Source organism: Lolium perenne, chromosome 2, assembly GCF_019359855.2.
Source record: "Lolium perenne isolate Kyuss_39 chromosome 2, Kyuss_2.0, whole genome shotgun sequence".
NCBI classification, from domain to species: Eukaryota; Viridiplantae; Streptophyta; class Magnoliopsida; order Poales; family Poaceae; genus Lolium; species Lolium perenne.
The window spans coordinates 20689974-20762062 of record NC_067245.2 but is presented as its reverse complement, the minus strand read 5'-3'; the positions used below and the strand labels follow the sequence as shown (position 1 = coordinate 20762062).

The 72089-nt window shown below is 44.6% G+C and overlaps 3 protein-coding genes across 3 annotated transcripts; 2 read left to right on the top strand and 1 right to left on the bottom strand.

The window, feature by feature from the left end:
* The first annotated feature begins 32401 nt into the window (after positions 1-32401).
* Positions 32402-43063, top strand: LOC127331422 (uncharacterized). The gene is made up of 2 exons (XM_051357593.1): positions 32402-32894; positions 42121-43063. Exons 1-2 carry the CDS (start codon positions 32487-32489, stop codon positions 42688-42690), a joined length of 978 nt encoding a protein of 325 aa, XP_051213553.1. The 5' UTR covers positions 32402-32486; the 3' UTR covers positions 42691-43063.
* Positions 43064-44986: 1923 nt separating this feature from the next.
* LOC127331421 (nuclear poly(A) polymerase 3) lies at positions 44987-50513 on the top strand. The gene is made up of 10 exons (XM_051357592.2): positions 44987-45390; positions 45480-45557; positions 45652-45750; positions 46125-46187; positions 46265-46426; positions 47795-47908; positions 48167-48229; positions 48316-48612; positions 49309-49473; positions 49571-50513. The coding sequence occupies exons 1-10, from the start codon at positions 45145-45147 to the stop codon at positions 49898-49900; spliced, it is 1617 nt and encodes a 538-aa protein (XP_051213552.1). The 5' UTR covers positions 44987-45144; the 3' UTR covers positions 49901-50513.
* Positions 50514-60022: 9509 nt separating this feature from the next.
* Positions 60023-61183, bottom strand: LOC127331420 (transcription factor bHLH149). Its single transcript, XM_051357590.2, has one exon. The coding sequence runs from the start codon at positions 60994-60996 to the stop codon at positions 60376-60378; it is 621 nt and encodes a 206-aa protein (XP_051213550.1). The 5' UTR covers positions 60997-61183; the 3' UTR covers positions 60023-60375.
* Between the last annotated feature and the right edge of the window lie 10906 nt (positions 61184-72089).

Sequence of the window (72089 nt, the reverse complement as noted above, 5' to 3'; positions counted from 1 at the left end):
GATTGAGGACAACGCTGAAGGATGGGAGAACGACAAAGGTAAAGAGTCAGGTATAAATTATGATTATGAATGCATTGAAGCTTTTATGGATACCGATAAATTTCGAAATATGAGTGCTATTTATGGTCTTGACTCTCAAGTTGTTGCAAATCTTTATAAATCCTTTGCTTCTCATTTTGAACTGCCTAAGAAGAATTTTGATAAGTATCATGAACCTTTTAAAGAGGCTTGCATGAAGAATGAAATTGTTGTTAATTATTGCCATAAGCATGCTCAAACTCCTAAGAGTGCTATTTCCTATAAGCATGTTAATTTTTGTGGAATACATAGACCATGTGGAATTAATCAAATCAAAGATGAATATTGTATCCATCATGCTAATGAAAAAACTAGAAAGTGGTTTAGGGCTCTAGATGATCTTGGTAAAAAAGTTTGTGCCCTCTATCCTTTTATTTGTGAAGTTTGCCATGAAGTGGGTCATTTTAATTTTCAATGCTCCTCCAATGATAATTTGAACCCAATGAGTGCTGCAAATTTGTATTGTGATGATGAAATTTCTCCTAATCAGCATGATGAACTTACTTTATTTTTGGGGTGTGAAGAACTATCGAGAAAAATCTCTTTGTTACATATGAGTGATCTTGATATTGATGATGTCCTGCATGGGTGTTTTTCTTATTGCATTGATAATAGCCATACAAATACTTACATACAAAATATTTTAGAAGATGACACCTTGCCAAAATATGATAGGACCGCTGTGTGTTTTCAACTAATTAATCAAAAGGAGGGATCCTCCCAAGTTTCTTCTATTGTTTCTGAAAGTAAATCAGGTTATGCGGACAAGCCACCCTTCAAGCCTCTTCCTCCTGAAGAAGGGAACGAGGAGAAGGAAGAGAAGAAGAAGAAGAAGGGAAAGAAGAAGAAGAAGAAGAAGGAGAATAAAAAGAAAGAGGTAACGGCGTATCCCCGCGTGAATGAGATAACGCTAGGTAACCGTAAGTATGTTGCTCCTAATGATTATTGTGATAATGAATCTGAATATGATGATCTTCCTATGCCCTTTACATACATTAGCAATCATGATTTGAATGAGCACACTACTTTTGATATTGCAAATCTCTGGGAAATTAATTCTGAAAATGATGACAATGTGCCTCCGATCTTTGATGATTATTATAAAGAATGCTATGATATAGGTTCTAACTATCCTTATGAAACTTGTCATAGTCATGATTGGGTTACCAAAAACAATTCTCTTAATATGCAACTTGTTTACCATGTTCAAATTCTTGATAATAATCCTGCTCCAATTACTATTAATGAGAATAACTCTTATTATGCCAAATTTAATGATACTTCTATGCATATGAACCATGATAAGAATGTTTTAAGTGATGGGTATATTGTGGATTTCATCAATGATGCTACTGAAAGTTATTATGAGAGAGGGAAATATGGTTGTATGCATCTTAATAATATTAAGTTTCCCCTCTTCATGTCGAGAATCTTGAAGTTACTCGTGTTTTATCCTCTTATGCTTGTCACTTTGTTCTTCATGAATTCATTTGTGTACAAGATTCCTCTTCATAGGAAGCATGTTAGACTTAAATTTGTTTTGAACTTGCCTCTTGAAGCTCTCTTTTGCTTCAAATACTATTTCCCGCGAATGGATTATTAAAACTGCTGAGCCCATCTTAATGGCTATAAAGAAAGAACTTCTTGGGAGATAACCCATGTGTTATTTTGCTACAGTACTTTGTTTTATATTTGTGTCTTGGAAGTTGTTTACTACTGTAGCAACCTCTCCTTATCTTAGTTTTGTGTTTTGTTGTGCCAAGTAAAGTCTTTGATAGTAAAGTCAATACTAGATTTGGATTACTGCGCAGAAACTGTTTTCTTGCTGTCACGAATCTGGGCCTAATTCTCTGTAGGTAACTCAGAAAATTATGCCAATTTACGTGAGTGATCCTCAGATATGTACGCAACTTTCATTCAATTTGAGAATTTTCATCTGAGCAAGTCTGGTGCCCTTTTAAAATTCGTCAATACGAACTGTTCTGTTTTGACAGATTCTGCCTTTTATTTCGCATTGCCTCTTTCGCTATGTTGGATGAATTTCTTTGATCCACTAATGTCCAGTAGCATTATGCAATGTCCATAAGTGTTAAGAATGATTGTGTCACCTCTGAATATGTCAATTTATATTGTGCACTAACCCTCTAATGAGTTTGTTTCGAGTTTGGTGTGAAGGAAGTTTTCAAGGGTCAAGAGAGGAGGATGATATACTATGATCAAGAAGAGTGAAAAGTCTAAGCTTGGGGATGCCCCAGTGGTTCACCCCTGCATATATTAAGAAGACTCAAGCGTCTAAGCTTGGGGATGCCCAAGGCATCCCCTTCTTCATCGACAACATTATCAGGTTCCTCCCCTGAAACTATATTTTTATTCCATCACATCTTATGTGCTTTGCTTGGAGCATCGGTTTGTTTTTGTTTTTGTTTTTGTTTGAATAAAATGGATCCTAGCATTCATTGTATGGGAGAGAGACACGCTCCGCTGTTGCATATGGACAAGTATGTCCTTAGTTTCTACTCATAGTATTCATGGCGAAGTTTCTTCTTCGTTAAATTGTTATATGGTTGGAATTGGAAAATGATACATGTAGTAATTGCTATTAATGTCTTGGGTAATGTGATACTTGGCAATTGTTGTGCTCATGTTTAAGCTCTTGCATCATATGCTTTGCACCCATTAATGAAGAAATACATAGAGCATGTTAAAATTTGGTTTGCATATTTGGTCTCTCTAAGGTCTAGATAATTTCTAGTATTGAGTTTGAACAACAAGGAAGACGGTGTAGAGTATTATAATGTTTTCAATATGTCTTTTATGTGAGTTTTGCTGCACCGGTTCATCCTTGTGTTTGTTTCAAATAACTTTGCTAGCCTAAACCTTGTATCGAGAGGGAATACTTCTCATGCATCCAAAATACTTGAGCCAACCACTATGCCATTTGTGTCCACCATACCTACCTACTACATGGTATTTCTCCACCATTCCAAAGTAAATTGCTTGAGTGCTACCTTTAAATTTCCATTCTTCACCTTTGCAATATATAGCTCATGGGACAAATAGCTTAAAAACTATTGTGGTATTGAATATGTAATTATGCACTTTATCTCTTATTAAGTTGCTTGTTGTGCGATAACCATGTTTACTGGGGACGCCATCAACTATTCATTGTTGAATATCATGTGAGTTGCTATGCATGTCCGTCTTGTTTGAAGTAAGAGCGATCTACCACCTTATGGTTGGAGCATGCATATGTTAGAGAAGAACATTGGGCCGCTAACTAAAGCCATGATCCATGGTGGAAGTTTCAGTTTTGGACAACAATCCTCAAATGTCAAATGAGAAAATTATTAATTGTTGTTACATGCTTATGCATAAAAGAGGAGTCCATTATCTGTTGTCTATGTTGTCCCGGTATGGATGTCTAAGTTGAAGAATAATCAATAGCGAGAAATCCAATGCGAGCTTTCTCCTTAGACCTTTGTACAGGCAGCATAGAGGTACCCCTTTGTGACACTTGGTAAAAACAATGCATTGTGATGATCCGGTAGTCCAAGCTAATTAGGACAAGGTGCGGACACTATTAGTATACTATGCATGAGACTTGCAACTTATAAGATATAATTTACATGATGCATATGCTTTATTACTACCGTTGACAAAATTGTTTCATGTTTTCAAAATCAAAGCTCTAGCACAAATATAGCAATCGATGCTTTTCCTCTATGGAGGACCATTCTTTTACTTCTAATGTTGAGTCAGTTCACCTATTTCTCTCCACCTCAAGAAGCAAACACTTGTGTGAACTGTGCATTGATTCCTACATACTTGCTTATTGCACTTATTATATTACTCTATGTTGACAATATCCATGAGATATACATGTTACAAGTTGAAAGCAACCGCTGAAACTTAATCTTCTTTTATGTTGCTTCAATGCTTTTACTATGAATTATTGCTTTTATGAGTTAACTCTTATGCAAGACTTATTGATGCTTGTCTTGAAGTGCTATTCATGAAAAGTCTTTGCTATATGATTCACCTGTTTACTCATGTCATATACATTGTTTTGATCGCTGCATTCACTACATATGCTTTACAAATAGTATGATCAAGATTATGATGGCATGTCACTCCAGAAATTATCTTTGTTATCGTTTTACCTGCTCGGGACGAGCAGAACTAAGCTTGGGGATGCTGATACGTCTCCGACGTATCGATAATTTCTTATGTTCCATGCCACATTATTGATGTTATCTACATGTTTTATGCACACTTTATGTCATATTCGTGCATTTTCTGGAACTAACCTATTAACAAGATGCCGAAGTGCCAGTTCCTGTTTTCTGCTGTTTTTGGTTTCAGAAATCCTAGTAACGAAATATTCTCGGAATCGGACGAAATCAAGACCCAGGTTCCTATTTTCACCGGAAGCATCCAGAACACCCGAGAGCCGCTGGAGGGGCCCCTGTGGGCCCCAGATGATAGGGTGGCGCGGCCTGGGCCCTGGCCACGCCAGCCTATGGTGCCACCGCCTCTTCGACCCTCCTGCGCCGCCTCTTCGCCTATATAAAGCCCCTGGATCGAAAACCCTGATGCGAAGAACCACGATACGGAAAACCTTCCAGAGCCGCCGCCATCGCGAAGCCAAGATCTGGGGGACAGGAGTCTCTGTTCCGGCACCCTGCCGGAGCGGGGAAGTGCCCCCGGAAGGCTTCTCCATCGACACCGCTGCCATCTCCACCGCCATCTTCATCACCGCTGCTACTCCCATGAGGAGGGAGTAGTTCTCCATCGAGGCTCGGGGCTGTACCGGTAGCTATGTGGTTAATCTCTCTCCATGTACTTCAATACAATGATCTCATGAGCTGCTTTACATGATTGAGATTCATATGAGTTTTGTATCACAATTCATCTATGTGCTACTCTAGTGATGTTATTAAAGTAGTTCTATTCCTCCTGCACGTGTGTAAAGGTGACTAGTGTGTGCACCGTGTGGTTCTTGTCGTAGGCTATGATCATGATCTCTTGTAGATTGTGGAGTTAATTATCATTATGATGGTATTGATGTGATCTATCTGGTTATGTTGATCTATCTTACACTATAAGGTTACTTAAATATGAACAAATTGTGGAGCTTGTTAACTCCGGCATTGAGGGTTCGTGTAATCCTACGCAATGCGTTCATCATCCAACAAGAGTGTAGAGTATGCATTTATCTATTCTGTTATGTGATCAATGTTGAGAGTGTCCACTAGTGAAAGTATAATCCCTAGGCCTTGTTCCTAAATACTGCTGAGTTACTACCTTTGCTTGTTTCTTTGTTTTCTTTGCGTTACTACTGCTGCAATACTACCACCATCAACTACACGCCAGCAAGCTATTTTCTGGCACCGTTGCTACTGCTCATACTTATTCATACCACCTGTATTTCACTATCTCTTCGCCGAACTAGTGCACCTATTTGGTGTGTTGGGGACACAAGAGACTTCTTGCTTTGTGGTTGCAGGGTTGCACGAGAGGGATATCTTTGACCTCTTCCTCCCTGAGTTCGATAAACCTTGGGTGATCCACTTAAGGGAAAACTTGCTGCTGTTCTACAAACCTCTGCTCTTGGAGGCCCAACACTGTCTACAGGAAAGGAGGGGGAAAGTAGACATCAAGCACTTTTCTGGCGCCGTTGCCGGGGACCAGAAAGCTACACAACGGGATTTCCTCCCTCGTCAACCACGCGCCAGTCCTGGACAGCATCAATAGCAACCAATCTTTAGCTCTTCCTCTTAATGAGAAAGGGAACAATTTTAGTTTAATAATATCACCATCTACATCTTTATATTTTTGCATTTCACATAGTTCAACAAAATTATTAAGATGGGCAGCAGCATCATCAGAACTAACACCAGAAAATTGCTCTCGCATAACAAGATTTAGTAAAGCAGGTTTAATTTCAAAGAATTCTGCTGTAGTAGCAGGTGGAGCAATAGGTGTGTATAAGAAATCATTATTATTTGTGGTTGTGAAGTCACACAACTTAGTGTTTTCAGCGTTGGCCATTTTAGCAACAGTAAATAAAGCAAACTAGATAAAGTAATGCAAGTAAACTAATTTTTTTGTGTTTTTGATATAGCAAACAGGATAGCAAATAAAGTAAAACTAGCAACTAATTTTTTTGTATTTTGATTTAGTGCAGCAAACAAAGTAGTAAATAAAACTAAGCAAGACAAAAACAAAGTAAAGAGATTGAGAAGTGGAGACTCCCCTTGCAGCGTGTCTTGATCTCCCCGGCAACGGCGCCAGAAAATATGCTTGATGGCGTGTATTTCACACGTTCGTTGGGCAACCCCAAGAGGAAGGTATGATGCGCACAGCAGCAAGTTTTTCCTCAGAAAGAAACCAAGGTTTATCGAACCAGGAGGAGCCAAGAAGCACGTTGAAGGTTGATGGCGGCGGGATGTAGTGCGGCGCAACACCAGAGATTCCGGCGCCAACGTGGAACCTGCACAACACAACCAAAGTACTTTGCCCCAACGAAACAGTGAGGTTGTCAATCTCACCGGCTTGCTGTAACAAAGGATTAACCGTATTGTGTGGAAGATGATTGTTTGCGTAAAACGATGAGAACAAGTATTGCAAGATGATTGTATTTCAGTAAAGAGAATTGGACCGGGGTCCACAGTTCACTAGAGGTGTCTCTCCCATAAGACAAACAGCATGTTGGGTGAACAAATTACAGTTGGGCAATTGACAAATAAAGAGAGCATGACCATGCACATACATATCATGATGAGTATAGTGAGATTTAATTGGGCATTACGACAAAGTACATAGACCGTCATCCAACTGCATCTATGCCTAAAAAGTCCACCTTCAGGTTATCATCCGAACCCCCTCCAGTATTAAGTTGCTAACAACAGACAATTGCATTAAGTATGGCGCGTAATGTAACTAGTGACTACATCCTTGAACATAGCACTAATGTTTTATCCCTAGTGGCAACAGCACAACACAACCTTAGAACTTTCTGTCACTGTCCCAGGTGTCAATGCAGGCATGAACCCACTATCGAGCATAAGTACTCCCTCTTGGAGTTACAAGCATCTACTTGGCCAGAGCATCTACTAGTAACGGAAAGCATGCAAGATCATAAACAACACGTAGATATAACTTTGATAATCAACATAACAAGTATTCTCTATTCATCGGATCCCAACAAACGCAACATATAGAATTACAGATAGATGATCTTGATCATGTTAGGCAGCTCACAAGATCCGACAATGATAGCACAATGGGGAGAAGACAACCATCTAGCTACTGCTATGGACCCATAGTCCAGGGGTAGACTACTCACACATCACTCCGGAGGCGACCATGGCGGTGTAGAGTCCTCCGGGAGATGAATCCCCTCTCCGGCAGGGTGCCGGAGGCGATCTCCTGGATCCCCCGAGATGGGATCGGCGGCGGCGGCGTCTCAGTAAGGTTTTCCGTATCGTGGTTCTCGGTACTGGGGGTTTCGTCACGGAGGCTATTTGTAGGCGGAAGGGTAGGTCAAGAGGCGGCACGGGGGCCCCACACCACAGGGGCGCGCGGCCAAGGGGGGGGGCGCGCCGCCCTATGGTGTGGCCCCTCCGTGGCCCCTCTTCGTCTCTCCTTCGGACTTCTGGAAGCTTCGTGAGAAAATAGGCCCCTGGGCTTTGATTTCGTCCAATTCCGAGAATATTTCGTTACTAGGATTTCTGAAACCAAAAACAGCAGAAAACAAAGAATCGGCACTTCGGCATCTTGTTAATAGGTTAGTTCCAGAAAATGCACGAATATGACATAAAGTGTGCATAAAACATGTAGATAACATCAATAATGTGGCATGGAACATAAGAAATTATCGATACGTCAGAGACGTATCAGACACTCTCAACATTGATCACATAACAGAATAAATAGATAGATGCTAGACTCTACACCCTCTTGTTGGATGATGAACACCACTAACTATGTAGGATTACACGAACCCTCAATGCCGGAGTTAACAAGCTCCACAATATTCAATGTTCATATTTAAATAACCTTAGAGTGCATGACAGATCAACATAACCAAACCAAGTACTAACATAGCATGCACACTGTCACCTTCACACTACGAAAGGAGGAATAGATCACATCAATACTATCATAGCAATAGTTAACTTCATAATCTACAAGAGATCACAATCATAGCCTACGCCAAGTACTACACGATGCACACACTGTCACCATTACACCGTGCAGGAGGAATAAACTACTTTAATAACATCACTAGAGTAGCACACAGATAAATTGTGATACAAAACACATTGCAATCATAAAGAGATATAAATAAGCACTTCACTATGCCATTCATAACAGCGAATAAGTATTCTGTGAAATATAGCCTAAGAGACCCACACGGTGCACACACTGTCACCTTTACACACGTGGGACAAGGAGTCTCCGGAGATCACATAAGTAAAACCCACTTGACTAGCATAATGACATCTAGATTACAAGCATCATCATATGAATCTCAATCATGTAAGGCAGCTCATGAGATTATTGTATTGAAGTACATAGGAGAGAGATGAACCACATAGCTACCGGTACAGCCCCGAGCCTCGATGGAGAACTACTCCCTCCCTCATGGGAGACAGCAGCGTTGATGAAGATGGCTGTGGTGTTGATGGAGAAGCCTTCCGGGGGCACTTCCCCATCCCGGCGGCGTGCCGGAACAGAGACTCCTGTCCCCCAGATCTTGGCTTCGCGATGGCAGCGGCTCTGGAAGGTTTTCTCTGGTTTCGTCGAACGTGTCAGGGTTTTCGCAACGGAGGCTTTAAATAGGCGGAAGGGCAAGGTCAGAGGGGGTCTGGGGCCACCAGACAATAGGGCGGCGCGCCCCCCCTCCTGGGCCGCGCCGCCACCATGTGTGGGCCCCCTGTGGCCCCTCTCTGGCGGTTCTCGGGTGTTCTGGAAGCTTCGTGGAAAAATAGGATGATGGGCGTTGATTTCGTCCGATTCCGAGAATATTTCCTTACTAGGATTTCTGGAACCAAAAACAGCAGAAAACAGCAACTGGCCCTTCGGCATCTCGTCAATAGGTTAGTTCCGGAAAACGCATAATAATGACATAAAGTATGCATAAAACATGTAGATATCATCAATAATGTGGCATGGAACATAAGAAATTATCGATACGTTGGAGACGTATCACCACCTTGAAGTCTACCTCTTAGTGGAGCGTGAGTTAACCTTCGTGGTTTGCTCACCGGAGAATAGGGTGAGGCCTTTGTGGCATTGGTTGGAATTCGTGGCACCACCTCCAACGTAGATGTACTTCCCCTAAAAAAGGAAGGAACTACGAGAATCATACCCTTGTGTCTCCGCGTGCTTCACCTCGGTTACTTCTACCCTTTACCACACTTTACTACTTGTATCTTGTTCCTTGTTTAGTTTTGCTTGCATCTTATCATATAGGTAAATTAACATAGTTGCATGTCTAGAGAATTTACCTTTGTGTTAAGGCTAAATCGAAAAAGAATATTAAAATTGACTAGAACCTATTCACCCCTCTAGGTGCCCACATGATCCTTTCTCATGTGACGATGCTGCCAGCCGGAGTTAAAATGCTGCTCATGGTGCTGCTAGCCAGATGTGGAATGTTGCCGACGGAGCGCCGACAAGGAGTAGTACATGATGCTGCAATAATATAAATATTTTGCTACAAATGTTCTGTGGGTCTGCTACTTTAGTATATTTTTTGCCGCAAGATATCCGCTGATGTCTCCGGCGAGGTCGGTTTAGATCCAATAGCATAACTGTTTTTGCTACGAGGTCTTGAGCGTGTCTTCGGGTAGTCTCCGAGGAGGTCTCCCTCCAATGAGTGTTTGCTTTCTTATTTCTTGGTGAACCTTTTTTGATTCAATGAAGCAAAAGCGAGGCTTTTTTTTGGTGCGGTGAAGCAAGACTAGAATTTTGGCAGAAATTAAACACATGCACCTGGAAAGTCGGAGGATGTGAGAAAATTAACCTCTAGAGAACCTATGGTTGGGTGGTTAGGAAAGCAGTGACACCCCAGCCCACCAGAGTTCAAACCACATGTTTGATGCTTTGATGTCTCATAAGAGCATCTCTAGCAGAGCCCGTAAACACGCGAACTGAAAACACGGAGTTTAGTTCACCGAACTCGTGTTTACGAGTCGGAAACCCGGAGTTCAGTTCACCGCTGGCTCTGTTCTGCGCCAACGGCTTCCGAACCCGTAAAGGCAGGGTTTTTCATAGAATTCATATGCGACAAGTACAACAATCGATCATAATTAATCAAATAGTCATCCAAATTATTACAATATATAAACAAATGTATGAACCAAATTATTACATCAGTTTTGGGAAAATTGAACAAATGAAAAATTTCTCAACCAAATTACAACAATTATGGGAAAATTGAACAAATGAACAAATGTATCAACAATGATACATCTCATACATAAATGAATGGAATGGTAGGATCAAAGGCGACGGTCATGTTGCTGCTAGTGGTGCATTTTCAGATCATAAACAAGCTGGGCATGGGTACTGGCATTCTCAACCTGCCGATGCATTTCAAGGAAAGCTTCAATGTGATCCAAATTGCGTTGGGGGTTCCACTCGGGTGCCAACGTTGTCATAGAAGCAGGGCAAGCTTAACTCTCTTTCATCCTCGATGATCATATTGTGAAGAACATGTCATGATGTTCACAAGAGTTTTTTTGTCCCAAAACCGGGCTGGGCCACGAAAAATGGCAAACCTTGCTTGCAAAACACCGAAAGCTCTCTCAATGTCCTTGTGAGCTGCTTCTTGAGCTTAGGCAAATTTAGCTTGTATTCTGTCTTGGGATCCTTCACAGACTTAACAAAAGTTGCCCAATCCGGATAGATGCCAATGGCTAGGTAATATCCCATTGTATATTCATTGTTCATGACCTTGTAGTTGCAAGTGGGTACTTCCCCATTTGCGAATTTCTCAAATAAAGGAGATCTTTGCAGCACGTTGATGGCATTGAGTATTCCTTGCAAACCAAAAAAACAACGCCAAATCCACCAATTTTGTGATGCGACGGCCTCAAGAACAATGGTAGCATCTTTGCTTTTGCCACAGTACTATCCGTGCCATGCATTGGGACAATTCTTCCATGTCCAATGCATACAATCAAGACTACCAAGCCTGCGAGGCCAACCTCTTTTCTCATTTATCTCCATCAATCTTTTTGTGTCATCCTCATTGGGAGCTCGGAGATAGATTGGCCCAAACAACTTGATAATCATGCGAGCAAACCTACGCACGGACTACGTGGTAGTAGCTTCGCCAATTCGAAGATACTCATCGGTGTAATCCGCAGGGATGCCATACGCAATCACCCTCATGGCAGCCGAGATTTTTTGAAACGGGCTGAAACCCATCACGTCGACAACATTTCTACGTTCCTTGAAGTAATTCTAATTGGCTTCGTAGGCCTTGACGATTTTAAAGAACAAACTACAGCGCATGCGATACCTCCTATGGAATAGATGCGGCGGGTGCTTGTGACGGTAAAGCACACGTCCGTTGGGAACCCCAAGAGGAAGGTATGATGAGTACAACAGCGAGTTTTCCCTCAGTAAGAAACCAAGGTTATCGAACCAGTAGGAGATGAAGATCACGTGAAGGTTGTTGGTGAAGAAGTGTAGTGCGGCGCAACACCAGGGATTCCGGTGCCAACGTGGAACCTGCACAACACAATCAAACTACTTTGCCCCAACTTAACAGTGAGGTTGTCAATCTCACCGGCTTGCTGAAAACAAGGGATTAAACGTATGTTGTGGAAAATGATGTTTGCTTGCAGAAAACAAAAGAGAACAATGATTGTAAAAGAATGGACCGGGGTCCACAGTTCACTAGTGGTGTCTCTCCAATAAGATAAATAACATGTTGGGTAAACAAACTACAGTTGGGCAATTGACAAATAGAGAGGGCATAACAATGCACATACATATCATGATGACTACTATGAGATTTACTTAGGGCAATACGACAAAGAACATAGACCGCCATCCAGCATGCATCTATGCCTAAAAAGTCCACCTTAGGGTTAGCATCCGCACCCCTTCCAGTATTAAGTTGCAAGCAACAGACAATTGCATCAAGTACTGTGCGTAATGTAAACAATACAAATATCCTTAGACAAAACATTGATGTTTTATCCCTAGTGGCAACAGCACATCCACAACCTTAGGGGTTGCTGTCACTCCCCCAGATTCAATGGAGACATGAACCCACTATCTAGCATAAATACTCCCTCTTGGAGTCACAAGTATCAACTTGGCCAGAGCCTCTACTAGCAACGGAGAGCATACAAGATCATAAACAACACATATATGATAGATCAATAATCAACTTGACATAGTATTACATATTCATCGGATCCCAACAAACACAACTTGTAGCATTACGAATAGATGATCTTGATCATGATAGGCAGCTCACAAGATCTAAACATGATGGCACAGTAGGAGAAGACAACCATCTAGCTACTGCTATGGACCCGTAGTCCAAGGATGAACTACTCACGCATCAGTCCGGAGGCGGGCATGGTGATGTAGAGCCCTCCGGTGATGATTCCCCTCTCCGGTAGGGTGCCGGAGGAGATCTTCTGAACCCCCGAGTTAGGGTTGACGACCGCGGCGTCTCTGGAACTGTTCTGGTATTTTGGTTCTCGGTACTAGGGTTTTCGGGGATGAAGGAATAAATAGGCGAAGGGGCAGCGTCGGGGGAGCCAGGGGGCTCCCTCCCCACGTCACGGCGCGGATGTGGCCCCCCCGCGCCGCCATATGGGGAGGCCCCCCTGCTGGCCTTCCTCGACTCCTCTTCGGTCTTCTGGAACACTCCGTGGAAAATAGGGCCGTGGGCTTTTGTTTCGTCCAATTCCGAGAATATTTGTAAAACAACTTTTCTGAAATCAAAAAAGCAGAAAACAGGAACTGGCACTGTGGCATCTTGTTAATAGGTTAGTCCCAGAAAATGCATAAAAACATTATAAAATGTGAATAAAACATGTAGGTATTGTCATAAAACTAGCATGGAACATAAGAAATTATAGATACGTTGGAGACGTATCAAGCATCCCCAAGCTTAGTTCCTACTCGCCCTCGAGTAGGTAAACGATAAAAAGAATAATTTCTGAAGTGACATGCTACCAACATAATCTTGATCAATACTATTGTAAAGCATATGAGATGAATGAAGTGACTCAAAGCAATGGTCTATAGTTTGCTAACAAAAAGATAATGACTAAACAACTAAATCATATAGCAAAAACTTTTCATAAATAGTACTTTCAAGACAAGCATCAAAAAGTCTTGCATAAGAGTTAACTCATAAAGCAATAGATTCTTAATACAAGGTTTTGAAGCAACACAAAGGAAGATTTAAGTTTCAGCAATTGCTTTCAACTTCAACATGCATATCTCATGGATAATTGTCAACACAAAGTAATATAATAAGTGCAATAAGTAAGCATGTAAGAATCAATGCACACAGTTGACACAAGTGTTTGCTTCTAAGATAGAAAGAAGTAGATAAACTGACTCAACATAAAAGAAAAGAAAGGCCCTTCGTAGAGGGAAGCAGGGATTAAATCATGTGCTAGAGCTTTTCAAGTTTTGAAATCATATAGAGAGCATAAAAATAAAGTTTTGAGAGGTGTTTGTTGTTGTCAACGAATGGTAGTGGGCACTCTAACCCCCTGGTCAAACAGACTTTCAAAGAGCGGCTCCCATGAAGGACGTTATCTCTACCAGCAAGGTAGATCATCACTCTTCTCTTTTGTTTACACATGTATTTTAGTTTTATTTATAGATGACACTCCTCCCAACCTTTTGCTTTCACAAGCCATGGCTAACCGAATCCTTGGGTGCCTTCCAACATTTCACATACCATGGAGGAGTGTCTATTGCAAAATTAAGTTGCTTACTGATAAATCAGGGCAAAACATGTGAAGAGAATTATTAATGAAAGTTAATTAATTGGGGTTGGGCACCCCGTTGCCAGCTTTTTTTGCAAAATTATTGGATAAGCGGATGTATATGCCACTAGTCCATTGGTGAAAGTCTGCCCAACAAGATTGAAAGATAAAACACCACATACTTCCTCATGAGCTATAAAACATTGACACAAATAAGGAGTAATAAAGTTTTGAATTGTTTAAAGGTAGCACATGAAGTATTTCCTTGGAATGGCAGAAAAATACCACATAGTAGGTAGTTATGGTGGACACAAATGTCATAGGTTTTGGCTCAAGGTTTTGGATGCACGAGAAGCATTCCCTCTCAGTACAAGGCTTTGGCTAGCAAGGTTGTTTGAAGCAAACACAAGTATAAACCGGTACAGCAAAACTTACATAAGAACATATTGAAAGCATTATAAGACTCTACACTGTCTTCCTTGTTTCTCAAACACTTTTACCAGAAAATATCTAGACCTTAGAGAGACCAATCATGCAAACCAAATTTCAACAAGCTCTACGGTAGTTCTCCACTAATAGGTTTAAACTACATGATGCAAGAGCTTAAACATGATCTACTTGAGAGCTCAAAACAATTACCAAGTATCAAATTATTCAAGACAATATACCAATTACCACATGAAGCATTTTCTGTTTCCAACCAAATAACAATAAGTGCTGTGGCTTTCAGCTTTCGCCATAAACATGAAAAATAAAAAGAAAAACACAAGTGTTCAAATGAAAAAGCGGAGCGTGTCTCTCTCCCACACAAGCATGTTAGGATCCGATTTATTAAGAAAACTTAAAATAACAAACGAGAATAAAAGCACATGAACGCTCCAAGTAAAGCACATAAGATGTGACGGAATTAAAATATAATTTCACTAGAGGTGACCTGATAAGTTTGATGAAGAAGGGGATGCCTTGGGCATCCCCAATCTTAGACTCTTGAGTCTTCTTGAAATATGCAGGGATGAACCACGGGGGCATCCCCAAGCTTAGACTTTTCACTCTTCTTGATCATATTATATCATCCTCCTCTCTTGATCCTTGGAAACTTCCTTCACACCAAACTCAAAAGCAATCTCATTAGAGGGTTAGTGCATAATCAAAAATTCACATGTTCAGCAAGGACACAATCATTCCCAACACTTTTGGACATTACCCAAGGCTACTGAAATTTAATGGAGCAAAGAAATCCACTCAAACACAGTAAAAGAGACAATGCGAAATAAAAGGCAGAATCTGTCAAAAACAGAACAGTCCGTAAAGACGAATTTTTTCGAGGCACTTAACATGCTCAGATGGAAAAGCTCCAGTTGAACGAAAGTTGCGTACATATCTGAGGATTACTCATGAATGTTTTCAGAATTTTTAGATTTTTATACAAATAGAAAAGCTGAAATTCGTGACAGCTAAAAGTCTGTTTCTGCGCAGAAATCCAAATCTAGTATCAACTTTCTATCAAAGACTTTACTTGGCACAACAATGCAAGAAAATAAAGATACGAAGGTATTGCTACAGTAGTAACAAGCACATTGACTCAAATATAAAACAAAAATTGCAGAAATAAAATAATGGATTGTCTCCCATAAGCGCTTTTCTTTAACGCCTTTCAGCTAGGCACAGAAAGTGTAAATCAAGTAACATCAAGAGAAAAAGCATCAACATCATAATTTTTTCTAATAATAGAATCAAAAGGCATCTTCTTTCTCTTTCTAGGGAAGTGTTCCATACCTTTCTTAAGAGGGAATTGATATTTAATATTTCCTTCTTTCATATCAATAATCTCATCAACGGTTCGAAGAAAGGGTCTTCCCAAAACAATAGGACAAGATGCATTGCATTCAATATCCAAAACAACAAAATCAACGGGGACAAGGTTATTGTTAACCGTAATATGAACATTATCAATTCTCCCCAAAGGTTTCTTTATAGAATTATCAGCAAGATTAACATCCAAATAACAACATTCCAAAGGTGGCAAGTCAAGCATATCATAAAGTTTCTTAGGCATAACAGAAATACTTGCACCAAGATCACATAAAGCATTACAATCAAAATCATTGACCTTCATCTTAATGATGGGCTCCCAACCATCTTCCAACTTCCTAGGGATAGAAGTGATACGTCTCCGACGTATCGATAATTTCTTATGTTCCATGCCACATTATTGATGTTATCTACATGTTTTATGCACACTTTATGTCATATTCGTGCATTTTCTGGAACTAACCTATTAACAAGATGCCGAAGTGCCGATTCTTTTTCTGCTGTTTTTGGTTTCAGAAATCCTAGTAACGAAATATTCTCGGAATTGGACGAAATCAACGCCCAGGGGCCTATTTTTCCACGAAGCTTCCAGAAGTCCGAAGACGAAACGAAGTGGGCCACAGGGTGCCCAAACCCTAGGGCGGCGCGGCCCCCCTGGCCGCGCCGGCCTATGGTGTGGGGCCCCTGTGCCCCCTCCTGACTTGCCCTTCCGCCTACTTAAAGCCTCCGTGACGAAACCCCTAGTACCGAGAGCCACGATACGGAAAACCTTACTGAGACGCCGCCACCGCCGATCCCATCTCGGGGGATCCAGGAGATCGCCTCCGGCACCCTGCCGGAGAGGGGATTCATCTCCCGGAGGACTCTACGCCGCCATGGTCGCCTCCGGAGTGATGTGTGAGTAGTCTACCCCTGGACTATGGGTCCATAGCAGTAGCTAGATGGTTGTCTTCTCCCCATTGTGCTATCATTGTCGGATCTTGTGAGCTGCCTAACATGATCAAGATCATCTATCTGTAATTCTATATGTTGTGTTTGTTGGGATCCGATGAATAGAGAATACTTGTTATGTTGATTATCAAAGTTATATCTATGTGTTGTTTATGATCTTGCATGCTCTCCGTTACTAGTAGATGCTCTGGCCAAGTAGATGCTTGTAACTCCAAGAGGGAGTATTTATGCTCGATAGTGGGTTCATGCTGCATTGACACAGGACGATGTGAGAAAGTTCTAAGGTTGTGTTGTGCTGTTGCCACTAGGGATAAAACATTGATGCTATGTCTAAGGATGTAGTTGTTGATTACATTACGCACCATACTTAATGCAATTGTCTGTTGCTTTGCAACTTAATACTGGAAGGGGTTCGGATGATAACCCGAAGGTGGACTTTTAGGCATAGATGCGCTTGGATGGCGGTCTATGTACTTTGTCGTAATGCCCAATTAAATCTCACTATACTCATCATGATATGTATGTGCATGGTCATGCTCTCTTTATTTGTCAATTGCCCAACTGTAATTTGTTCACCCAACATGCTGTTTGTCTTATGGGAGAGACACCTCTAGTGAACTGTGGACCCCGGTCCAATTCTCTTTACTGAAATACAATCTACTTTGCAATCTTGTTTCTTGTTTTTCGCAAACAATCATCTTCCACACAATACGGTTAATCCTTTGTTACAGCAAGCCGGTGAGATTGACAACCTCACTGTTTCGTTGGGGCAAAGTACTTTGGTTGTGTTGTGCAGGTTCCACGTTGGCGCCGGAATCTCTGGTGTTGCGCCGCACTACATCCCGCCGCCATCAACCTTCAACGTGCTTCTTGGCTCCTCCTGGTTCGATAAACCTTGGTTTCTTTCTGAGGGAAAACTTGCTGCTGTGCGCATCATACCTTCCTCTTGGGGTTCCCAACGAACGTGTGAGTTACACGCCATCAAGAAGCTTCAAGTTTTAATTCCTCTTCCCTAGCTTTAATGAGAGCATTTGTAATATGTTTTGTAAAGGCCAAGTTTATAGCACTAGCATTAAGACTTCTAGCAAGTTTTTGCAAGAACTTAATAACTTCAGAAATATGACAATTATCAAAATCAAAACCATTATGATCTAGAGCAATGGGACCGCGGGCGAGACGCGGGGTGACCTACGCTAGCTCTTGGATGCCGGGCTCGGGCGAATTGGGCGGTGCAGTGGCAGCGAATTGTGGTGGCGGCGCGGGGAGGGAGAGAGCGAGCAGTTGCCTGCGGTGAAATTTCAGCGCGTCCTAGATATGGATCTATCATTCGGTTCGCTCGAGCGGCCCCTATAAATACATGCAGATTTGGATTTTCGGTGGAGAAAAAAAATCGGTTTTGCCTTGTTTACGGTAACTGATTGGCGCCCTTTTTCGGCCCCAACTTGTAAACTGGCGGTTAATTTTCGGTTTCGATCATTTTACGGGTTATGCTAGAGATGCTTTTATAATTGGTGTTCCTCAAAGAAAGTACTACGACTGTAGATCTGAGGGAGCAGAAGATCTACCTCGAGCGCAACACATGGCGACCGAGATCGTCGCCATGATCCTCGGCCAGTATGGTGGCCCATCCTCAACCTCCAGATCGGAGGCCCTCCGATTCATCTGCTGGAGCTCGACGCTTCCAGAGGACCAAGTGGTGCGTCCCCGGTCTTTTGGTGGTTGCCAGCGGCGGAATCCTCACGTCGGCGTGGAGTATTCGAGCATGCAACTCCTCGAGCTCGGCGGAGACGCCTTGAGCTCGCCGGCGACTGGTGGCAGAGGCACTGTACTTGATTGCTTTCTCTCTTGTATTTTCAGGGTGCTTTCTATAAAGTGCAAGGTCCTTATTTCAAATAGTAGGTTTGTTAGGGCAAGGGATGACAAAGGACTTTGCTGCAAAATGTACCTGCCACATGTGCATCAATGAAATGCTCCTCTGGGGTCGCTGACCCCACCTTGTGTTCAAAAAAAAAACGACTGTAGATCTGAGGGAGTACTTCAAGTTTACACATAAAGCAAATGCTTGATGAATAAACGGGCCTTTTTCTTCTTCTTTCGGACCTGGAGGAAAATGCTTTGTCAAAGACGCAAAACGCGTACATCATGTATGGACGCATCTGCAGCAAGTGACCGCGATTGTGGTCTCCGTTTCCTGCATTGACAATGATAAGAGTAAATCGCATGGGCGGTCTCAATTTTTTTCCGGTACCTTCACTTTAGTCCCGATTCTTTAAAATTGCACATCTAAGTCCTATATCTTTTGTAAGTGCTTCACACGAGGTCCTAAATCGGTTTGACCCGTGTTGACCAGTGCCACATCGACAGTAGGGCCTGACCAAACATGTATATTTGTGAAAAGGCCCTCTAATTTACATTCCTTCCAAACCACAATCCTTTTTTGGGAGCAAGGCACCAGCCCTGCCCACTGGTCTGGCTCTGCCCCGAGTGAGTCCCGCGCGCCCACCTCCCTTCTACGAGCCGACCGCATCTCGTCGCTGCACACGCCCCCGGCCGACTCCGACGCACACACACGCGCTCGGCCGCATCCGCGCCGGTCGGTTCCGACTCCGCCCACTGCCATATGCACCCCCGCGCCCGCCTCGGCCAGCTCCGGCGCCTGGCAAGGCCCCGCCTCCCGCGCCCGCCCAGGCCGTCTCGAGCTCCGCCTCACGTGCCACCCGGCTCCGCCCCGACTCCTCCGCTGCTCCGGCCGAGCGCAAAAACACACGGCTGGCTGATACCCTTCCTGGACCCTACTGTCGATGTGGCACCTGTCAACACGTGTCAGACCGATTTAGAATCTCGCGTGAAGCACTTATAATTTTTTTTGGATTTAGATGTGCAATTTTAAAGAATCGGGACCAAAGTGAAGGCACCGAAAAAGAATTAGGACCGCTCATGCGATTTACTCCAATGACAAAGTGACATTGCATTTTGGCTATCGACGGAAAACAACCAACTATAGTTGCTCGCCTGTGCTCCATGGGAACCAGGACAGGAGACGGTTCGGTGGGGTTTAGGAATTCACTGAGCACACGAAATGACGTTACTGTTAGATGTATATATCTATATATTGTAGTTTCCCCATATGTTAGGGGGCTTTCTGCATATGTGCACCTGTACATGTACTATATATTGTGGCCTTTAGCCCCCTGGTAATACAACAAGCATATTGCCCTAACATGGTATCAGAGCAAATATTGATCCTCTAGTCTCCCCCGGCCGACGTTGCTTGTTCTTCCGTCCGTCGCCCGATTCCTTTGTCTTCCGCCCGGCCTCGCCGCCCGAACAAATCCTCCCCCGTGTGTGGCGCCCGATTTCTCTCTCCTGCGCGTGGCGCTCGATTCCGCCCGGCCGATTCTGCCGCCCGGCCGATTCCGTCCGGCCAATCCCCTGGTCGATCGTGCTGATCGATCTCCCCTGCTCTTCGTCAAATTGGAGTTTCGATCTCCCGATTCCCCGCCCCCGCCCCCGCCTCCTGCCAGGAGATCGATCGCCCCGTCTCCCACGCCTCGATCGAGCCCGCCTCCCGCCAGGAGATCGAGTCCACTCTCCGCGTGCCCTGTTCGCCCGCCAGGCCGTCGTCCGCCAGGTGGTCGCCCGCCTCCTGCCAGGCCGTCGCCCGCCAGGCCGCGGTCGTTCCCTGCTGGCCCGTGCTGCCAGTCTGCCGATCTTCCTAGTCCGTTGATTTCCGTCTAAAAAAAAGCAAAAAAAAACTATGTCTTCCTCGGGCTATGTTGCGATTCCTCGCTGCCCGGTGATCTTTGATGGCGCGAATTATCCTGATTTCGCTGCCTTCATGCGCGTCCACATGCGCGGTCTTCGTCTTTGGGGTGTGCTCTCTGGCGAGGTCTCCTGTCCGCCGCGCCCCGTTGCTCCTACGGTGCCTGTTGCACCGCCACCTGTTGCCCTTGCCCCTGATGCTACTCAGGCGGATAAGGATGCAGCCAAGAGTGCTGATGACACTGCTCTGGCTGATTATGACCGGAAGGTCCAGGACCACTCTACTGCTGATGGCGTGTATTTCACACGTTCGTTGGGCAACCCCAAGAGGAAGGTATGATGCGCACAGCAGCAAGTTTTCCCTCAGAAAGAAACCAAGGTTTATCGAACCAGGAGGAGCCAAGAAGCACGTTGAAGGTTGATGGCGGCGAGATGTAGTGCGGCGCAACACCAGGGATTCCGGCGCCAACGTGGAACCTGCACAACACAACCAAAGTACTTTGCCCCAACGAAACAGTGAGGTTGTCAATCTCACCGGCTTGCTGTAACAAAGAGTTAACCGTATTGTGTGGAAGATGATTGTTTGCAGAAAACAGTAGAACAAGTATTGCAGTAGATTGTATTTCAGTAAAGAGAACTGGACCTGGGTCCACAGTTCACTAGAGGTGTCTCTCCCATAAGACGAACAGCATGTTGGGTGAACAAATTACAGTTGGGCAATTGACAAATAAAGAGAGCATGACAATGCACATACATATCATGATGAGTATAGTGAGATTTAATTGGGCATTACGACAAAGTACATAGACCGCCATCCAACTGCATCTATGCCTAAAAAGTCCACCTTCAGGTTATCATCCGAACCCCCTCCAGTATTAAGTTGCAAGCAACAGACAATTGCATTAAGTATGGTGCGTAATGTAATCAACAACTACATCCTTAGACATAGCATCAATGTTTTATCCCTAGTGGCAACAGCACAACACAACCTTAGAACTTTCATCCACTGTCCCGGTGTCAATGCGAGCATGAACCCACTATCGAGCATAAGTACTCCCTCTTGGAGTTACAAGCATCTACTTGGCCAGAGCATCTACTAGTAACGGAGAGCATGCAAGATCATAAACAACACATAAGCATAACTTTGATAATCAACATAACAAGTATTCTCTATTCATCGGATCCCAACAAACGCAACATATAGAATTACAGATAGATGATCTTGATCATGTTAGGCAGCTCACAAGATCCGACAATGATAGCACAATGGGGAGAAAACAACCATCTAGCTACTGCTATGGACCCATAGTCCAGGGGTAGACTACTCACACATCACACCGGAGGCGACCATGGCGGCGTAGAGTCCTCCCGAGATGATTCCCCTCTCCGGCAGGTGCCGGAGGCGATCTCCTGGATCCCCCGAGATGGGATCGGCGGCGGCGGCGTCTCTTGAAGGTTTTCCGTATCGTGGTTCTCGGTTCTGGGGTTTTCGTCACGGAGGCTATTTGTAGGCGGAAGGGCAGAGTCGGGGGCCAGACGAGGGGGCCACACCATAGGGCGGCGCGGGCCCCCCCTGGGCCGCGCCGCCACGTGGTGTCGCCACCTCGTGGCCCCACTTCGTGTGTTCTTCGGTCTTCTGGAAGCTCCGTGGAAAAATAGGCCCCTGGGCTTTGATTTCGTCCAATTCCGAGAATATTTCCTTACTAGGATTTCTGAAACCAAAAACAGCAGAAACAAGACAACGGCACTTCGGCATCTTGTTAATAGGTTAGTTCCAGAAAATGCACGAATATGACATAAAGTGTGCATAAAACATGTAGATAACATCAATAATGTGGCATGGAACATAAGAAATTATCGATACGTCGGAGACGTATCAGCATCCCCAAGCTTAGTTCTCGCTCGTCCCGAGCAGTAAAACGATAACACGATAATCTGCGGAGTGACATGCCATCATAATCTTGATCATACTATTTGTAAAGCATATGTAGTGAATGCAGCGATCAAAACAATGTGTATGACATGAGTAAACAAGTGAATCATATAGCAAAGACTTTTCATGAATAGCACTTCAAGACAAGCATCAATAAGTCTTGCATAAGAGTTAACTCATAAAGCAATAATTCAAAGTAAAGGTATTGAAGCAACACAAACGAAGATTAAGTTTCAGCGGTTGCTTTCAACTTGTAACATGTATATCTCATGGATATTGTCAACATAGAGTAATATAATAAGTGCAATAAGCAAGTATGTAGGAATCAATGCATAGTTCACACAAGTGTTTGCTTCTTGAGGTGGAGAGAAATAGGTGAACTGACTCAACATTGAAAGTAAAAGAATGGTCCTCATAGAGGAAAAGCATCGATTGCTATATTTGTGCTAGAGCTTTGATTTTGAAAACATGAAACAATTTTGTCAACGGTAGTAATAAAGCATATGCATCATGTAAATTATATCTTATAAGTTGCAAGCCTCATGCATAGTGTACTAATAGTGCCCGCACCTTGTCCTAATTAGCTTGGACTACCTGGATTATCACCGCAATACATATGCTTTAACCAAGTATCACAAAGGGGTACCTCTATGCCGCCTGTACAAAGGTCTAAGGAGAAAGCTCGCATTTGGATTTCTCGCTTTTGATTATTCTCAACTTAGACATCCATACCGGGACAACATAGACAACAGATAATGGACTCCTCTTTTAATGCTTAAAGCATTCAACAACAATTAATTCTTTTCTCATTAGAGATTTGAGGATGTTTGTCCAAAACTGAAACTTTCACCATGGAACATGGCTTCGGTTAGCGGCCCAATGTTCTTCTCTCACAATATGCATGCTCAAACCATTCAACTCAGAGTAGATCGCCCTTACTTCAGACAAGACGAACATGCATAGCAACTCACATGAAATTCAACAATGAGTTGATGGCGTTCCCCAGTAAACATGGTTATCGCACAACAAGCAACTTAATAAGAGATAAAGTGCATAATTACATATTCAATACCACAATAGTTTTTAAGCTATTTGTCCCATGAGCTATATATTGCATAGGTGAATGATGAAATTTTAAAGGTAGCACTCAAGCAATTTACTTTGGAATGGCTGGAAAATACCATGTAGTAGGTAGGTATGGTGGACACAAATGGCATAGTGGTTGGCTCAAGTATTTTGGATGCATGAGAAGTATTCCCTCTCGATACAAGGTTTAGGCTAGCAAGGCTTATTTGAAACAAACACAAGGATGAACCGGTGCAGCAAAACTCACATAAAAGACATATTGAAAACATTGTAAGACTCTACACCGTCTTCCTTGTTGTTCAAACTCAATACTAGAAATTATCTAGACCTTAGAGAAACCAAATATGCAAACCAAATTTTAGCATGCTCTATGTATTTCTTCATTAATGGGTGCAAAGTATATGATGCAAGAGCTTAAACATGAGCACAACAATTGCCAAGTATCACATTACCCAAGATATTTATAGCAATTACTACATGTATCATTTTCTAATTCCAACCATATAACAATTTAACGAAGGAGAAACTTCGCCATGAATACTATGAGTAGAAACCAAGGACATACTTGTCCATATGCTACAGCGGAGCGTGTCTCTCTCCCATAAAGTGAATGCTAGGATCCATTTTATTCAAACAAAACAAAAACAAAAACAAACCGACGCTCCAAGAAAAAGCACATAAGATGTGATGGAATAAAAATATAGTTTCGTGGGAGGAACCTGATAATGTTGTCGATGAAGAAGGGGATGCCTTGGGCATCCCCAAGCTTAGACGCTTGAGTCTTCTTGATATATGCAGGGGTGAACCACCGGGTGCATCCCCAAGCTTAGAGCTTTCACTCTCCTTGATCATGTTGCATCATACTCCTCTCTTGATCCTTGAAAACTTCCTCCACACCAAACTCGAAACAACTCATTAGAGGGTTAGTGCACATTATAAATTGACATATTCAGAGGTGACACAATCATTCTTAACACTTCTGGACATTGCATAATGCTACTGGACATTAGTGGATCAAAGAAATTCATCCAACATAGCGAAAGAGGCAATGCGAAATAAAAGGCAGAATCTGTCAAAACAGAACAGTTCGTATTGACGAATTTTAAAATGGCACCAGACTTGCTCAAATGAAAATGCTCAAATTGAATGAAAGTTGCATACATATCTGAGGATCATGTACGTAAATTGGCTTAATTTTCTGAGTTACCTACAGGGAGGTGGACCCAGATTCGTGACAGCAAAGAAATCTGGAACTGTGCAGTAATCCAAATCTAGTACTTACTTTTCTATCAACGGCTTAACTTGGCACAACAAAACACAAAACTAAGATAAGGAGAGGTTGCTACAGTAGTAAACAACTTCCAAGACACAAAATAAAAACAAAGTACTGTAGGTAAAAACATGGGTTGTCTCCCATAAGCGCTTTTCTTTAACGCCTTTCAGCTAGGCGCAGAAAGTGTGCATCAAGTATTATCAAGAGATGGTGCATCAACCTTACCTTGGGCTTTACCCTTACCTTTCTTGTTGTTTTTCTTTCCCTTTGGTTTAGGAAATATATGAGTTTCTCCCGGTATAGAGGTGAATTTCAGAGTGCCTTCTCCGACATCAATGACTGCTCCCAATAGTTTCAGCAGGGATCTTCCGAGTGTGAGTTTTCCTGTTTCAACAACAAGATAATCAATGGATATTGTTCTTCCACGAATAGTTGTATGCACACCTGCAGCTATTCCTTTAGGAGTTATGGTAGAGTTATCAATGAGAGTTATTTCTTCTCCTCCTTCCTCAACTCCCCAAAGTTTCAAAGATTTATAAATACTTTCAGGCATAAGGCAAAATTCATACATAATATCACAGTAGGCATGGAGGGTTCGATCACCGATAACAATTTTAACAGCAGGATCCCACAATGAGAGTTTAGAGTTCACTAAAACTTGTTCAAGACGATTACGAACGTGGCAATAGTTATCATTCAAGCGAGATGTACTTATCTCTAGATTATTTAATCTACTATATATGCTAGTGAGGACTGAATCAAAGTTATTAGCTGAATCATGTGATGCAACCAACTTCTTTATGGCATTAAAAGCTTGATCCCCATTGCAATGAAGGAAATCTCCTCCCACCAAAGTATCCAAAGCATATCTATAGCGAACCATAAGACCAAAATAAAAATTACTAAGGAGCAAACTTAGAGTCATTTGAGGTTCAGTTTTACGATAAGAAGAAAAAATTCTAGACCAAGCATCCTTAAAACTCTCCTCATCCCCTTGTTTAAAAGTGAAGACTAATTCTTCAGGTGAAGAAGTAACAGGTTCAGAGCTAGACATGGTAACAAAAGTAACTAATTTTTTTTGTATTTTTAATATAGAGTGCAAGACAATAAAGCAAACTAGATAATTAAATGCAAGTAAACTAATTTTTTTGTGTTTTTGATATAGCGAACAAGATAGCAAATAAAGTAAAACTAGCAACTAATTTTTTTGTATTTTGATTTAGTGCAGCAAACAAAGTAGTAAATAAAACTAAGCAAGACAAAAACAAAGTAAAGAGATTGAGAAGTGGAGACTCCCTTGCGAGCGTGTCTTGATCTCCCGGCAACGGCGCCGAAAAAGAGCTTGATGGCGTGTATTTCACACGTTCGTTGGGCAACCCCAAGAGGAAGGTATGATGCGCACAGCAGCAAGTTTTCCCTCAGAAAGAAACCAAGGTTTATCGAACCAGGAGGAGCCAAGAAGCACGTTGAAGGTTGATGGCGGCGAGATGTAGTGCGGCGCAACACCAGGGATTCCGGCGCCAACGTGGAACCTGCACAACACAACCAAAGTACTTTGCCCCAACGAAACAGTGAGGTTGTCAATCTCACCGGCTTGCTGTAACAAAGAGTTAACCGTATTGTGTGGAAGATGATTGTTTGCAGAAAACAGTAGAACAAGTATTGCAGTAGATTGTATTTCAGTAAAGAGAACTGGACCGGGGTCCACAGTTCACTAGAGGTGTCTCTCCCATAAGACGAACAGCATGTTGGGTGAACAAATTACAGTTGGGCAATTGACAAATAAAGAGAGCATGACAATGCACATACATATCATGATGAGTATAGTGAGATTTAATTGGGCATTACGACAAAGTACATAGACCGCCATCCAACTGCATCTATGCCTAAAAAGTCCACCTTCAGGTTATCATCCGAACCCCCTCCAGTATTAAGTTGCAAGCAACAGACAATTGCATTAAGTATGGTGCGTAATGTAATCAACAACTACATCCTTAGACATAGCATCAATGTTTTATCCCTAGTGGCAACAGCACAACACAACCTTAGAACTTTCTCACATCGTCCCAGTGTCAATGCAGGCATGAACCCACTATCGAGCATAAGTACTCCCTCTTGGAGTTACAAGCATCTACTTGGCCAGAGCATCTACTAGTAACGGAGAGCATGCAAGATCATAAACAACACATAAGCATAACTTTGATAATCAACATAACAAGTATTCTCTATGCATCGGATCCCAACAAACGCAACATATAGAATTACAGATAGATGATCTTGATCATGTTAGGCAGCTCACAAGATCCGACAATGATAGCACAATGGGGAGAAAACAACCATCTAGCTACTGCTATGGACCCATAGTCCAGGGGTAGACTACTCACACATCACACCGGAGGCGACCATGGCGGCGTAGAGTCCTCCGGGAGATGATTCCCCTCTCCGGCAGGGTGCCGGAGGCGATCTCCTGGATCCCCCGAGATGGGATCGGCGGCGGCGGCGTCTCCGGGAAGGTTTTCCGTATCGTGGTTCTCGGTGCTGGGGTTTTCGTCACGGAGGCTATTTGTAGGCGGAAGGGCAGAGTCGGGGGCCGGGCGAGGGGGCCACACCATAGGCGGCGCGGGCCCCCGGGCCGCGCCGCCACGTGGTGTCGCCACCTCGTGGCCCCACTTCGTGTGTTCTTCGGTCTTCCGGAAGCTCCGTGGAAAAATAGGCCCCCGGGCTTTGATTTCGTCCAATTCCGAGAATATTTCCTTACTAGGATTTCTGAAACCAAAAACAGCAGAAAACAAGAATCGGCACTTCGGCATCTTGTTAATAGGTTAGTTCCAGAAAATGCACGAATATGACATAAAGTGTGCATAAAACATGTAGATAACATCAATAATGTGGCATGGAACATAAGAAATTATCGATACGTCGGAGACGTATCAACTGCCGTTGCGACTTACCGGCTGGATCTGACCGAGTACACTCAGTGGATAGATGAGGATGCTCGTGCTGCTGCTGTTCTCACCTCCAGTGTTCTGCCTCAGTATGCTGCTGAGTTTATGGGTCTTCCCACCGCTGCTGCTCAATGGGCTTTTCTTCGTCAGCGCTATCAGCCGTCTGGGGATGCTCTTTACCCGTCTCGTGGTCCGCCAGAGCATGCCCTTCAGCAGGGTGATTCTACTATTGATGAGTTCTACACTCGAGTGCCGCTATTTGGCGTCGCCTTGATTCTCTCCGTACACTGTGTGTGCCACCTGTCCTCGTCGTTCGATCGTGCGCGCGGATCTGGAGTTTCAGCGCGCTTTTGAGTTATTGTCGCGGCTCCGTAAGGAGTTTGAGCCGCGCCGGGCCCAGCTGCTTGCCCGTGGTCGTGTTCCGCTCTCTGAGGTACTTGCTGAGCTTCGTGCTGAGGAGACTCGTCTTCGTGGTGCTGGTCTTCTTGAGGTTCCCTCTGTTCTTGCTGCTCGTGGCCCTCCTGTGCCGTCTGCTCGTGGACCTCCTATGCCGCCTGCTTCGTTGCGGCCTCCGGCACAGCCGATACTTCCTACTCCTCCATTCCAGGGTCAGCGTCAGCCCCAGCAGCCTCGTGGTTCGACGTCACCTCCTTGCACCTACTGTGGCAGGCCTGGCCACACTATCTCTAGTTGCTGGCAGAGGGATCCCAGCTTACGCCCGCCGCATCTTACTCGTCGTCAGGCTGGTTCTTCAGGATCTTCTGTTGTTGCGCTATCTGATCAGGACATTATCCGTGGTCTTCGTGGTCTGCTCGCTGGTACAGGCTCTTCCTCGACGGGTACTGCTGGTTCTGTGCATGGCTCTTCTGGCACCGTGCGACCACCACCTTCCACACAGTCAGGTACGTCATCCCCGTGGTATCTGGATTCTGGAGCTTCTTTTCATATGAACTCTGCGTCTTCTATTCTTTCTGCTCTTCGCTCTCTTGTTTCGCCTGTTCGTGTTCTCACGGCTGATGGTACCTCTCTCCCTGTTTCCAGTCGAGGCACCCTTTCTACTACCTCTTTCTTTGTTCCTGATGTTTCTCATGTTCCTACTCTTAAGATGAACCTGTTTTCCGCTAGTCGACTTCATCGATTCTCGGTTGTCGCGTCATTCTTGATGCTGATTCTTGTCTTTGTTCGGGACCGCCGTACACATGCCCTGGTTGGAGCTGGCCCTCGCAGCCTTGAGTCCCCGGGCTCGGGAGTTAGGATCGGCCGCGTTCCTTCGCCGCCGCCACTTCATCTCGCTTCTCTGCGGTTGTCGCTTCACATCCGGATCTTTTCAGCAGCTGGCATCATCGGCTGGGTCACCTCTGTGGCTCCCGTTTATCGTCATTAGTTCGTCTTGGTCTTCTGGGGTCTGTCTCAGGGGACGTGTCTTTGCATTCGTGTCAGGGTTGTAGGCTAGGCAAACAGATTCAGCTTCCCTATCCTACTAGTGCGTCTGTATCTCAGCGACCTTTTGATTTAGTTCATTCGGATGTTTGGGGTCCTGCTCCCTTTCCTTCGAAAGGGGGTCATCGATACTATATTTTGTTTATTGATGATTTTTCGCGATACACCTGGTTGTTTCTTATGCACTCTCGCAGTGAGGTGCTTTCTATTTATCAGCGTTTTGCAGCCATGGTTCGTACTCAGTATTCCACGCCTATTCGTGTGTTTCGTGGCCGACTCTGCAGGAGAGTATATCTCCCAGCACCTGCGTAGTGTTCTTGCTGAGCAGGGCACGCTTGCCCAGTTCTCATGTCCCAGCGCCCATGCTCAAAATGGTGTCGCCGAGCGTAAGCATCGTCATATTCTTGAGACTACCCGTGCTATGATGATTGCTTCCTCTCTTCCGCCGCATTTCTGGGCTGAGGCTGTCGCTACGTCGACTTACCTCATTAACATTCAGCCTTCTGCTGCCCTTCAAGGTGGTATTCCTCTCGAGCGTCTTTCTGGTTGCTCTCCATATTACTCGACACTTCGTTTATTTGGTTGTGTTTGCTATGTTCTTCTCCCTCCTCGCGATCGCACCAAGCTGACCGCTCAGTCTGTTGAGTGTGTTTTTCTCGGATACAGTGATGAGCATAAGGGCTATCGCTGTTGGGACCCCGTTGGTCGTCGGATGCGCATCTCTCGTGATGTCACGTTTGATGAGACGCGTCCCTTCTATCCTCGTCCCACCTCGGGTACTTACCCGGTGGATGATATCTCTTTTCTTCTTTTTCCGGATGCACCCCCTGCTATCCCGTCTCCTCCCCCTCCTAGTCCTGATGCGCCCCTTTCGGCGCCATCCTCTCCTCCGTCTAGTCCACCTAGTACTCCTCGTTCTCCGGTTTCGGATCCTTCTGATGCTATCCCTTCTTCCGCTTCTTCTGATGAGTTGTCCTCTGCTGATGACCTTCCCCCTTCACGGCCTGTCCGTCAGCGTCGTGCTCCAGCTCGTTACTCTCCTAGTCAGTATGGTCTCTCTGTCGTTTCCGAGCCGACTTCTTATCGGGATGCCGAGCGTCATCCTGAATGGCAGCTTGCCATGGCTGAGGAGATCACTGCGCTTGAGCGCACTGGCACTTGGGATCTTGTTTCTCCACCTTCTGGTGTTCGTCCTATCACGTGTAAGTGGGTCTATAAAATTAAGACTCGCTCTGATGGATCTCTTGAGCGCTATAAAGCGCGTCTTGTAGCTCGTGGCTTTCAGCAGGAGCACGGCCGTGACTATGATGAGACTTTTGCCCCTGTGGCTCATATGACTACTGTGCGTACCCTTCTTGTTGTTGCTTCTGTTCGCCGCTGGTTTGTCTCCCAGCTTGATGTTCAGAATGCTTTTCTTAATGGCGAGTTGAGTGAGGAGGTTTACATGCAGCCTCCTCCTGGATATTCTGTTCCCGATGGGATGGTTTGTCGTCTTCGACGTTCTCTCTATGGTCTCAAACAGGCCCCTCGTGCCTGGTTTGAGCGCTTTGTCTCTGTGGTGACTGCTGCTGGTTTCTCTCCTAGTCTTCATGATCCAGCACTTTTCGTTCACACTTCTCCTCGTGGACGTACACTTCTTCTTCTCTATGTTGATGATATGATCATTACTGGTGATGATCCTGAGTATATTGTCTTCGTCAAGGCTCGTCTTCGTGATCAGTTTCTTATGACTGATCTTGGTCCTCTTCGCTATTTTCTTGGCATTGAGGTTTCCTCCATTTTCGATGGCTTTTCTATCTCTCAGGAAAAGTACATTCAGGATCTTCTTGCTCGTGCTGCTCTGGGGGATGAGCGCACAGTCGATACTCCTATGGAGCTTAATGTTAAGCTTCGTCCTACTGATGGTGATCCTCTTCCTGATCCCACCCGTTATCGCCATCTTGTTGGGAGTCTTGTTTATCTTGCTGTCACTCGTCCTGATATTTCTTATCCTGTTCATATTCTGAGTCAGTTTGTCTCATCTCCTACCACTGTTCACTATAGTCATCTTCTCCGTGTTCTTCGTTATCTTCGTGGCACGATCACTCGTCGCCTTTTCTTTCCCCGTTCCAGCTCTCTCCAGCTCCAGTGGTATTCGGATGCTACGTGGGCGAGTGATCCTACGGATCGTCGTTCGCTTTCTGCTTACTGTGTGTTTCTTGGTGGTTCGCTTGTTGCTTGGAAGACGAAGAAACAGGTCGCAGTTTCACGTACCAGTGTTGAGGATGAGTTGAGGGCTATGGCTAAGTAGATTTCTGAGGTGACTTCGTTACGGCGGGTGCTTGCAGAATTTGTGGTCTCTATTACGCCACCCACTCCACTTTTGTCCGACAAAGACGGGTGCTATCAGTATTGCACGTGATCCGGTCAAGCATGAGCTGACCAAGCATATTGGTGTTGATGCTTTTTACACACGTGCACAGGTCCAGGATGATGTTGTTGCGGTTCATTATGTGCCTTCAGATTTGCAGTTGGCGGATTTCTTTACGAAGGCACAGACTCGAGCGCAGCATGATTTCTTACTCTCCAAACTCAGTGTTGTGGATCCATCATGAGTTTGCGGGGGGGGGGGGGGTGTTAGATGTATATATCTGTATATTGTAGTTTCCTCATATGTTAGGGGGCTTTCTGCATATGTGCACCTGTACATGTACTATATATTGTGGCCTTTGACCCCCTGGTAATACAACAAGCATATTGCCCTAACAGCTACATCATCATGTCCCCAGTGTGTATGTAAGCACCCAACCAATTCTTGCTTGCTAGCTAACCAATGTCTCAATTAGTGCGAGCCTGGGAAGCGACGTTTCCGTCGATAGCAAGATGTAGCAAGATGTTTATGGTCATTTCATCAATCTCAAGACTCGTCAGATATCAGTTTTTTAAAGTTGCTTGTAAGGTAGGATGTGCGCGTTCATATGAATGAGTGTATGTGACTATTTGTGAGTACCTACATTATAGCAGAAAAAAGAAATATTTGCACATTGCGTATCTTTTTCGCAGCGTCCCCATTATTGGCTTTGTGAACACCTCAGGCAATTATGTTGTAATAAAAGGAAGGAAAAAAAAACTCTTTTCCGAGCACGAGAGAAGCCGATATATCGTTCTGCACCCGAACGGTGATCGCACCGGGCGCACTCAGACGGGGACGGTCACGCCGCACCACACCCTCACCGGCCACCACCATGGATTACGCCGCCCACGCCGCGGCGGCGCCGCCGGCGGCCGATCCCCATCCTCCATACGCTCACCCCTACGGCTACCCATACACCTACCCGCCGTACCACCAGCCAGACCCCGCCGCCGCGAACCCCCCCGCCGCCTCGTCCTCCTCCTACTACTACTCCAACCCTACCGCCCCGGCCGACGCGCAGGCGCAGCCGCAGGCGCAGTACAACCCGTACGCCGCCACGTACCACTACTACGACCCCTCGGCGGTGGCCTATGGGGGAGGCGGCCTGGCGCAGTACTACTTCAGCACCGGCGAGGCCTCTCAGGCTCCGCCTGTTTCGGCGCCGCAGCCAGCTCCGGCTCCGGCGACTGGTGGACAGGCGGGGAAGCATTTCGGGTTCGATCCCCAGCGCTACGCGCAGGTCAGTGCGCTTGCTGCTTCCGATTTGGTGCAAATGTCGTCCGGGGTGTGGTGGATTTCAAGGGATTCATTAGATATAAGAAATAGGGCATGGTTAGCAATCGGGCCTCATCGGTGATTTGCTCTCTAAGTGATTGTTCTTCACGTAATTATATATGGGTGTCAATTGTAGCCATAGCCCTACTGCCCCAGAGAATTTGATTGCTGCATTCTGTCATGTTATGTGCCAATGGCATCGCAACTCGATTTAGGTATATCGGTGGTGTTCTGTTTTCTTGCATTATGGGTTCTAGTATCAGGCATTGTGGCACTGTAAAATCATAGTATACTAGCTAATTATTATGCAGTCAATTATTATTTGCTAATAGTACCTAATTGATGCATGTAGTCACTGGCAGATGCAGCGCCGCACCCCTGTTGCCCGCGCTTGCCTGCTGTGCGCCTCAAGCGCTGTGACGGTTTGCAGATAGGAAAAGTCGGTTGGTCGTGGGTAAAATCGTGCAGTTTATTTTGGAATCAGTAAATTCTTTTCGCTGTGGACTAGTGGGCCTTGTTACCTCGAGACCATGGGCGGTTGGCCGTGTACTGCACAGGCAGGGCCCTGATGTGCTCACAGGAAAAAGGCAACAAGCCAATGTCTCCAGAATAGATCCCGAGTTCCCGACTCCCTTGACCCGATTCCCCAACCCCAGCCTAGCGACTGACTTGGCCAACGGCAAAGTCAGTAGTAAATTTTTGTGTGTATCTGATAAAGTTAAACTGACGTAATACAACAAGATACTATAATGTTATTACTCTCTATAGGTATATTGTATCACACACGTAAATTCTAAAATTGACATACTAAAACATGTCAAATGCTTCAAGTGGATAATCCAATTAATGAAATACAGAGGGAAATATCTCCAGCTAGCATCGGCACCAAAATAAGGATCAAGATATGGTGTATTTTGATAATCTATCTCTTGTTTTCCTCAAAGAATAATTTGCCTGACCTTGATTCTTTGAATAGATTCCTAGCCATTCATCATTAAGCTTGTAGGCGTAGCGACTTTTGTCGGTAGGAAGGTGGCTTTGGGTGGATTGATGTATTCTTTTTGTCCGGTTTTGTTGAATAATATAATAGTAGGCGGTCGGATGGTGGGGAGAGGTGAGTGGCGAAGACGTGCGGCTCTATGAGAGGATTGCGCGTGGCCGAGACAGTGATTAGGGGTTTTCTTCGGGCTGCCAGGTGGTAATTAGCCGCAGTTTTTAGAGACTGTTTTGCAGGATTAGTGTTGGTTTGGACCTTGATATAACATCAAGGTGAGTTGGGCCATCAGATCAACATGGATGTGTATATTTGAATGTGTTGTGAACATGTAATGTATTTTGTTCGTGTTTCCGCATTAAAACTAGAGCATATTTCACAAAACCATAACTATTGTGGTGAAGGGTTTACAAATGCACAATTAAAGGAAATTTTATCAGAAAACCACAATTATTTGGGCAACTTGTTTCAGAGAACCCAAATCTCACAATTTAGTAAGTTTGATATTGTTTTTGATAACCAGGGTGCCATGTGGCAGAGGAAGCAATTCTCTCTGGTTTTCTACGGACCAAATAGGAACTGGGCCCTTATAGTTGTCCGAGAAACAAATTAGTTGCCCTGCGGCGCCCCCTGGCTTCGAAAAATTCCTGTATCTGCCACTGCACGTAGTGTGATCAAGTAGAAAATATCTAATTTAGCCAAAAAAATGTAGAAAATACCTAAGAATCTAAACTCAGTGTACACAGTTCACCTACACTCGCACTTCAGCAGAATAAGCATAAATATTGCATAATTACCAATCTGCCAACTGTTGCACCATCCGACAAACATATTTTCTAAACTTGATCTATGATAGTCGTAACCTAAAACCAGTTTGATATGAAAATCTTCTCGCCTCCTAATAAATCTTTGAAAAAGGAAACTAAGTACACATATGGCAGGCAATTAATCAGGTACACATGATGTCATGGATGTTCTAAAGCAGGGCGCGACTGTCTACCTCGATTCCGCCTGCAGATGCTATCCGGTGAGGACACGAATGACCGGTAGCGCCTAAACTGGAGAGGTTAGCTGCGGCCAGAAGAGGATCATGGAGAGAAGGCGAAACTGGCTTTGTGAACTCAGCCCTCGCCATATCCAAGCCAAGCGTATAAGCTGGGACGCTTCGTCAAGCCGTGAGACCGCTGCAGGCCCTAGGCAGCCTACGCATCTTCCAACATGCCGTCACTCAGCTTCTTCCCCACAATAGCACCTCGTAGAATCTCATTGTCGCCAAATATCCAATGATGTCTCCTCGTCCTGATTGGGCAAGGGCAGTACAGCCACCGCCGGCCACGGTGACCACGGCCTCGCGACAACAGAGATGAGGCAATGTGGTCATGCCAGCGCAAAGAGGATGAAATGCGACATGCTATGTCCTAGAAAAGAAGGGAAGGCAGATATAGAGGAGGTTGCCTTACAAGGGAAGTGAAGGAGCGACCCAGGTGTGTCGTGTGGAAGCTATGTTCAGTAGAGGGGTAGAATCGGTATAAAAATGACGTATCATCACCATCAAGTCCCCTTTAATAGTAAAGATTTCGGACCAACTGTAGAATTAAATGGGTTGGAGATTATTTGCTTGCATCTTAATCTAGTAGACTGTTTCACAGACAAGCAAGAAGGATATCCTCAGTTAGATGTGTCAAATCTTGACCATGAGAAGTTTTTTAATCAAATCCTTTCGTGCCTACAATGTGATAAGGCTAGACTTTGGTACTGTCAGATACTAGAGTGACCAGTGTACTAGCGACCTATTCATAATGTAAGTTATGGTTGGTGATTGCAACCGAAAGATAGCATGCCATCTTTATGTGTAAACTTACCAAAGAAAAGAACAAGCAAGAGTTGCAATGAAACCTAACTTGATGCACTAGGAACTTCTCATGAAAAAACAGTTAATATTGGTAAATGCAACTGAAAGATAACCTCGGCAGTTGTGAGCTTTAATCATTTGTACAGCATAGTTTGTATATTTAACTAATTATGATGTGCGGCAGAACAATGAGTATAATTAGAAATTAGGTGACTGGCTAAATTTCCTGAAGACCTGGGCTAGTTGTACAACATTTGTGTCCTGACCATTTTTACATAGCTTAGGGGAAGGAAATCATGTTTGTATGTTTACCATGTATATGCCTACTACCCAGTTAGAGGGCAACATCCTAACTTGTATTCCTTGCTATTTCGGTGCAAAGAGCACATATGAGTTCATCACTTTGACATATCTTACGGAAAGAAGATCGTGTTGAGGATCCATCTGTGTGCCTATTCATAAAGAAGTGCAATGACTCTTTTCTCCCATGGTTTAAAGTCTTCTGATAATAAGGCCCTTGATTACAAAATAGGTCATGCCAATTTAAGTAGTGATGAAACATTATAATACTTTTGAAGAGCTAGACCACCAGAATAGGGAATTGCTGGAAAGGCTGTTAGTTTATGGATAGATCAAGCTGGAGATGGGGATGCAAACAAATGGCCAGAAGGACTATTTGAGGTACAAAGAGAGTTGTCTAACTATGAGCTGGGGGACATTGGATGATGATAACTTGCGCATGTAATGTTCTTAGGACCTGGATCAATTCCATCCATTGATTTAACGATTCACAAAAACAAGCATCCTAAAGGCCCAAACTCACTTGTAATGCTAGCGTATATATCTTGTTTCGAAATGATCATCTGCATCTTCAAAATTGGCTTCTATTTTAAAAAAAGTGGTCACCTGCTTCGACAAGCATCCTAAAGGCCCAAACTCACTTGTAACGCTAGCGTATATATCTTGTTTCGAAATGATCATCTGCATCTTAAGAATTGGCTTCTAGTTTTAAAAAAGTGGTCACCTGCTTCTTCGACTCCATTTGAAATCAAGTGGGCATCTGCATATTGAGTTATATTTTCCTATTCACTTCAACAAAGTTCATTACTCGCTTTTGCCAAAAACATTTTTGGCTTGCATCAGGTTTATCGAGTACTGATATTGGATTTTTTCTTCAGTTCCGTTCTTAGTATGCTCAACTAACCTGATAGCATTCATTTAATTTCGTGTTGGTTTTCCTGTAGACGTAATTTCACATTAATCTTTTTGTTACTTTATGATCTATTTTTCGAAGCTGAAATTCCCCATCCCGGAGGATGTGAAAGTCTGGTGTCTTAGGGAAGATAATAACATATGTTTTCCTTTTTGGCACAATTTGATTATTAAAGATTCTATAAGCATGCTCTGAAACCTGTATTTGGGTTAAGTAAAGAGCCGTCCAATTTGAATATCCTTGTTGGGAACCTTTTTTCTTGTTATTGTTCTCCGAGAATTTTGATGACTTTAAATAGATCGTGTGCATTGCAGTACCCCAAAGGACTCTGTAGGAGGACTATTAGAACTCACCCTATTTAAGAGTATAATGCACATCTAGCCACAACAGCAACACTATTAGCTTATTGGCCACATGCACTCATGTAATACCCTTGACAATGACTGTTGAATATATTGCCCACCCTTCACACCATCAGTTGGACTTTTGGATTAACTGGTCGGTGCATCAATTATAATGACCACAAGGGTTGTTGTTTCTTCATTGGCGTCAAGCAATCTGGTCGTTGTTTCAACATTGATTCCACATGGATTCCATCTACAATCAAGTTGCCATTGGTACGTGCAGCTCCAGAAGTAGAAATTAGAGTGCGAGTTCAACACAATGCTTCGCCAGGGCTCACATTGTGGGCAGTTTTGGTCATCCCATGGTCACCAAGCTGGATATCACCTGTGTAGTCTGTATCCGCAGTCAGTTTGGCAGTGCTTGTGTCTCAGTTTTCGCTACTGCCATCTGTTTTATGGCCTTTGATATTTGAGGGGAGTTGCATCTTGTTGTCTGTTCTATTCACGATCAGTTATCTCCAGCTTCACGCCTTTTCTGATTTAGTTTAGGTGAATGATCATGTTGGCTGTTGCTCCATTGTTGTTAGCAGTGAAAAATCTATCATCTGATAATTCAGTTTACAGACCTCTTTACCAAGGTCTTTTTTTTGAGGGAACCAAGGTCAAATATGAGTTTGGTTTCATATCATTAAACGATGTGCCTCAGATTGACCATACCCAAGGTGGACAGCTTCCTCCACAGAGGGATCTTGTGCTTGGAGTGGAAGTCTGCTGGTCTTGCCTGAGAGATCCTACTCGGCTACTCCAACTTTACCTCTGATCTGCACTGGTGGTATGGTCTGGCTTGTTCTTTATGTACTACTCCCAGTAGTACTCCCACCTCCCGGTGCTGTACTGCATGCCTTGCTGAGGCACAGCGGTTACTATAAGAGGTGGTTGTTGGCAAGTCCTTACCTTTCTTTATACATAGCTGAGGGCATCATGCGTTATTGATTTGTGGATATGTTTTGTCGTCATCCGCATTATCATATTTTTAAAGGACCCTGCTATGCGCTATGCGCCAGGCGCCTGCTAGATAGGGAACTGTAGCGGGCAGGCAGTTCGATCGTTCGGAACCACGTGAGCTAACCCAAGCGCTGCAATTTGGTCGTTCACGTGCGTGAAGGAGATAAGAAATTGCTTTGACCATTATTTTAGTCAATAAAATATCAAATATATGTCACAAAAATTATATCATTGGAAAGCTTTTTTGCATACGGATCCAATGATATAGATTTTGTAGACATAAAATTTATGTTTTGTTGACCAAATCAATGGTCAAATTTTGTCTTCAACTGCGTGCGTGCCCGTTAAACCGAGACGGAGGGAGTTGCATATTTCATTCTCTAAACACAAAAGACAAAGGAGCTGATGTCAGCAGAATTAAATACGAAAATCTGAAATTCAAAATGTTCTGTGGGTCAAACCGTTTATCCGATTTAGAAAATGTTTTCACTGTTAGGCTAGTCGCGACGAGATTTTTAAAACTAAATCCCATATTGATATGTTTTGACAACTTCTTTTTGGACCCAAAAGTTAACCACCTCTAAAGCGTGAGTTACCCAGCTAAGTTATCCACCATATAAACGGGCAGTATATAGGCATTTTCGCATATATATATGCAGAAAAAGGAAAAAATTGTAGACATAATCAACATTAAATGCAATTCAAAATTTTGAATAGTTTTGTAGCACAAAACCAATTATCTGATTTAGTATCTGTTTACACCATTGTACTAGTCGCACGAAATTTTTAAAAGTAGATCCTATGTTGATATGTTTCAACGAGGAATCTTTTTCGGACAAAAAAGTAAACCGCTTTTAACACATGAGTTATGTAGCCCTGAAAATGTCAAAACCCTGCGGAATATGCAGCAGGCACCTGGTGGATAGCCAACTCTAGCTAGAGGTTCCGACAACTAAAATCCCGACCAACCCACAATGTTAACTAGTGGCTGCTATGTCGCCTCACACAAGCTAGTGTTGAAGTTAGCCATGAATTTATGTACTAGTTACCCACCAGTTAACATTGTAGTTATCCTACCAGGTAGTGTTGAACTTACCTATCCTATTATATATTGTTTTTCCACTGGTTAACTATAAAGTTACCACCAAAAAATGTTGTTGAAGTTATTCATGCTTGAAATGTACTATTTACCCACTAGTTGACATTGTAGTTACCCATGAATTAGCACTGAACTAATCAATGCTTATTCAATATCCACTAGTTATCGCTAAAGTTATCTATACATTTTCAGTTAAGTTACCCACTAGTTAGCACTGAAGTTATCCATACGTTTGCAGTTAAGTTACCCACTAGTTAGCATTGAAATCACCCCATGCTTGTATTCTTAAGTTACCATAAAAAATGGCAATGGATGATATTGAAATCATTTGCAGGTGATGGTCTAACGAAGAGACAACTAGAGCTGAAAGCCTTGATGATTTACCAGGGAATAATGTGTCTAACAATAACAACTAGACCTTATCAACGATTTTTTTTCGGCTTGAAATATAACTGTGTTACCACTTTAGGATGGTACTTTTGTCGTAGACAAGTGAGTGTCTATACATTAAAACAGTTGGGTAACCCCATAAGTATTAGGACGATAACTATATCAATTTCATGGTGATAAACTCACCCAAAAACAGATGGGTAAGTCAACATGTAATGTGTGGATAACTAGTATTAGATAGAGGGCAGGGATAACTAAATCAATTTTCCTCATGTTTGAATACGCTAGTTACCCACTATTTAACATTATAGTTACCCACTATTTAACATTATAGTTACCCACCTGTTAGTTCCGAACTTACACATTCTACTGTGTATTGTTTTCCCACTAGCTAGTTAACATATTACTGTTGAAGTTACCCATGCTTAAAAGTACTAGTTACCCACCAGTTAGCAGTGAAGTTATCCATACTTGTTCAGTTAAGTTACCCACAAGTATGTACTCCTGATCAGCCCAGCCTAGCAGCTCACCATCAGCCCTCCCCTTCCTCGCATGGCCACCTCCTAGAGGTCAACTGCCCTTCCCGCGTCTCCCGTTGTCCCGCATACGAACAAGCACAGCGACGCAACTCCACTCCGCGACACCCCCATTGCTCAATTTGCTGACTAAGCCCCCATCCAAGAGCTTCGACCTGGTTGCCGCCGTGATGCGGTCGGTTGTTTCTCCAGAATCCCATTGCCGTGCCTGCCGCATTCCTCAATGATGTTCCATGGTGCAGCGCAACGCTGCCCGGGCCGCCTCTCACTCGACGACGTACAGTAGTGCAACGGGGATAACACGCCAATCACCTCCCTCTAGTCCTCGGCGACATGCACTCCGCGCCTAACACTTCTAATCATATAATCAACCATTGCCAGGAAGTTCTTAGGCAACATAAAACAACCTCTAAGCATGCATTAAAGCAAACACGTTGTGGCCAACAAAAGCCTAGTTAACATGCGCCTCCTTGTTGCTGCTTTCTCATTGGAGCAATCCTGGCATGAGCTCCTCCTTTGCAATTTTCTTGGTCCTTGGTGCTACAGTGCAACAAAATATTTTTGCTCCTCCTTTGCAATTTTCTCATTGTTGCTGCTTGTTGAGGATTTTTGTTGTGCCTCCGAACACTCATTTTGAGCTAATCAAAATTCAGAACTGACACCAATGCACCAACGAGAATCAGGGGCAGAAAATGTACAGAAAGCCACATTCGTCCAAGCAGACAAGTACCTGTTGCCGCGGGGGTGGACGGACATCTTGTATGGCAGCTGCTCACCAGTCTACAGCCTCGCAATCAGCTTGGGAGTTGGGCCGTGGGAGGGGTGTCCTGGGAGCAGTCGAGTCGGGCGAGGCGAACCTTGTGGTGGGAGCGCAGCCAGAGGTTGAGCGTGCCGGGGCAGTCAGCGAGGAGGATGCGCAGCAGGACCATGCTGACCGAGTCGCCCAGGTCCAGCGGGATTAACTGTGACCACCCGTACGACATGTAAACCGCGGCGGCGGGGCGCCCCCTCGCAGGCGGGAGGTGGGGTTGTCTGCCTGGGCGAGACACGGTGTGGGCATCCCGGCACACCGGCTACCGGGAGCAGCTGCGGCGCTGGCAGCGCCATCAACACGGGGTCTCCACCCCGGCGGCAGTCAACCGACGGTAGGGTAGCACGGGGAGTTGTGGTGAGAGCGGGAAAGGGTGGAAGGGGCTCGATCGGTTTCCATCCGGGGATGAGCCATGGCCGTAGACGGCGGAGGAGGGAGGAAGCCGCGGTGGCGGGGCTGGGGTCGCGGCACCGCACGGGATTCATCAGAGGCGAAGGACGCACTGGTTCCTTCGTTCTCGTTGGGGGGATAAGACTCGACTCGGATGAAGATCTAACGGCTAGAAGGCGCCTGCCGTGTTTGGCTATTCTCAGGGCGCCCTGAGAATAGATTTACCGTTTTTAAATAATAATATTGGATAGAACGTGTTCACTGTATGTACATGGAAAATGGATCCAGTGCATTTACCGTCCATTCATCATACTGGATGGCTATAAATCAAAGTCGGTCCCTTTCCCTAAAATATATACTCCCCTATATTTAATGTGAATTTTTGAATAGCCATGCTTAATACAGTAACATGGACTTCACATGTGCACTAACTAATTTTACAAAAGAAGGTTATGGCACATCTTATGTTCAGTTCACGTTAATTGTATCTGCTGATTAATTTTTATACTATATTTCTCATCCGTTGCTAGTAACTCTTATCAACTTTGTTTCCGTAGGTAGCAGCTGCGAAAGCTCCAAATGGAGTGGCACCAGAAGCTGCAGCCACAGTCATGCACCATGCTCAGTGGAATGCCCATTTCGGCCATCCTCTACCAAGGACCGCTCCGAGGAAGTTCGTCAAGAAAATTCCAAAGGTTGTGCAACCATTAACCTGTGAAGTCTGCAAGATTGAGTGTGATACCCAAGAAGTTCTCGTGATCCATAAAACAGGTAAGAAGCACAAGAAGAATTTGCAGAAGTTACAAGATTCGATCACACCTAAACCAGCAAAGCCTCTGAACGGTGCTGTTGGAGCAAGTACAGCAGCTGCCCCTGCTGTTGCTGATGGCATAATGCCAGCTGTACAGCCAAGGAAGAATAAGAGCTCCCAAGCAACTCCAGAAGACCTGGAGGTGAAGAAGAGAAAAGTCCTTGAGGCCGGAGCAGCTCAAGGTGAAGTGAAGATTTGCACGGCGTGCAATGTCGTCGTCAACAGCCAGAAGGTTTACGAGTTCCACATAGCTGGGCATAAGCATAAGGCCAATGTGCAAAAGCAGCAGCAAGGGCAGCTTCCCCATGTAGCCTGAGATGAAGAGCGTCTCGATTCTCCTATTTTCCCCAGACTTCCAAAGCGTCAACAGTATTCACATATTCATGCCTTCTACTGTGTTGGTAGGTTAGCTTAAACTTCACCAGTCACTCTGTTGTCGTTCCAGTTTTCCCATTGTAGTGTAGCAGAATTGACAGTAAATTATTTTGTCTTCTGCCTGCTGCGGGTAAGCAGTGGATAGTGGTGGTAAACGTTGTGATGTATTTGTGTCTTAGAGGGGGGTTCCTTAACAAGTTTGAGATTGCCAAGACTGATGGATATGGTGGTGCTCTTGCTATGTGAGTTCCCCTTCTGTATTGTGATAATCTGAATACAGAATCGTGCATTGTGAAATTTCATGAAAGTTACAATGGAATGGTCTGAAATTTCATGAAAGTTACAATGGAATGGTGGCCGAAAGATTTTGTGTTTGCTGTTTAGGTGCTCAACAGTTGTTGGAAGAATTGATGATCCGAGCAACAGGTTGTTCCATCAGTTCTGTTGTGATGAAATTGGTTCGTTGCTGTTCTTGATCATAACTTGTTCAAATCACTACAGGCTTGCTGTATATAGTTTGTATTCAATATTTTGTAGTTTACTCATATTTTTTTGTGTTTTACTTTTCCAAAAGATAACATTACTTTATAAAAAGGTCCTACCCACATGTTAATGACTGAATAATAAGTGAATATTGGATTTTTTTTTGCATTTGCATTTGCAGTCTTGTGCCTTGTACATAAAAAACTTAAACCATATTTTTAGCTCCTTGCTCTTGTCTTTTCAAGCCTTTGTATTGTATGCAAACTACGACTCAACTATTTCATTACTAATGTTTTCTTGAGCTCTTTTGAGTTCTCTAAATCTTTTGAGTTCTCTTTTTCCATTTCTTCCTTACGGCACCGCCATGGATGGGTAAGTTCATGGCGGAGCTTGGTTTCACATCTCAAAGCTTCGGGAGACGTGATCTGATTCATGGCCAAATAAGTCTGAAACCATGATGTCAACGGCTCCATATGTAGTCGTTACACTCTTATGGTGTTGTAGCCTTGTGTTGTCTACACATAGCACATCTTAGAGCGCTCCAATAGGGATTTGGGTGCCTGACCCTGTTTTTTGGCCACACCAGAGCCCAATACAATCGCGGGCAATCTCGTGCCGGCCCCTTCGCATGGGGTGCCGAACGGGCGCGCAGGCGCCTCCGCCACGTTCGAATGGAAGCCCTTGGGCCTGGCTGGCAGCCGTTGATCAGTGAGCGGTTAGCGTAATAATCTAGCCATGTGTGCTGGAGATTAATGGCGCCACCACCCACCTATCTTCCCCTACCTCCGACCAAGCAATAATTGCGCACCATCACCCCAACGCCTACCTCCGGGTATAAAACGGGGTGCTCGGGCATCGGCTCCCCCTCACAAAAATCCTAGCGCCGTCGTTCACCTTCTCCCCCGAGCAATCCATGGCTGGTTCTATGGGCCGCGGTCGCGGCCGCCGAGGCCCCCGCGGTAGGGGTCGTGGTGTATGATCCCCACCCCCTGAACGCTAAATGTCACCGAGCTACCTCGACCTCAAGTTCTTCGAGTTCGTTGTCCACATCAAGGAGGACGGTTCAAAAAGGCTCCTCGAGAAGTTCGCGCAATATCTCGCCGGCAGGGAGCCGGCTAGCGCGCACTTGCGGAAGTCAATTTCGGCTTATGCTGATGCCTGTCGAGGTGCTCTTCGACAGGGAAGGCCACATGTTCCTCCACACTGGCTGGGAGAGGTTCGCTCGCGCCCACAACCTAGAGGCCGGATGCTTGGTGAACTTCAAGTGGGAAGTCGACGACGAGCTCAGGGTGAAGGTGTTTAACGACACATCCTGCTATAGGCACTACCACAGTGACAACAACGACGAAGGCAGCGACGATGAGCAGTAGCCTGTAGTTTAGGTTTTCGTATGTTCTTTCTTTGGAGCGAAGATGGTGAGGGCCAATAGAAGCCTCTAGTGCAGGTTTCTGGATGTTCTTCATTTGCAGCGAAGAAAACGAGGACCATAATCCTCTAATTTGGGTGGCTGGGTGTCTTTTGTTCGCAACGAAGAAGGCGAGGGCCAGCAAAAGCCTCTCTCTGGTACAGGGTTTCATCTAAATTTAACATTTTGCAACGATGTAGTGAAGCCTATGCCATATGTCTATCTCAATTAAAATTTTGTATCACATCCGGGTGCACGAGGCCTGCGTGTCAGTGTCCAAGACTTTTCGTACCCCAATTCCTTTCCTTGTTTGGACCAGGCGGAACCGAACTTTCTGGAAGCACCGCTGTCCTAGCCAACCCCACGCGGCATAAACCGCCGCCGCCTTTCCCATCTCCGGCGCCGCCCCCCAAAACCCCAACCAACCTCACAACACAAGACAAAAAGAGGAAAATTTCCCTTCCCCTCCTCTCGCCCCCACCGCCGCCGGCGATCGCCGCCGCCCCGATGTCCGCGACCACGGCAGCCGCGTACCACCCTCTGCCGCCGGCAATGGCGCCGGACCTCCCAGTCTGGGCCTACTCCGCCGCCCCCGAGGCGAAAACCCTACCCGTCTTCCACGCGCCGCCCCCGCCGCCGCCGCCGCCTCTCCCCGCGGGGTACCACCTGCTTCCTCCCTTCTCCCTCGCCTTCCAGGTCCCTTCCACCCTCCTCTTCGAAATGGATTCCCGCCGGAGCAGCTCCCTCCGCCAGGTGCGCTCACCACAATCCCCAATTCTTCTTGCGTAAATTCCGATTCGTTTTGACTCCGTTTCGCGTGCGCTTGTTGGGGATGGGTGTAGTTCTTGGAGGACGAGGGGGCCGTCCCGACCCCGGAGGAGGACATGACGAGGGAGCAAGTCATCCGCAAGCTCAAAGAGGTACGGATTCCGGGATTAATTAAAAAAATCGTCATTGCGGCGTGTGTTTACTTGAGGTTCTGATTCGTTGTGTTTTCGCTTCTTGCTCTCGCAGATTGTCATGGAGTGGGCCAAGGCGGTGGGCTTCGAGCAGAGGGTGCCCCCCAGGCGGGTCACGGCTACCGTCCTCACCTACGGCTCTTACACGCTTGGGGTAAGCGACACATTGGGGGAAAATGGTGTGATGATCTGTTAGTAGAATCTTTGTGTGCAGTTATGTTTGTGTAACTACCCTATACCGCATTGGTTCGATTATCCCGTATTTCAACTTCAGCAGGTGAAAATTCTATGCAATTTCATGTTTGTAGTAATGCATAGATTCAATGCTTCACAACTTTTGCCAATTAAGCCAGCATATGTTTCAAGGAAGGGAGATCCCATAGCTACTATTAGCGAGACAATACTGGAGCAGAACGGGTCTTTTGTCTGTAGCGCCTGCTCCTTTGTGCAGACCACTCTCTGCAGCGTTAAGTGTTAGGGCTATGCCTTGTGACATTGTTGACCTAGTTTTTGTTCTGTTTTTTCTAGGCACATGGACCTGAATCTGACATCGATGCGCTCTGTGTTGGCCCATGCATTGCGAATTTGCCGGTAAGTAGTGGCGTCTACGATTCAGATTTCTCCCCACCTTTACTTCAGGATGCTAACATATGTTGCTATGATTGCAGCACCACTTCTTTGTTGTTCTGCGGCAGATTCTTCAGCGCAGGCCGGAAGTATCAGGGCTGCAGACTGTGGAAAATGCAAAGGTTCCATTGATGCGGTTCACATTCAGTGGGATCTCAGTTGATCTGACGTATGCCCAGCTCCATGTTATTGATGCAGTTCAGGCAAGTTTGTTGCGCTGCCAACCCTTCTAAAATATATCCATCTTTTGAGGAAACCTGTCTGACTGTTTTACAATCACATTCTTAATTAATGGGGTGAACTTGCCAGTGAACTTCTTACTAAGGACCTTCAAAGCTACCTCTGATATGCAAACGAGGCGATATTGTTGTAGATAGTTATACTCTTTTTTTTGCGGGGATACTCAAAGTGCCTCTGGAGTCTGATCTGAGGAAGTAAGGACATCACCTTGTAGTTTAATATCTTTAAATGAAGCAATTAAAATCACCAAACATGTCCCTGGGTCTCTGATACCTTTTGCTAGTGTCGAACCTGGCTTCCATTTAGAACCAAATTAAGTTGTAGAGTGCGTAAATACGATCCTGAATTTCCTGTTTGGAAGCAAAGTTGCACTCCATCCTCAGAGGACAGATGATAGAGCATTCTCTTTTATGACCATTTACCGTAGTGTGGAAAAAAGCTGTGTTGGCGATTTGGGTCAACCAGTTACTCAGCTAGCAACCATTGTGCACGCCTACCTGTTGTATATCTGTTTCCTCGTCTCTTTAGATTTTCCCTAATCATGCCTTGTATCTGACACCACATTCAAAAGATCAGATGATCCATGTTGTTCATCCTGAGCATCAAGCTTCTGTACCTGTGTGAGAAGATCTCACTTCTTTTCCTTGACATCACCCCCACAGTTTGACCCCACCCTAGCAAAAGAATTCTGGGACATCGAATGTCATTTTACCATTAGTCAGGACAAGTCCGTTGTACTCATTTCTTCACTCGTATCAGCTGTTTATTGAAACCAGCCTGAAAAAACATTGGTTCTCGAAAAAGGAACACCTTGTACTTCGGTTCATTTGTTGTTACCAGTAGTTTCAACTTGTGCATGAGCTGAACCAATTCTTGCCAGGCTTATCACAGTACAATGCTGGAAATCTAGCTCCAATCCATTGATACTAATACCTTGTCTAACCATGGCGCGTGAAATCTGCTTGTTAGTTGACGTATAACATGCCTGCCTCTTTGAATCTTATGAAATTATTATTGAATAATGATCAGATAGTGACTAGTTATTTTTTTATTGCACGCCTGTCGAATGAGGTTTTGATCACTCTTCAGTCCCAACCAAACAGTGGCACGGTAGAAATGTATATTTTCTTAGCCAAGCACTCAGTTGAGAATTCATGTTGAGCAGGCCTAGAAACCACCACTTACTCCCATATGAAGTCACCAACTTTATGTTCGATCAACATGTTATGAGTATGGCCCTCCAAATTATTTTTATCATGATTTTCATGCACACTTGGTACTATGTAGAAAATATAGTATCCATATTCTGATGAGTTTACTTGCTCTTGCAGGCTATAAATTCATCTAGTCCTCAGTTCCTTCGAAGACTTGATGCACGGAGCTTGAGGAGTCTGTCTGGAGTTCGCGTTAATGAGCAAATTGTGCAGCTAGTACCGAATGCTGAGGTCACAAAGTGGTCTTATTTAATTTACGAGCATTTGGTCACATTTTTGTCCCCTGCATGATTGTACTTTGAATCTACAATTTTCTCAAAAAAAAGTTTTTGCGAATTAACAATTTTCTAAATTTATTTACTTGAGCTCTTGTATTTGTCTATTCTCTAGAATTGCTCATTATTAATTTTACACAATAATACTTCAGATGTTGTTTTTCACCTCAAATTTTGTTTATTAACAATTCATCTGTCAATTGTTATGATGCAGACGTTCCAAGTTCTGTTGCGATGCATAAAACTATGGGCTAGGAGGCGAGGACTTCATTGCCATGTATGTGGTATAATAATATGCGCTACTGATTGTGATTCAGCTGTAACCTGGTCTAACCACATTTCATGTCTTATGCCATCTTTCAGCTGCTTGGTTTCTTTGCTGGGATTCATTTGGCGATTCTTGCAGCATATGTTTGTCAGAAATATCCTAATGCCTCTGTCAATGGTTTGTTCACCATGTTCTTTGAGATATTTGCTAACTGGCCTTGGCAAATTCCAGTAGACCTGCATGGTCAGCCATTTAAATGTAGGCGTCCAGATGGGTGTTTAATGCCCATAGTGATGCCTTGTACTCCACCGGAGCTCTGTGTGTCTAATATGACAGAAGGTACCTTCAGGAAGATCAGAGAGGAGCTTATGCGTGGTTATACTTTGACAAAGGTCAGTAAGTGTAGATGGTTTCACTTATAGTTGCGATCTTCTTGCCTTTTGAAATCTGGTGGTGGTCAGATTCCAAAGTGGGCGCCTTTTTTTTCCTTCATGTGATCTGGAGATTTTGTTTAATTATTTTAAAGGCGGTTTCATCTAAAACACTATATGCTATAGATATTTAGTCATTTATTGTGACCATTGCTGATATGTAAGCGAGGTTTGTCAGCTTGCTTATGCTTACATAAACTAAATCTTTTCTGCATGCCTGTACCTCTTGATCACCTTTTCCTGTTCTCCTTTCCTACTACAGATAATCCGTTGTTCCGTAGTACTACGGCATGTCAACCATTTATCATTTGCTATACATTTACATAAACTTGTCTCATATTCCTTGTTCACTTCAAGTAATTTGGTCACATTTACTTGCCGTTTGCTATAGATTTAGCACATTGACTCAGTTCAAGTTTTAGTTCAGGACCATTTGAGTGAGTATACACATTGTCTGATTAACAGTAATTCTACAAAACTGCACGTAATGCAACTCATGATAAAATGTGCATTCATCAGTTTTCACTAGTGATACTTGTCTTTTTCATGATCCGTCTTAAGAATTAGTACTAGACCCCAGTGTACATATGACATCTTGAATGCTTAATCATGAAATTATGTTATCAACTCTCAACAGTTCTTTTATATCTGGTGCAGGACTTATGGAGGCATGATTTTGAGTGGACATGCCTTTTTGAACCCTTCCCATATGTGCCAACATATAAGTATTTTCTTCGCATTGCTCTATGTGCTTCAACTTCTGAAGAACTACAGGATTGGGCTGGATGGGTGAAATCCCGCTTCCGGTACCTTATTCTGAAGGTTTGTTTGCTCAGTTGTTTTGTTGTTTCTTCCATACTCATGCAACTCAACTGTTCCTTTACTGAAAATATGAATGATTTTAACTTGTTGTCTGCAGCTGGAAAGTAATGGCATTGAGTGTGATCCTGATTCGTCACAGGAAGTCGATCATACAGTCATCAAGCCTAACATTGTATATCACTGGGGCCTCATCTCTCATACATTTACTCGCCTTGACATTAGCTCTCTGAAAGAAGATTTCATGAAAAATGTCATCAATGATGTCTACGGAAACGTGAAATGTACACATTCAGAGCTGACAATGTCCCTTGTTGAGCAATCAGAGCTGCCAAAAAGTATGTATGGTGACTCATTGTACTCCTGGAACCTGCCGATGCATATGGTGGGCTACCAGGCAGCAACTGACTGTTGGAGTGCAGTTGGCTAGGATATTGGTGGATCATCTGGGACTTGTTCTCTTGCATCAACTGCATCTTACATGATCACTCGGAAGATACTCCGGACTGGGGTTTTCTTTTCAGCTCTTCGTTGCCCCTAGCGAAGAGGATCAGGAGAGTCCAGTGCATTCTTTTATGAGCCTGCATGTACTAGGATCATGAAACTGACCTGGTTCTGTTCTGGTGGGGCTGTGCAAGTGCGTATGTAGTACTTGGTCAGTACATTGATATAGCTTCTCGCAGAAAACAAAGTATACCAGACTAGCCTATAGCAGTAGCATGTCAAATATAGGTTTACATTGTGCACAGTACCCAAGTGTAAATTTCTTTTGTGGAGGTGGGGTGGAAAGGTAACTGGGAAGCCATTGAAGATTGAAGGTAATCTCTCTACAGGACCAAGGACGAAGTGTGGGTTTCTTGTTGTGAATTCTGATGCCTGCTGGGTACCAATCATCCAGAGGGCAATGTATAGTTGATCTCATTAGCATGTGCTGCTACCTGTTGTAAGCAGAGCATCCCTTGCCACTGAACCATTCATTTGTAACTAATAATAACTCCCTGGATACATAGCAGTACTGAATAGATTGTGAAGTTGGAAAATCAGTTGAAACCTGTAAGTAGTTGGTACAGATTGTTATCTGGTGGCCCGGATGACTGCTAGCTGATTGCAACTGTGTCAGTATTTGGCATGATGGTGATGAAGATACAAACGTACTGTTGCATGATGGTTTTTTGTTGTTGCTCTAATCGTACATGGTCCAGGGCGGTCGTTCAGTTGATGCCACTTGCTCCAAATACATGATGGCTCAGCTGGGGAAATCGTAGGCGTATGCCGTCATGGTTTCTGCGTCACGCGTGATGACTCACTATTGGGATTATCGTAACTTTGCAATGTGAACTTTGCGCATCGTTGTAGTTATCTGAAAACTATGAAAAAAATGCAGCGTCATATATACATCTGAAAAGAAAAAATATGTCAGCAGTTACCCTATGATGACCGGTGGTGATTTTAATATCTTCTATGTCAGCAGGATAAAAACAATCATAGTTTGACAGTCGTTGACCCTTTCTTTTCAATGCCCTTAAGAACCGTCAGATCATGCCCCATTTCTAGTTATCTCGGGTGCATCAACTTTTAGTGGTAAACCGTCGCCACTTCAAATTTGGATTAGACTTATCGCAATACCGAGGAGTCTTTGTTGACCTAGTTCGTACAATCTCGGGTAAGCTTGTAAAAGGGAACACACCAATCCAATGTTCAAATAATAAAACCCACAAATTGCGTCAATTTCTTCGTGGATGGCTCCACTTGTTTGGAGCCTACAAGAAAGAAACGAAAAAATCATCTCTAATAATTGACAAGCTTGATAAAATAGCTGAAAGTAGAGTGTTATCTTAACATGAGATTGAGGTTAAGAACCAATAAAATGAGCAGATAGCTTCTACGTGAGGAAGAGATGAAATGGTATCAAATGTCTAATTAAGGCTCAACTTATCTTGAAAGAGGATAATGATACGAGATATTTCCATATACTCGCAAATGGGCAATACAGAAAGAAATGAATAATTGGACTTGACCACGATGAATATAGAATAGAAGGACCGGAACCTTTGGAAAAATGCATCACTAATTATTACAAGAACCTTTTGGGTGAGAGCGCACTCTATTTGGACGAATCTCAAATTGGTGACATTGCTCAAGTACATCTCAGAGGAGGAGAATGCGGTCTTAATAGCCCCTTTAAGGAGGATGAAGCTAAACAAGCGATCATTCAAATGAAACATAACAAATCGCCCGGTCAGATGACTGAGACTATTGAACAAACAAATAGAAGCCTTTACAGTACTTGTATGCCGCCCCCATGACGTAGACTATTGAGATCATATTAATTTTATAATATGAACTTTGCACATCGTTGAGATTATATCTGAAAACTATTTAAAAATGCGGCGGTAAAGAAGAATTACAACTTAAGAGCATTTCTAACCGGTCCTTTATAATTTAAAGGAGTAAATGTCTCCCTATTTCTTAGAGGGGTATATTTGCTACTGTAAAAAAATGTAGTTCCTAACTGATCCCCTAAATTTAACTCCTTAAAACTTACAATTGGCTCATACATTTCATCGAACGCGATCGGTTTAGCTACAAACTCAACTACAACATTGCTTGAAAACACGAAAGGAACCTATCATTCTGATTACAATAACGACTAAGATCACAATTGCGGCAGATGCGTATTAAAGGCAAATTTCTTTCTCTATGGCATGTCTCCTTATTCTCCTCATCTTCTTTTATCTTTTTTCGATGTCTTGTTCTTGTAGTCATCAACAATATAGCCGATGTGAACTCCAATTGCATGTTTTTTATCTTCTAATTTCTTCTTGGCTTCTTCAAGGACTCCTCCATCTTACTCATCGTCTCATGAGCTAGGTCTAACTCATCTTCCACCTTTTCGTTTAGTCAATTGTGAAGTCCAAATCTTTTAAAATAGCTATATTGCCCTCTTCACAATGCTTCAACAACGATTGCTAACCACGAGCACCACATGCCTCACACATTGTGTCATATAGATCAAAATCAAATTGGTTGAATGTGGGAAACAATCCTAAATCGGCAAACCCTAGTTACTTAACGCGCCCGAGTCGTAGGCGCCGCCGGTGGTGAGTCGGTGGTGACGTAGTCCGCGGGGGAGCATGTGGCCATGGTGGCGACTAAGATTCCGGTCATCGGTCGCACACAAAGCTTGATGTGGAAGAAGTATGTCGGTAGGTTCACCCGATCTCCGGCACCGCTCGGCACCACCGTCTACCGACGGCTCCGTCTTTTGACCAAAATGAGGTCACCGTGCCTCCGTTTTGCACTGAATCGGACAAGTCAACGAAGAGGCGGCGAGCGATGCTTAGATGTTCGGCAAGGCAGGAGGGTGCCGGTAGTAGGCGGAGGCGTTGCCGGCGACATAGCGGGGTGGAGGAGGTGAGAAATTAAACTCAACTGCTGCTCGGTCCCGTAAATATAAGGGAGCGCAACACGCGGTAGAATATAACTTTTTTTAGAGAAAAAAGTAGAATATAACTTTTACTTTTCTATCGGTTATAAAGGATCGGCTAGGTGCTAGTTAGAGGAATAAACCTAAATTGTACTCCAGTGACCGATTATAAAGGATTCTCGGTTAGAATGCTCTAACGAAATCAGCTACGGACAGCTTTCTTTTTGTATTCTCATGAGGAGAATATATATAGCAGTGACATCGATACAGCAAAAGAAGAAAAAAAAGATGGCGTCGTCGCGTATGTGGTCGGTTGCCACAGCCCACAGGAGCTAGCAGTACCGCGCCGGAGCAGCACGCGCGCTAGGGCGGTGTCGGCGACAGCGAGCGAAAGAGAATAAGCGGCAGCTTTCGGCGACCTGGTAACATGCAGCGAGAGCGGCCAGTAGCCAGCCAGCCTTCCGTCCCGTCCTGAAACCTGAAGGTGTAGCCATCTCTCTCCCAGGATGCGCACATGCGCTGCCCGGCGCCCACCACGGTACGCGGCCGATCTCGACGTGCCCTCGCACGCCCGCCACACGAAGGCCGGTCCAGCCCGGCCGGCCGGGGTCTGGCGCGGCCGACGGTGACCGGACCAACACGTGCCGCCCGGGGCGCGCGGGCAGGGGCCGGCCATGTTATCTATGCCCGTCATCACGCGTGCGGCCAAAGTGCGTGACGGCAACGCGATCGAGAGCACGCACGCACGCTGCCGGGAGGGAGGTATCTCGCGGAGCAACAGGACATATATAGCTCGCCGGCGTCGACGGCCGGCGCCCGGCGGGGGAGACGCAGCTACGCTACGCGGCTGGGCCGACACAGGCACGAGCGTGCCGCGGCACCCAACGACGCGTACGTGCAGCAGCGTAAATGCGCTGGATCGATCGCGGGTACGCGCGCGCGCGCGGCCGTGCGTGCCGTACGCTCTGTCGCCGGCGTGTCGCGCCCTAATCGTTGTTCGCACCGATCGAGCGACGGCGCATTAACTTGAGTGAGCGTGACCGGACGTGGCGCGTGCACGGAGGGTACCCTTGCTGGTACGCTGTATGTTGCACGTACGTTTACGTTCTAGCAGTATAGCTAGCTCTAGCTAGCTGCACTCGCCGCGTGTTCCAGTCCAAGTACCGGGTGCTGCATGCATGTGCAGTTTGTCTCCACGCCCAATCGCCCATCCATCCATCTGCCCGCTTGGCCGCGCGCTAGCAGACCCAGCCCGTATTCATACACGCACCGATCGATCCGTGCTTCTTTTTCACCGTGTACGGATACATGTACGTACGGTGACTTTCACGGTCTGAAAACCCAACAAGTTCAATAGTAGATGGCTACTGTCCGGCTGTATGAATAATGTAAGTATGTACGTATACGTACTCGACCGTGCAAACAGGAACATGATGATTACCGTCGTGATCACCACCAGCCCCATGAGCCACGATCGATCGAGTGTCACGCTCGTTCCCCAAAAGAAGGTGAGTACGGCCGCGAGATTTCCGTTGCGATCAACGTCCACCAGGAGTGTCCATGACACGCATGCGTACATGGAACACGAGGGGCGGTCCATGCATGCACTTGTCGAACAAAATAAAATGTGACGCGCGCTGTTTCAACATCGACACTACAGTGCTCGACGTACGTACTGAACATCATCATAATCACGTCGCGCTCCGGACTTCCGGTACAGCTTGATCGCCGTGTCGTTTCCCGGCCCTGCACGTCCATGTCCATCAGGCACCAGCCGTACCGAGCGGACATGAGTACTGGTTTGTACGGGTAACTCCTGCTGCAACGTGAGGATATATGCCGTGCACGCAGACACGCAGTCACGTCTGTAATTAAAACCGGTTTGGTTGAAATCAGGGCGTCTGATTTTTATTAAGTTTAAGTTGATTTCTTAACCATTTAACTTTTTTCCGTGATCCATGCTGATAAATGCAATTGGGTTGCAACTTGTATTTCTCAATTAAAAACGAGTCGAGTTGCAACTCGTATTTTCTCAGTTGCGCACGGGTTGTAACTAATATTTACTTGGTTGCAAATAGGCTGCAACGTGTATTTTCTCGGTTGCACGTACGTTGCAACTGCTATTTTTTTCGGTTACGCAAGGTATTTTCTTGGTTGCGTACTGTTCCAACTAAATTAATTTTTCTCAGTTGCGCACGAGTTAGAATTAATATTTTCTCGGTTGCATACGGACTGCAACTGGTATTTTCTCGGTCGTGCATGAGTTGCAACTTGTATTTCTCAGTTACACATGTGTTACAGATGAACATGTAAATTTTTTTTTAGAGAAATAGGGCATCGCCCCAGCTCCAAATATATTGAAGCCAAACATGGCCAAACCACACAACATTCAGTTCAAACCCACACCCCCACTTACCCACACACTTATCTTACAAAAAAACCCAGAACACAGGTTCTAAAGCACCACCAACAGAGTTTTTGAGCCAACACTGGGGCACGAAACAAGCAACAAACTGAGGCCTAAACTGAACCACAACCCTTCTCAAGGGCGGCTCAGCACTTGGAAACCTGCACCATCACCCACCAAGATCAAGTCATTCGCCTCCAGGGTCCTCCCCAAGTCCTCAGCAGTGATCATCAGATGACCAAAACCTCTGTGATGTTCAGCTCACAAACCTCCAGTGATGACCTTGCCTTTTTCTGAGGTGTTAACCAGGCTCCGGCCATGATAGCAGCGGTGGCAGCCGAGCTAACTCCTCCACCTTGTTCAGCATCGCTGTCAGCACTCCTCTTCCTTCCTCCTTCAACATGATTTTCCATTGAGCACAACTGTAAACCAAGTGCCTCCACAGCCCCTGCATGCCAAGCCATTTAGAACGGTTGAAAACAAAGTCATTTTTGGTAATCCAGATAATTCTTAACACAGCAGCAAAGATCATATTTATCTTGTCATTCTTTTTATTGTCATTCCACAGAGAGGAAATGTCAAGCATGCTTGAGATCTTAAGGTTTAGACCCAAAGCTATACCAATATCTCCCCAGAGTTTTGATGCCACCACACAATCAAAGAAGAGATGTTGACAGGACTCCACTTCATTGCAAAACACACAAGTTAAGTCATCAACATTCTGTCTTTTAACTAAGTTGTCTCTAGTGAGTAACTTGTTATGAAAAAGTAACCAAAGAAAGAAATGAATTTTTGGAGGTACTTTAATTTTCCAAACACAGTGAATATTAACAGGTTTGATCCCTCCAAAATTAACAACAGCATACATGGATTTCACACTATATAAACCATTAGCTTCCCACATCCAAATCAAACTATCCTTAGAATCATTCAAATCTATAGTTGGAGCAATCTGCTGAATTTCAAGCCATTGCAACATCAGTCTATGGTCAAAACATCTCCTAAAGGTCACTTTCAGAGACAACCCATCCCAAAGGTCAGCAGTGGTCTTATTTTGTTCATTGACTAGGAAATAGACCTCCCAGTATTGAATGACCAGAGAGCAGGAACCAAACCAATGATCTTCCCAAAATTTAATGTTCCTGCCATCCCCCACTTTCCATTGAAATCCCATCTTAGCAGCTTTGGCAGCCCATAAAACCCCTTTCCAAAAGCGAGAGGCACCAATTAAGGAGCAAGAGAAGAAGTTAGGGTTATCCAAACTATATTTGGTATCCACTATCTGCTTCCATAACTTGTCCTCATTTAAATGATATCTTCTAATCCAAGAAGCTAACAGGCACATGTTCATCTCTAATAAGTCAGGAATGCCCAAGCCTCCAAAATCTTTCTTCCTAGTGACTAGACCCCAATTAGCTAGATGATACTTATGGTGTCCTTCATAATTGTCCCAAAGGCAGTGAGCCATTTGAGAGTTAATAAGGGTAATGGCTCATTTTAGGATCTTAATCACACTAAGCAGATAGAAAGGAATACTAGCACCACTTCTAACCAGCTCTAATTTAGCAGCATGGTTAAGAATTTTCCCCCTCCAACCACCAGCTTTCTTGAGGATCTTGTCAACAACAGGTTGAATATCCTATTTTCTAAGCTTGATGTGGTGCAGAGGCACCCCTAGATAATTCATAGCATGTAAATTAAATAGCTAAGAAGTCAACTCACCTTAATAAAAATCAGGCGCCTGATATCATATCTAGACGATCCCTAATTGAAACCGTGTGCGATCGATGTGCGCGTGATCAAGGTTCAGAGATGAACTGGCTTGTTAACTGCGGAGACAGACTGATTAAGATAGATCCAAATACTGGTAAATCTCAGGCTAAGACCGAAGGAGTATATGATTGGGAGCATCCATCCATGCATGCGTGTCAACATTCCCCATTTCCCCTGGCTTGAACTTGTCAATGTACCTTAACCGCGAAGACATGCATGTTTCGTGCTACATGAGACGAGACGAGACGAGACGACGAGAGAGAGCGAGCACCGGCTTGTGTGTCTGTTTTTGGTGGTGCGATCGGGGGCCACGTCAGCAACAAAAGCACCGCGCATTTCCGGCGGGCCCCGCGCTCCCAGGGAGAGTCGTTATCCACGCATGTACCTTGTGGGCAGTGGGCTCCTTAAAGGTCTCACGCCCTCTCTCTCTGCATTTTCTTCTCTTTCGTGTCTTCTTTGTCAATTTTTTTTTGAGATCAAAAAAAAAAAAAAAAAACGTAAAGCTTGAAAGACAGTACCACGTAAGACGGCAACTAACCGAAAAAGAGGAGCGACACGACATGCGGCCTTGGACCCCATGCACGCATATGGCATATGGGCGTCGGAGCATTGCACATGACATAGATTACTGTTCCGGGGCCCTCCCTCTCCCGTGGACGAATTCGAGCAGCGAGCTAGCAAAACTCTTTGGACGGTAGTTGCTTGGTCTTGGTCATCGATCACACGCTCGGTTTCGGCAAGTAATTAATTGCGCGCGCTTGTGTTCTGCTCGATCGATCGATCAGATTAGGTGCAATGCCACACGCGGACGTGGCGACCACACCGGAGGCTGGAGGCTCCGGCCGGCGGAATAACTCGAGCGAGAGCGAGAGGCGCGCAAGAAGCTGCATGGATCGTGTAGTAGTCATTATTTGCAGACTGTAGGAGACCTGCTGGTGGACAACTCCGGCGACCGAAGACTGGAAGTTGAATTCCGGTGACCAGAGGCGGGCGGGCGGACAAGCTGCATAAATCGTGTTGAAAGAGTCTCGACACACATATCAATCTTCTGTAGATCGACTGCAGCGAATGCTGAATCCCTTGTCGTGAAGGATGCAATACGTTTGTAAGCTTTGTGTAGTAGTACAATCTTTCTGTAACCTCATCTAAAGCCACGAGGGTATCCATCGGTACTTAGGGCATCTCCAACGGAGTGACGAATTTCGGAGCCTAAATTGTCCGCGAACGCCAGTTTGCGTCGCTTGGTGGGCGCAAAAATGATCGTGAAGCACAAATTGTCCTTTTGCGTCGGGAGCACCCCAGTGGGGAGCTAGAGTCGCTGGGCGTCGAAGCCCTATCCCACCAATGCCGCCATCCCGGGGGCTTCCCCTCGCTGTCCGTGTCCGACGGCAACGGCAAGTTGCTCATGGTGGCTAGTCGGTGTTGGAGAAGAAGAAGAAAAATGGCAGCCGGTTGGACGTGAATTACAGCAGGCGCAGTGGTTATATTCAGCGGGGATTAATGGCATTGCGTATAACGAAGAGGCCTGCGGTTACTCTTTCGCGGTGGTTCGGCGTTTCATTCCGGCGGTTGGCGGGTTGATCAGCGCGGTTGCCACTACGGCGGTTGACCTCCCCGACAGTTGTTGTGCTTTAATCCGCGCCGATCGAGCCATAGTCGCTGCCAGGCGGGTCCGTGGGGAAGCGCGCGGACGCTCGGCGCGACCGCGTAGCGTCCGCGGAGACGCAAACGTGCCACATATTTGCGCCGTGGTAGCGTCGCTGCGAACACCCTGGACACGATGTGTCGCCCCAGTAGAGCAGGGTGCAGGCGCATTTCCGGTCCGACGTGAACGCAAACGGTCGCCCCAGTTGAAGATGCCCTGAGATCTTGTGTAATTGTTTTGTAACCTCATCTGAAGCCACGAGAGTGCCCATCCGTTCTTACGAGTTTTATAGCTCGACAGAAGTTCGACACACATGTACGTACGGCTAATAGAGAAGCACGCAACGGGCTACATGTCTCCCTCTACTGTCAATATTGCAATGTAAGTACATGATGGATGGGAACGTAGTACAAGTTACAGCCACGTCTCCACTGTGAACCGTGAGTCGCACACGCGCCTGTCGCTCGCCCGTTGGCACGGGAGGGCGTGTCGTATGCGGGCGCGGCCAATGATGGCGCGACATCCATCCCCACCGTCCATCTCCATCCCCACCACGCGTACGGACCACGTGCGGCCATCGCACGCTACCCCTCTGGCAGACGGGCCCCGCGCGCGCGACAGCGAGGCCACCACGCCGCATGTGCGCCTGCCTCTCTCTCTCTCTCTGCCCATGCGGGCCCGCTCCACGCACCCAGCGCGCGCGAGCTGCCCTGCTTGTCGCGTAGCCCGGCGGTATGTAGTACATCACTGTACAGAAACTGTGGACTAATCGTTGTACAGTACTGTTCTTTTTCTTACAGAAATAATTGTGCTGAGTAAGGTAACTGCAACTAGGCCATGCGCGACACCTGACAGTCGGCTCCGGCCTGGCCTCGCCCCATTGCGTTTGCGTGGCCCGCCGCTGAGACGAGTCACGTGTTATTTAATCCCACCACATGCCCAAATTATAATTACAAACCCCTTTCGTCGTAGTACTACAGTCTGGGGCCGTACTACTGCGGGTCGATCCCTTCATCTGGATTTGGATTTGGGCAAGAAAACATAACGGAAACCAAACGCAACTGTCAATCTGTGCAGGGCTAACAATGCAGTCAAATTGGTTGCTGAAATTTAATTAAGAACATGGAGCACAAGTGTATGAAAGTCTCATGCATTTACCTCACGCCAAAACAGGTAGTTAGCCGAAACACTAACGAACGAACATTAGATGGGACGAGCCACTTACTGTTTCTCTCATCCTAGCACGCGGCTCGATTCGGCCAAGAAAATATAACGGAAATCCAAATCTTACAGGACTGACGGAAATGAAAATCGGTTTTGCTATGTCTCAATCAACTAAGATTTTCTTAAGTCGAAAATAGCCAGTCCAAGTGCTGATCAGAACATACTGTACATACACGCCCAAAACTCGTATGAAAATGTCATGCATTTACCACAACCACAACCCCAAACTGAAACGCTAACGAACTGAACAATCTACAAGGAACGAACGAACCACTGCCTGTTTCTCTCCATCTAGCACGCTGCTGGTCGGGTCAACAAATCGCCAGCGTATGATGCATCAATCACACTAGAACGGCACGGGGAAAAATGTACATGCGCGTCGGTCGGGAATCTTGGAGCTGGCCGGCCTTGGAGCTTGAATTGGATTGATCACGACGGCGACGGCGATGGGGGAGCGACGGAGGCGAGGGCGTGAGCGAGCGCGGCCATGGCGCGGACCTGCATCTCGAGCGCGGCGATGTAGTCGGACGCCTCGGAGAGCAGCGCGGGGAAGGGCAGCTTCCGGCACCCGGGCACCAGCCGGCCCAGCTCCTGCGCCTTCCTCGCCAGCGCCGGCGCGCCTGATGAGGAGGTCGAAGCGCCCGTCGATGGACGATGTGTCTGTGGCTGCGGCGCCGGCGCCGGCGCCCGGGAGCGGACGCGGACGCGCACACGGTGCGCGCGGGCGCGGCTGCGGGAGGCGAGCAGCAGCACGGCGCGGCTCCACCTCGACCGTCCCCGCGCGGCGACGGCGAGCGCGCGGTCGGCGGCCTGGCGCACCTCGCGCGCCGCGGACGGGAGGGCGCCCTTCCCGGCGCGCACGAGGCGCAGCGCGTCGAGCAGCTTGCTGGAGTAGATCTCGTGCTCCCGCCGCGTCCGCCACCTGGACGGCGCGTCCTGCCGCCGCCCCTTGACCTCATCCGTCTCCGGCTCGCCGCCGTCCCGCTTGCGCTTGCGGTCCCGCTCATCTGCCGCCGCCGCGGGGATCGTGGACGAGGAGGAGGACGCCATCGATCGCGCCGAGCCACTGGCGCTCTGGTCCGGTAATGAGCTGAGCTCTGTTTGCGCGCGCGCTTGTGCCGCAGGGTCGTGCGTTCGCTGGCTCTCGTCTCGGTTGCTTCGAAGCTTGTCGTCCGAGTCAGGGGAGCTGCCCCGGAATATATAGCACGAGGACCGGATTTAACTCGCGATTTTTTAACTACTCCCAGTTTGTATCTTTGTTGCCCTATTGTGCATGCATGGATGAACACGAAGTGCTGTAGCATTTCTTTTATTTGGCGAGAGGCTAATCAAGCTGCCCATTTATGTGCTAAGAAGGCTAGGTCGGATAGGAGAAGGTGCTTGTGGATAAATTTTAACCCAAGCTTTCTTGCTAGTACTCTTATAAGTGATTGTAATCCTACCCGTTAATTAATAAAGCTCTTGTTACGTCGCAAAAAAAAAAAAAAAAAAAAAAAAACAAAACTGGCTGCACGTACGTGGCTCCGTCTAGGCCAATCACGACCCTAGGGTTAACTTAACTTGCATGTAGCCTTTGACGCAGGGCAGCCCGCGCGTACGATCCCGATTCATTTTGGGCTGCAAGGACGGCGTACTGGCGTGTACGTCCATGGGGTTTTGCCGTGGTGTTTTTTTCTGGACGGTGAAGAAGGCCGTACGTACGTACGTGAGGAGCGAGCGAGTGAGTGATGTAGGTCCAGCGCGACGGGCAGTGGGCATGATTAGGCACTATGCATGGCGAGAGAGCTTCCTACATGCCATGTTCCTCATGGGCGCTGCTAACATGCTGCCAGGGGTGCTCACATGCTCCGACTCGTCGCTAGGTCTCCGCACGCGCACGCACATTCTCTTCAGCTCACCTACCTCCACATACAGATCGTCATGTCAGATGTACGTACGCGCCTACATTGCCTATACGTATTTCAAACAGAAAGAAATACAGCAAATGCACTAGCGATGAGGTGGTAAAAAAATAGAAGAGATATGAAACAGGTTTCCAGAGTGCTAGTTCTTTTCTTCGACATGTAAATTTGGGCAAACAACATTGCAATTGTTATTTTGTGACCATGTAAACAACATTATTCTTGTGTTTTTAATTAAGTTTTTATCTAGCAAATTACAGCCTTTTATATTGCACTAGCATTTACATGAATGGGACATGTAATTTTGGGCAAACATACACTACTTTTAACTTCTGAAATCATGTAGACTAGAGTTTCCTTCTATTCTTTGTGTAAGTTCTCTATCTACCGAGTTACAATCCATTACACTAGATTTTATATGATCCGGGAGATGCAAATTTGGCCATGAAACTCGCCATGTATAATTAATTTTCACTATTTTCATGTTTTATTGCTAACTAAAGGTAACCAGTTGAACCATTAGCCTGCCGATAAAAAATGTTAATGACTTCATCTAAGGGTTTGGGATTTTTTTCATGCCACGTGTCATTTTATAATTGGAAGAACAACACTGCCAAATAGTCATTCCCAAAAAGTACTCTGCACTGTTTGCAGGAGATAAGTGGAGAATTCGGTCAAACACGTTTGACGCAGCTAATTTTGACACGTTTGGGTGTACAAAATTCTTATTAATTAGGCTGCACGGTTAGGTTGCTTGCTTGCTTTGACCGGCTGGTCGTTTCACCTAACCTGATATATAGATAGAAATATAAGCTTTCATCAGCGCCGACCCATTCAACATAGTGAAAATAAACAGCAACATAACATGGAGAGAGAGAGTTCAGAACCTTCACGAATCATAATAGTATTATTATCCAGGTATCTAAAAGGACAGTGCTAGAAATCCTCCGGAGGCTCACAGTTTTCCAGCCTCCTGCTTGCATGCGTGACACGTGTCCATTTTTACCTGAAATCTAGATTTTGCTTCGTCGCAGCAAAAAACCTCCCGCTTTTGCTTCATTGAAGCAAAAAACGGTTCGACTAAAAACAGAAGGAGAGTTGCCAGAGACTTGTTCAGACTATGCTTCGTCGTAGCAAAAAATCTCCCGCTTTTGCTTCATTGAAGCAAAAAACGGTTCAACTAAAAACAGAAGAGAGTTGCCAGAGACTTGTTCAGACTATGCTTCGTCGCAGCAAAAAAACAAAAAAACCTCACGTTTTTGCTTCATTGAAGCAAAAAACAGTTTGACTAAAATAGGAGAGCTACGACTCGTTTATACTTTGCTTCGATCGCAGAAAAAACCTTCTGCTTTTGCTTCATTGAAGCAAAAAACGATTCGACTGAAAATAAAAAAAGACTCACGGGAGACTCGTCGGAGCACCATACTTCATCGGAAAACCTCGCCGCAGACTTCATAGCAAAAAAATTGTGTTATTGATGCTAAACCGATCTCGCTAGAGACCTCGCTGGAGACATTGAAGCAAAAAAATTATACTAAAGTAGCAAAACAACATAACATTTGTACCAAAAAAGTTATACTATAGTAACATCGTCCACTACTCGCCAGAGATACTGTCGGAGGCCTCGTCGGAGACATTGTAGCACAAGAATTATACTGAAGTAGCAGAACCACGTAACATTTGTAGCAAAATATTTATACTATTTTAGCATCTAGAACTACACCTCACCGGCGTACTGCTGGCAGCATTTCAACTCTGGCTGACAGCACCATCAGTGACTATTTCCAGCACCACCGCTGACCTTTTGCAACATCACCACTAACTATTATCATCACCGCTGTCAATTTGAAGCATCACCGCTAACTATTTGCAGCAAGATAGCTCTTCTTTTGCAGCTCAGCCGACCACCATTCACAGCATCGCCATTCTTTATTTGCAGCTCTGCCGCTGCACACCGCTCGCAGCATAGTGATACGTCTCTGACGTATCGATAATTTCTTATGTTCCATGCCACATTATTGATGATATCTACATGTTTTATGCACACTTTATGTCACATTTGTGCATTTTCTGGAACTAACCTATTAACAAGATGCCGAAGTGTCAGTTGCTGTTTTTGGTTTCAGAAATCCTAGTAAGGAAATATTCTCGGAATTGGACGAAATCAACGCCCAGGGTCCTATTTTGCCACGAAGCTTCCAGAAGACCGAAGAGGAGACGAAGTGGGGCCACGAGGTGGCCAAACCATAGGGCAGCGCGGCCCAAGCCCTGGCCGCGCCGACCTATGGTGTGGGCCCCTCGTGACGCCCCTTGACCTGCCCTTCCGCCTACAAATAGCCTTCGTCGCGAAACCCCGCATGCGAGAGCCACGATACGGAAAACCTTCCAGAGACGCCGCCGCCGCCAATCCCATCTCGGGGGATTCAGGAGATCGCCTCCGGCACCCTGCCGGAGAGGGGAATCATCTCCCGGAGGACTCTACGCCGACATGGTCGCCTCCGGAGTGATGTGTGAGTAGTCTACCCCTGGACTATGGGTCCATAGCAGTAGCTAGATGGTTGTCTTCTCCCCATTGTGCTTAATTGTCGGGTCTTGTGAGCTGCCGAACATGATCAAGATCATCTATCTGTAATTCTATATGTTGTGTTTGTTGGGATCCGATGAATAGAGAATACTATGTTATGTTGATTATCAATTTATATTTATGTGTTGTTTATGATCTTGCATGCTCTCCGTTATTAGTAGATGCTCTGGCCAAGTTGATGCTAGTAACTCCAAGAGGGAGTATTTATGCTCGATAGTGGGTTCATGTCTCCGTGAATCTGGGGAAGTGAGAGAAACCTCTAAGATTATGGATGTGCTGTTGCCACTAGGGATAAAACATTGGTGCTATGTTCGAGGATGTAGTTACTGATTACATTACGCGCAATACTTAATGCAATTGTCTGTTGTTAGCAACTTAATACTGGAGGGGGTTCGGATGATAACCTGATGGTGGACTTTTTAGGCATAGATGCATGCTGGATAGCGGTCTATGTACTTTGTCGTAATGCCCAATTAAATCTCACTATACTCATCATAATATGTATGTGCATGGTCATGCCCTCTTTATTTGTCAATTGCCCAACTGTAATTTGTTCACCCAACATGCTGTTTATCTTATGGGAGAGACACCTCTAGTGAACTGTGGACCCCGGTCCAATTCTCTTTACTGAAATACAATCTCTTGCAATACTGTTCTCTTGTTCTCTGCAAACAATCATCATCCACACTATACATCTAATCCTTTGTTACAGACAAGCCGGTGAGATTGACAACCTCATTTGTTTCATTGGGGCAAAGTACTTGGTTTGTGTTGTGCAGGTTCCACGTTGGCGCCGGAATCCCTGGTGTTGCGCCGCACTACATCTCGCCGCCATCAACCTTCAACGTGCTTCTTGACTCCTACTGGTTCGATAAACCTTGGTTTCTAACTGAGGGAAACTTACTGCTGTACGCATCACACCTTCCACTTGGGGTTCCCAACGGTCGCGTGCTGTACGCGTGTCAAGCTAAATTTCTATCGCTGTTGCCGGGGAGATCAAGACACGCTGCAAGGGGAGTCTCCACATCCCAATCTCTTTACTTTGTTTTTGTCTTGCTTAGTTTTATTTACTACTTTGTTTGCTGCACTAAATCAAAATACAAAAAAATTAGTTGCTAGTTTTACTTTATTTGCTATCTTGTTTGCTATATCAAAAACACAAAAAAATTAGTTACTTGCATTTACTTTATCTAGTTTGCTTTATTTACTGTTGCTAAAATGGGTACTCCTGAAAATACTAAGTTGTGTGACTTCACAACCACAAATAATAATGATTTCTTATGCACACCTATTGCTCCACCTGCTACTACAGCAGAATTCTTCGAAATTAAACCTGCTTTACTAAATCTTGTTATGCGAGAGCAATTTTCTGGTGTTAGTTCTGATGATGCTGCTGCCCATCTCAATAATTTTGTTGAACTATGTGAAATGCAAAAATATAAAGATGTAGATGGTGACATTATAAAATTAAAATTGTTCCCTTTCTCATTAAGAGGAAGAGCTAAAGATTGGTTGCTATCTCTGCCTAAGAATAGTATTGATTCATGGACAAAATGCAAGGATGCTTTTATTGGTAGATATTATCCCCCTGCTAAAATTATATCTTTGAGGAGTAGCATAATGAATTTTAAACAATTAGATACTGAACATGTTGCACAAGCATGGGAAAGAATGAAATCTTTGCTTAAAAATTGCCCAACCCATGGACTGACTACTTGGATGATCATCCAAACCTTTTATGCAGGACTGAATTTTTCTTCGCGGAACCTATTGGATTCAGCTGCTGGAGGTACCTTTATGTCCATCACTCTTGGTGAAGCAACAAAGCTTCTTGATAATATGATGATCAATTACTCTGAATGGCACACGGAAAGAGCTCCACAAGGTAAGAAGGTAAATTCTGTCGAAGAAACCTCTTCCTTGAGTGATAAGATTGATGCTATTATGTCTATGCTTGTGAATGATAGGACTAATGTTGATCCTAATAATGTTCCGTTAGCTTCATTGGTAGCTCAAGAAGAACATGTTGATGTAAACTTCATTAAAAATAATAATTTCAACAACAATGCTTACCGGAACAATTCTAGTAACAACTATAGGCCATATCCTTATAATAATGGCAACGGCTATGGTAATTCTTATGGGAATTCTTACAACAATAATAGGAACACACCCCCTGGACTTGAAACCATGCTTAAAGAATTTATTAGTACACAAACTGCTTTTAACAAATCTGTTGAAGAAAAGCTTGGGAAAATTGATATACTTGCTTCTAAAGTCGATAGTCTTACTGCTGATGTTGATCTTTTGAAATCGAAAGTTATGCCTAATGAAAATCATCATAATAAAATTGTTACTACAGCAAATGCCATCCAAGTTAGAATTAATGAGAATATAAGATTGATGGCCGAATTGCGTGCTAGGTGGGAAAGAGAAGAAAATGAAAAAGAAGATAATATAGCTAAAGTTTGGACTATTACCACCACTAGTAATGCTAATGCTACACAAGTTGCTGCACCTCCTATTATTACTAATAAAATAATTGGTGTTAGCAATGTTTCCACTTCTAATGCAAAGCGCGAGAAACTGCCTGAAACTGCTGAAACTGCATGTGATAAAACTTCTGAATTTTTTTCCAACATTGGGAATGATGATCCCATTGCTTTAGATTATAATGGTTTGAATTTTGATGATTGCCACATCTCTGAAGTTATAAAGTTCTTACAAAAACTTGCTAAGAGTCCTAATGCTAGTGCTATAAATTTGGCTTTCACGCAACATATTACAAATGCTCTCATAAAAGCTAGAGAAGAGAAACTAGAGCGCGAAGCTTCTATTCCTAGAAAGCTAGAGGATGGTTGGGAGCCCATCATTAAGATGAAGGTTAAAGATTTTGATTGTAATGCTTTATGTGATCTTGGTGCAAGTATTTCCGTTATGCCTAAGAAAATTTATAATATGCTTGACTTGCCACCGCTGAAAAATTGTTATTTGGATGTTAATCTTGCTGATCATTCTACAAAGAAACCTTTGGGAAAGTTGATAATGTTCGCATTACCGTTAACAATAACCTTGTTCCCGTTGATTTTGTTGTCTTGGATATTGAATGCAATGCATCTTGTCCCATCATATTGGGAAGACCTTTTCTTCGAACTGTTGGTGCTATCATTGATATGAAGGAAGGTAATATTAAATATCAATTTCCTCTCAAGAAAGGTATGGAACACTTCCCTAGGAAGAGATGAAGTTACCTTTTGATTCTAGTATTAGAACAAATTATGATGTTGACACTTCGTCTCTTGATAATACTTGATACACACTTTCTGTGCCTAGCTGAAAGGCGTTAAAGAAAAGCGCTTATGGGAGACAACCCATGTTTTTTACTACAGTACTTTGTTTTTATTTTGTGTCTTGGAAGTTGTTTACTACTGTAGCAACCTCTCCTTATCTTAGTTTAGTGTTTTATTGTGCCAAGTAAAGTCGTTGGTAGTAAAGTTCATACTATATTTGGATTACTGCGCAGAAACAGATTTCTTTGCTGTCACGAATCTGGGCAAAATTCTCTGTAGGTAACTCAGAAAATTATGCCAATTTACGTGAGTGATCCTCAGATATGTACGCAACTTTCATTCAATTTGAGCATTTTCATTTGAGCAAGTCTGGTGCCTCAATAAAATTCGTAAATACGAACTGTTCTGTTTTGACAGATTTTGCCTTTTATTTTGCATTGCCTGTTTTGTTATGTTCGATGGATATTTCGATTCCATTGACTTTCAGTAGCTTTGTGCAATGTCCAGAAGTGTTAAGAATGATTATGTCACCTCTGAACATGTATATTTTGATTGTGCACTAACCCTCTAATGAGTTGTTCTAAGTTTGGTGTGGAGGAAATTTTCAAGGATCAAGAGAGGGAGATGATACAACATGATCAAGGAGAGTGAAAGCTCTAAGCTTGGGGATGCCCCGGTGGTTCACCCCTGCATATATCAAGAAGACTCAAGCGTCTAAGCTTGGGGATGCCCAAGGCATCCCCTTATTCATCGACAACATTATCAGGTTCCTCCCCTGAAACTATATTTTTATTCCATCACAGCTTATGTGCTTTTCTTGGAGCGTCGGTTTGTTTTCGTTTTTGTTTTGTTTGAATAAAATGGATCCTAGCATTCTTTATGTGGGAGAGATACACGCTCCGCTGTAGCATATGGACAAGTATGTCCTTAGGCTTTACTCATAATATTCATGGCGAAGTTTCTTCTTCGTTAAATTGTTATATGGTTGGAATTGGAAAATGATACATGTAGTAATCTGCTATAATGTCTTGGATAATGTGATACTTGGCAATTGTTGTGCTCATGTTTAAGCTCTTGCATCATATACTTTGCACCCATTAATGAAGAAATACATAGAGCATGCTAAAATTTGGTTTGCATATTTGGTCTCTCTAAGGTCTAGATAATTTCTAGTATTGAGTTTGAACAACAAGGAAGACGGTGTAGAGTCTTATAATGTTTTCAATATGTCTTTTATGTGAGTTTTGCTGCACCGGTTCATCCTTGTGTTTGTTTCAAATAGCCTTGCTAGCCTAAACCTTGTATCGAGAGGGAATACTTCTCAAGCATCCAAAATACTTGAGCCAACCACTATGCCATTTGTGTCCACCATACCTACCTACTACATGGTATTTCTCCGCCATTCCAAAGTAAATTGCTTGAGTGCTACCTTTAAATTTCCATTCTTCACCTTTACAATATATAGCTCATGGGACAAATAGCTTAAAAACTATTGTGGTATTGAATATGTACTTATGCACTTTATCTCTTATTAAGTTGCTCGTTGTGCGATAACCATGTTCACTGGGGACGCCATCAACTACTCTTTGTTGAATATCATGTGAGTTGCTATGCATGTTCGTCTTGTCTGAAGTAAGAGCGATCTACCACCTTATGGTTAGAGCATGCATATTGTTAGAGAAGAACATTGGGCCGCTAACTAAAGCCATGACCCATGGTGGAAGTTTCAGTTTTGGACAATATCCTCAATCTCATATGAGAAAATCAATTGTTGTTACATGCTTATGCATAAAAGAGGAGTCCATTATCTGTTGTCTACGTTGTCCCGGTATGGATGTCTAAGTTGAGAATAATCAATAGCGAGAAATCCGATGCGAGCTTTCTCCTTAGACCTTTGTACAGGCGGCATAGAGGTACCCCTTTGTGACACTTGGTTAAAACATGTGCATTGCGATGATCCCGGTAGTCCAAGCTAATTAGGACAAGGTGCGGGCACTATTAGTATACTATGCATGAGGCTTGCAACTTGTAAGATATAATTTACATGATACATATGCTTTATTACTACCGTTGACAAAATTGTTTCTTGTTTTCAAAATCAAAGCTCTAGCACAAATATAGCAATCGATGCTTTCCTCTTTGAAGGACCATTCTTTTTACTTTTATTGTTGAGTCAGTTCACCTATTTCTCTCTACCTCAAGAAGCAAACACTTGTGTGAACTGTGCATTGATTCCTACATACTTGCATATTGCACTTATTATATTACTCTATGTTGACAATATCCATGAGATATACATGTTATAAGTTGAAAGCAACCGCTGAAACTTCATCTTCCTTTGTGTTGCTTCAATGCTTCTACTATGAATTATTGCTTTATGAGTTAACTCTTATGCAAGACTTATTGATGCTTGTCTTGAAGTACTATTCATGAAAAGTCTTTGCTATATGATTCACTTGTTTACTCATGTCATATACATTGTTTTGATCGCTGCATTCACTACATATGCTTACAAATAGTATGATCAAGGTTATGATGGCATGTCACTCCAGAAATTATCTTTGTTTATCGTTTACCTGCTGGGACGAGCAGAACTAAGCTTGGGGATGCTGATACGTCTCCGACGTATCGATAATTTCTTATGTTCCATGCCACATTATTGATGATATCTACATGTTTTATGCACACTTTATGTCACATTTGTGCATTTTACGGAACTAACCTATTAACAAGATGCCGAAGTGCCGATTCTTTGTTTTCTGCTGTTTTTGGTTTCAGAAATCCTAGTAAGGAAATATTCTCGGAATTGGACGAAATCAACGCCCGGGGTCCTATTTTGCCACGAAGCTTCCGGAAGACCGAAGAGGAGACGAAGTGGGGCCACGAGGTGGCCAAACCATAGGCGGCGCGGCCCAAGCCCTGGCCGCGCCGACCTATGGTGTGGGCCTCGTGACGCCCCTTGACCTGCCCTTCCGCCTACAAATAGCCTTCGTCGCGAAACCCCGATGCACGAGAGCCACGATACGGAAAACCTTCCAGAGACACCGCCGCCGCCAATCCCATCTCGGGGGATTCAGAGATCGCCTCCGGCACCTGCCGGAGAGGGGAATCATCTCCCGGAGGACTCTACGCCGCCATGGTCGCCTCTCCGGAGTGATGTGTGAGTAGTCTACCCCTGGACTATGGGTCCATAGCAGTAGCTAGATGGTTGTCTTCTCCCCATTGTGCTTAATTGTCGGGTCTTGTGAGCTGCCGAACATGATCAAGATCATCTATCTGTAATTCTATATGTTGCGTTTGTTGGGATCCGATGAATAGAGAATACTATGTTATGTTGATTATCAATTTATATTTATGTGTTGTTTATGATCTTGCATGATCTCCGTTATTCGTAGATGCTCTGGCCAAGTTGATGCTAGTAACTCCAAGAGGGAGTATTTATGCTCGATAGTGGGTTCATGTCTCCGTGAATCTGGGGGAGTGAGAGAAACCTCTAAGATTATGGATGTGCTGTTGCCACTAGGGATAAAACATTGGTGCTATGTTCGAGGATGTAGTTACTGATTACATTACGCGCAATACTTAATGCAATTGTCTGTTGTTAGCAACTTAATACTGGAGGGGGTTCGGATGATAACCTGAAGGTGGACTTTTTAGGCATAGATGCATGCTGGATAGCGGTCTATGTACTTTGTCGTAATGCCCAATTAAATCTCACTATACTCATCATAATATGTATGTGCATGGTCATGCCCTCTTTATTTGTCAATTGCCCAACTGTAATTTGTTCACCCAACATGCTGTTTATCTTATGGGAGAGACACCTCTAGTGAACTGTGGACCCCGGTCCAATTCTCTTTACTGAAATACAATCTACTGCAATACTGTTCTACTGTTCTCTGCAAACAATCATCATCCACACTATACATCTAATCCTTTGTTACAGCAAGCCGGTGAGATTGACAACCTCGCTGTTTCATTGGGGCAAAGTACTTGGTTTGTGTTGTGCAGGTTCCACGTTGGCGCCGGAATCCCTGGTGTTGCGCCGCACTACATCTCGCCGCCATCAACCTTCAACGTGCTTCTTGACTCCTACTGGTTCGATAAACCTTGGTTTCTAACTGAGGGAAACTTACTGCTGTACGCATCACACCTTCCACTTGGGGTTCCCAACGGTCGCGTGCTGTACGCGTGTCACATAGCAGTCCCATTTTGCAGCTCCACCACCAACCACACGTAGCAGGACAGACCAGCCTTTGCAGCACTGTGCCGCTGCAAATCGAATCTAGCCAGCGCTGCCTCCTATTGTCCGGGAACCGATGTGGGCGGTTTGCAGCATCACTTCTCTGAAGTTGTGGCACCTACAAC

Bases quoted from the DNA above. Each gene is read 5' to 3' on its own strand.
- LOC127331421 (XM_051357592.2), top strand. From the start codon at position 45,145: ATGTCCGCGACCACGGCAGCCGCGTACCACCCTCTGCCGCCGGCAATG. The intron at 45,391-45,479 runs GTGCGCTCACCA...GGATGGGTGTAG, and splicing joins GGAGCAGCTCCCTCCGCCAG to TTCTTGGAGGACGAGGGGGC. The intron at 46,427-47,794 runs GCAAGTTTGTTG...TTGCTCTTGCAG, and splicing joins ATGTTATTGATGCAGTTCAG to GCTATAAATTCATCTAGTCC.
- LOC127331422 (XM_051357593.1), top strand. From the start codon at position 32,487: ATGGATTACGCCGCCCACGCCGCGGCGGCGCCGCCGGCGGCCGATCCC. The intron at 32,895-42,120 runs GTCAGTGCGCTT...TTGTTTCCGTAG, and splicing joins ATCCCCAGCGCTACGCGCAG to GTAGCAGCTGCGAAAGCTCC.
- LOC127331420 (XM_051357590.2), bottom strand. From the start codon at position 60,996: ATGGCGTCCTCCTCCTCGTCCACGATCCCCGCGGCGGCGGCAGATGAG.